This window comes from Pleuronectes platessa, chromosome 6, assembly GCF_947347685.1.
Source record: "Pleuronectes platessa chromosome 6, fPlePla1.1, whole genome shotgun sequence".
In the NCBI taxonomy this organism is placed as follows: Eukaryota; Metazoa; Chordata; class Actinopteri; order Pleuronectiformes; family Pleuronectidae; genus Pleuronectes; species Pleuronectes platessa.
The window spans coordinates 12,955,646-13,007,068 of record NC_070631.1 but is presented as its reverse complement, the minus strand read 5'-3'; the positions used below and the strand labels follow the sequence as shown (position 1 = coordinate 13,007,068).

Below are 51,423 nucleotides of genomic sequence, written 5' to 3'. Positions count from 1 at the left end.
TCAGCCACTAGATGGTCCTGTTCTCCTGACGGGGAAGCAGGTCCATATTGAACAATGCAGCGAGACCAACAAAGAGCTCTTTATTCCACACAGCACAAGCAGTTAAACTGCACATAAGCCTTCTGTAACAACGCAATGCTTTAGACTTAAAATGAAGACCGATGATCGAGGACATTCAGTACTGATATCTGCAGAAAGTACCTATCCAGTGCATTGTTTAGAGCCGTCCCTTCAGCTCTGTGAATATTTAAATATATATACAGTATGTATCATTACCATCATCACTTTCTGTATGCTAGACGGTCATTGTAAAAGTAAAGTGATTCTTACAGTAGAATTATGTGGCTTTAAACTCAAAGTTGACTCTTTTATAACACAGGTTGTTATCAAAGTCTCTAAAACTTTAACCCTCCTGAGATAGAATAAACAGTATTCACAGAGGAAACTCTTGCACATTGGCGAGAATGTGGGAACATAACCACTTTTATAAATATAAATTTTTATTTGGTGCTATGAATTCAAAAATTCAAAAGCATTAACAGCTAAATTGACCATCTTCGTTTGCTGAGGCTGTAATATTAAATAATAGTAATAATCATCCTAAATAATGAAAATCAAGGTTCTCAACATTGAATTTGAAATATAGTATATTAATCGTGGCATTTTATTTTTCAAGATAGTTATACCCCTCATCACTTTTTGACATTAAGAGCCTCACTAGGTTTTTTTCCTCCTTTTTGCAAAAACTGGTTATGCAAAAAGATTTCATTTCTAAAGATCAGAAGTCCTAAAAGCAAAAGCATAATGGCACTGACCTTGGTTGGCACTAGATAGCCGTGAGAGGGGGAGCAAAAAGCTCTTATCTTCAGAGCTCCGTGCATTGAGATGTGGCAATAACACGCTGAGATGTGGCCAGACGGGGATCTTCAAATGGAATTTGAAGAGGTAGAGATGCGAACCTGCACTTTTCTCTAAATGGTAGTCTGCAGAATGGAGCCCATGTTCTTCAGTCTCCCTGTCTCTCCTCCTCGCTGGCTCCCTCTCTCTGTGAAGAGTTTTGCATCACACATGGTGGAAAATGCAAAGCGAAAGCTACAAGACAGATTTGATCTTCGATACTTATGAGAAAACTAGAATGTCCCTTTCTGCTTGTTTAAAAAAGATAAGCTGTTGACAGCTGTTTGCCGACTAGAATCAAACAAATCAATTTTGGCATTCTCCTGCGAAAAAAATGAGATAAAACAATTCAGATGAATTTTTAGCATTATTGAGATGTTATAATAACATCCACTGCGGATGTCTCCCATCTAATTAGGGAACATGTTCTTTTCAGGACTGAAGAGTCTCAGAAACTTCAGATTAGAAATACAGCAGGGAATAGCAAGCATGAAATTTCACTGGATATTAAATATATTCTAAAATCGGAATGTTAACTTAAACCTAATATGGAATGTTAATAAGGTACCACTTGTGCTATTGTTGAAAGAGCATGACACTGACGATCTTGTCCAAGTGTGATGAGTGAATATGTTTTATGTTGTGTTTGCGCTACACAAATAAAATGTAATTGATATGAGTCCACATGATTAATATCTTGGTCCACATGAATATAATATAAAAGCTTTTAAAAGCCTTTATGCCTATGACAATGAACGATCGTGACAGCCATTCATTTTATGGGACATCCTCCGAGCAAACATTTGCCGCCGACTCAAAGTGTGTACACTCTGCACTGCATTTCATCCGCAGAGTGAACGAGCTCAAACATGTGATCCCAAATGCAAAATGTCAGCACCCTAAGATAACACCCTATCAGAGGCAGAGTGGGATGGAACATGACATCATCAGCATGAAAACACATCTCCCTCAGCGTTACAGTTAAGGTGAATCCAGGCGTGTGCTCTCCTGTCTGTCTCCACCAACATGAGCTGGCAGGAGTGCATCAGAGATAACTAGTGCAGGCTGGGAGGAGAGAGATAGAAGTCCGTGTGACGCAAGCAAATCTGTAATCTCATTTCTGAAACTTGTCATGAAATTGACCAACTGTAGCGCTTGGTATTTTTCCCTGTTTCATTGATGTTCTTTTGTTTCTGTATTCTCTCCATTCTCACTAAAGGTACCATCTTGCTGTGGTGAACCCTATGATGTATCAGCCCTTACTTAATTGGCTGCAGTATTTGTGTGAAAACCTCAAGACTGGAATGTGTGCAGGCCACGAGACAGAGGGATCCGTCCCCTGCATTAAATCTCGTCTTCTTCATGGAAATAACATCCTCAACAATACATGCAATAACTAAACTCCCAAATCACCACACTCTAGATACAAGGGGATTTATACGATGCCGCTTTAAGTTTTGTGTATATTGCGGTAGATCTTGAGCCTCACATTCTTGTCTTTATAGGAGCTTTAACAGTTTGACATCAGTTCGAGGGCCGAGCCGATTGGCAGCCGGATGGCTCAGAAGTGTTGGCATGGCAGCTGCTCAATACAAAAGCCACGGTTGAGAGAGACCTGTGTGTCGTGCTTCATGCTGGAGTAGGCGGTCAAGGAAAATCGCCCTCCTGCACTGACGCAGCACAGGCCGTGGCAAGGGTGAATCTAATCAACGTTTTTTTCGAGCAGTGAATGGAAGCAATGTAATAAAATGTGTGTGGGGGGGGGGGGGGGGGGGGGGGGGATTTGACAATGGGCCAACATTGATTGTTGTCCTTGAGCGAGAACAGGACTTTAGAAAATAAATAAACTGCTGTAAATTAGGACATTTATTGAATATCTGTCAAGTGTCAGAGAGACAGGCTCCGTCCAAGCATCATTTCATTACAGTCCTTTTTAAGCCTTAAAGCTTAATACTGCAAACATGATGTAAGTAGCTAATAAACATTAGATCAATTCAAATTTTCAAAAGGCCCAAATTGTTCATCTCTCAATTGCAGGTACATGAGTGAAAATACATTTTTATATCATGAGTGAACTGTCGAAGAAAACACTAAGAACTGCAGTATACTAGACACTAGAACTGGTTATGGATTGTGAGCTTTTCATAATGTAATAAACTGAACGTGGAGCACTGAGTCGCCAACAGAGCAAATATAAATGTAAATCATTTGAAGTTTAATTTAAAAAGTCGCCCCGCTGCTGTACAAATCGGAGTTAACTCAATTTAAGCAGTTTTATGAGATTTTGTAAATGTTAAAGTTTATCATTATTTTCAATAAACTCAAGGTAATAAGTTGTACATTACTTTTTATGTTCCCAGTTTGAAGAAATTATGAACTTATCACAGCTCATTATTAACACAATTCAAAGCTGCTTCCAATGCTGTTATTCAAATGTAGACGCAGGCAAGTACAGACTTTGACACTGACCTTTATTGTGATCATCTCTTATTGAACTATAATTAAAAAAAAACATTTTATTAAAGACGCCCATCAAGTCTCTATCACCTACTGTGTGTTGAAGAAAGGACAAGTTTAATACGTAATCAACGCATGGTGGGAAATAATCTCAACGTTATGACCGAGTGAAGTCATGAGTCAAAGAAATTACAAAAGATAAAACAGCCTTCACTTTTTTACAGCAGATATTTTGTCATGCATACGCTAAGGTCCAATATTTTTAACGTATGTGGTGTTTTATTTGAAGTTTATATTTCCATAAAAAGACAGAGGTGGTTTTAAGCAACAAAAACCATCTCAATGACGAGTGCATGGAAGGAACACGGTGATACATCAAGTATCATACACACATTTATCACGCAGCCATAATAATAATAACTGGATTTCAGTCGAAGTACAAACTGAATAAAACTTGATCATTCAAACAGCAAGACACAGAGAAGCCACATATCGGTAGAATGATTAAAAAAGGTTCATAATAAGAATAAAACAGACAAAAAAACATAAATAATAATCACTGGAGATCCCAACAAGAGAATTAAGAAAGATCATTGGGTCCGTTCTAATCAAGTCATCCAATACTACAGTTAAACTGAAACATCAATTGAACTACACATGTGCTTTTACTCAAAAAGTCAACAAGTTAAAGGACGCAAATGAATACCCAGGACTACAAAACCATTCAGCTTCAGACGATGGGCACATTGCAGGACCTGGATCGGCAGGTTTGAAAACATTCCACTTCAATATTGTTCATTTTTGAAAAAAATCCTGTATAATATATATTTTCTATCAACAACCTTGATGTTTAGAGAATCCCTTTGACACATCCACCCTCTGGTATTCAACCTCTTGCCCAGCTGTCCACACCTACACTGTCCATACTGTACAGCTCCTTAATGATGCGATTACCCAAAAGGCACAGTGCGTCACAGATGTCCTCCCAAGAATGTTCTATTTAAATCTCCCACAATGCATGCAATGTAAAACCCCGGAGCATTTCAGGGAACTGTGGTGACGAAACGGATGGTGGGACGAGTGGGAGACGGGGAAACAGTGACACTGAGGCTTGATGGTGAGACACTGGATATAACGTGAAGGAGAAAACGCCACCTTTAATTAGATGATGAGTTACTGATGGAGGGAAACAAATAATGTTGTCATTCAACAGTATCCTGTTGTGACAGCCACTCACTAATTATCTGTATGTCCCCTGACATCTGTGTCCTCCTCTCAAAAGGTCCAAAGCAATATCTCTTTCACACGCCGCTGTATTAAAAAAAAAAAAAAAAATCACACTAAGCATCATGATTGAGAAAATATAACTGAGTCTTGATGAAGACCCAGAGAACTGACGTGTATGAGCAAGTGTTTGTCTTTGGAAGAAAGAAAAAAAAGGAAGAGAGGACCACAGATGTGTTTTTCACAAAGCAGCTGTGGTCATTTGCAATCCTCAGCCCCGAAGATGATTTACTCAGTTTGCTCATTCATTTCCCTTCAAGATAAAACAAGTTCTTCATAATCAACGCTTTCCCCGTCAGTGTTTTACATTTATTTTAATGGGATCACTGACGACCTGCACCTCCTTCCCTCTTTTTTCTATCAACACGTCCACGCTGGTGTTTTCAGTTATTCTGGCTGATGAAGTTGTGTTGAGCTCAGCTGGGAAATATGACAATGAATGAAACTCAGCTTTTTAATGATGCATGTTTCACGAAATAGGCGAGAATGCACGATAAAGAGACCTGAAAATATATCGTCATTAATTGAACCTGTGGTTTTCCAAAGTCTACCACAAATAGTATTAGTTCTAAGTATGAGGTGTGTTTACACTAAAAGTATTAATTGTTTGGACTAATTGGCTCAACACTTATGGACAGACACAGAATGTGAATTAATCATCAGTATTTGTTTAAAATTTAGAGACTATTGCATTGTGAACTTTAAATTGAATGAATCTTTATATGTCCAACACACACACACACACATATATATTTAATACTTAATTGGGGAAATGACCCATCACCAACACGTTTTTTTTATCTTTTTGGCGAGGCATAACAACACGCCAAAAAGAAATCCAAAACACCCATTTGGCTCCAACATTAATTATAACTTGAAAAAGTCAGTGTTCATACTTTGAGTATTCAGTACGTTATTGTCCCATGATGCAATGCACAATGATCCTGGCAGCTGCACGACATTAAAACATAAAATGGATGTTCATGACATTTCACGCTCAACCTGGAGAATAAAAGCCGTTAAAAACATTGATATTTTCTTATCGTGAAACAGAATTGACTGTCAGTGACATCCCAAAGTTTCAATCTGCCCGTTTTATGAGACCTGAATTGCTATGTAAGCACCCACAGGTCCAATCAGACTAATGTATAAAGTGGATGGGGTGTACCATGGGTATGTAAAGATTTGAAATGTTTAAGAGAATACTCTGTGTTTGTACTTATGCTGTAATATGATAAGCAAATCACAGTACAGTCATTAGAATCAGGATATGGTGCAGTCAGATAAAAATCTCATTATACAGCTGTGCCAGATTTGTAATGAATTATAATGCATGCAATTATCAGATAGTGACATATAATGAGTTTATAATCTGCTCCCCCGTGCCTCCCGGTATCTTATCCATGTTTATCATACTCGGCCGTCCCTGACATCCTCGGGCTCAGACCATTGCCTCGGTCAGTGAGGTGGAATAAAGGTGCAGCCCATCCATCTGTTAAGACCAACCTAAAACATCATCTGTAACTTTACATGGACTGAGCAATTTGCCTCGGCGTCTAGGGTGACAGACGTGGTGCCAGCTGTGTTTACCAGGACACTGTGTGTTATGAAAGTAATCACTTTACCAGCCCCTGCCTGCCTGTTATGGATGGCACTTGTCATTTACAGAGGAGAGCCCAGGGCCATCAGTCATCTGGGAGTGTGTGAGTGGTCTGCGTAGTTGTCACGTTGTGGGGACCTTGATCTGTTGTCACGGTCATATGGTTAATGTGAATGATACATTTTAAGGCAGGGGCATTAAGGTTCGATTTGGGCAAGTAATAGTTATCGCTGAGGGTTAGAGTGTGACTCAAAGAAACTAATCTTAGTCCAGGAAATGTCCTGTCTTGGAGACATGACTGTGTGTGTCTGTGTGCGGTTGAGGGGGTGGGCTTGGTTTGATCTTCTCATGCATGATCAGTAATCAGAGAAAATGAAAATGCTGCACTCACCGAGCGGGACACACACATTTGAACAGATGAACGCGCACAAATGGTCAGATGCAATGACAACATATGCAAAACAGTTCTCGGTTATGTTTGGCTGGAGCACATTCAAACCGGCTGCAACTGTGATCTCAATAATGTTCTTTCAATAGGATAATGCATGAGGCGGAAATCAATGCTATTATATAGAGATCATGACTGACATGAGTGTACCAATTCAAATCCACCTGTTAATGTGGGCTGCACTTCCTCTAATGGCCACCAGAGTCTGACTCCCAGATAAAACTGGTGCATTCTCAATCTTGAGAAATATGTGCCATTGATGATAGACAGATTTTCAATTTGCATGAAATGGGGCACTGCAAGAAAGTAAAAAGTGTTATTGTTAGAATACACTGTTGACATTCACACATTATTCCAGGGAGTGTACTGTGTATAATACAAATAAGGTGGGGCCTGGGGCTGTTTTTGTTACTCTATTGCCATTACACAAACCTACTTTGATCCATTGTTAATATAAAAATGTCATCACAATCAATAATGCTACTGCTACATCAACCAACACAACCTGAAACTATCCCGATGCCACCCATGTCCGCACTGCATCAGTCTATAATCTTGGTTTTAAACAAGTATAATAATCTTAAATAGGTATTTACAAATAAATTTTCTTTTGAAACAGAAAGAACAAGGTCTTAGATAATCAGGACAATTGATTTTAAAACATATGTATATATTTTTCTTCATATTTAACATAAAAAGTCCATTAAAAATCTTAGAAAAACTGTTTATTTTTGAAAATGATTAGATCTGTAGAGAGTTACATGGAACAGAATGAAAAGTATGTTTTTACATCAATGTATTTATTTAATTTGACAGATTTCTCTCAATACCGCAACACCCCTTACAATCAACAACCAGTTTCGTTGTGATATTTCATGATTACCCGACGTCTGTGTGCCTCACACCCTCTGAGCTCAGAGACCCGACAGTGCTGATGTGTCAGGATTCATCAGCAGCTGACCCCTCATGCCATGAAAGCAATAACTGCTGTTTCTTGCAGGGAATGTGTCCAGTAAACGAGGTGAGTGCTCCATGAATAATGTGTTTCATCGACTTGGTCTCTTGTGAAGGAATGACAAATTGGAACCCAAAAATGCCAGAGGCCATTTATAGACAAGTTTCTTATGGTCTGTGAAATTACCTTTTATGCAGGACTCCATCCTTGGTCCAGTCTCATCCCTGTCGCATCCATAACACATCTTCTGCTTTGAAATTCTGCAGTTATGAGCGTACAGTGGGCAGCAACATCCTAAATCCTCTTTTGCTTTTTTTAATGGATCTAATATGGAGCCTACTGACCATATTAGCAAAGAACAGTGAACTAATCCAACGCCCCCCAGGAAATGACTGGGGTAATTGCAGTAGAGGAGGTCGGATCAATGGGACCTATCGTTTTTTCCAGCACTGTCCTGGGAAATTTTCAACATCGTCTCATGGGCATGTGTCACATTACAGCCCCATAAAATATGTGCAATTTGGTGTTCCTGTGTATTTAATCTCTAGCTTAAAAATGGTCAGGTCGTCATTACTGCTATATGGTCTCATGCTCAAACAGAAGAACACATAGTGAGAGTGGGGAACAAAATCGCGTTGAATAATGCAACAATCAAGTGTTAGATGGTTTCCAATTTCTGTCTCAGTCAGTACCCTGCACACGTTGCTCTCATGATTCCATAATTTCCCTTGACATGATTTTTACTAGCTGGAGGAACAGAAATGAAATAAGCAGCGGAGAGAGTTCACACCTGGGCACAGTCACTCAGCCTCACATGAAGGTGTGTTGGAGGCTCAACTCAAATATTTCCAGCTCTCTTTCACAGCATAATGGGCACTAAACCCCATTTTACTTCCCCATCATCCACTCAGATGTCCAAAAACTGACACCACCATCGTTACTCATGCTGCTGCTGTCTACGTTTATGACAGAAGAAAAGATTAAATTTGGGACTTCTACGGTGAATTCTCAGGTTAAGTCTGGATGCCTCTCATGCAGCAGTCTGGTTTAAAGGCCAATGTATCCTTCTCCGAGTCCGTTACGGACGGACGGATCGGACGGACACTTTTTGATTTATAGTTCTCCGTTGCTGAAAACAATTGGGCACCAGAACAGTAGGTGGCGCAACGGAAGACGAGCTTAGAGAAGCCTACCTCATGAGTTGTCAGAAGAAGTCCACGTTCATTATTTACTCAATAAAATAAAGTGACACCCAGCGGGTCATAATGCTGATGTTATCGTCTCTTAGCGCAGCGGTTCCCCGGTCTTGTTTCCGAACTGCGTTGCTAATTCAACAGCTTGAAGCTACACGGAAGCAGCTAGCTCCCCCCCCCCCCCCCCCCCCCCCAGCTTCCACACACAGGCAGCAGGGATTCCCGATACTAACTACTCCAAAGTGTTTGCTTCTAACCTGACGGTGTTTGAGAAACAGTGTCATGATAGCCGTGGAATTAAAGTCGTAACAGCATGTTTTTGCACAGTTACCGCCACAGTTAGCATGGTGGCTAGGAAGCTAGCGCCGTTATGAAAGTTCGTTATAACCGTATGTGATTGTACACACATGCCGTCAGGGCTCTAACCAGCCACCGTCAGCCAGACAACTCCGCTGGCTTAACACACTTGTCACATAAATTGTAGAATCGTGGTTGTGTTTGGGTTTATTGTGATATAGGAAATGAAACAGGAAGTTTGAGGTCCGGAAATTATGTCGTTCCGAAATACTGTCATTAGTTGACCAATCACAGCCAATGGCTATCCGTAGGCTCTCCGCCATGCAGATGTGTAGTTAGAAAAATCAGAGCTACACGAAAAGCTCTCCGTGGAGCCCGGAGAGGAGGTTCCACGGCAAAGAAGGCGGTCCTATCTGTCCGTGTCCGTCAAAACGTAGAAGCATAAATAGGCCTTTAAGATGACAGGAAGAGACGAATCTCAGAATATACAACATGTTGAACCTTAAGATGGATGAACTACGACAGCAGGAAACCATGAGCAGTTCCTGAGGCTGCAGTAGGTAGAGCCTCTTCGACACCGGGCAGCTGTAGACAGGAAAAGCATTGCCTGGTCCAATGAATGTGGATTTCTGCTGAGATACACAGAAGGTAGGATCAGAATGAATCCGTTTGTCCAGTCCAGGCCGCTAGTAGTAGTGCAATAGTGTGTGGTGATGTTTTTCTTGGCACAGTCTGGGGGCTTTAATACAAATCATTCATGGTTTAAAAGTGATATTTCACAGTTTTAGGCTAAAACAAGGTGTAAATAATGCCGTTTTGAGTTGAAATTGAATGTTTGGTGCCTGTGGAGAGAAAAAGCTCCCTCATAAACTAGAATAAACCTCCAGCAGAACCAGACTCAATGTGGGCAGTGATCGGCCTTGACCGGTTGGGGTGAGAACAGATAAAGGGGAAAGAGAGGAGATGCAGGTGGCAATGGAAGGAAAGATGAAATGTAGAATGAAGCAATCATCACATCTAAACACATGAGAAAAATTAGGCAATTAGCACCACACTGGAACTGGAAAATCTTCCATTTTTGATCATCTTAAAATAAAGATTTATTATTGAAAAGGTGAACCATCTGGCCGAAAATAAAAGAAGAAATTCTGCACTTTTCCTCTGATTTCCAACACCGAACCTCCTCAGGATAGAAAACACATTTCTAGAGTTGAAAACCTCACTTGAGCGTCTGATTGCATCTGTTTCCTCGACTACAGTGTGTAGCCTACAAAAGGCACTGATTGTGTCTGAGACAAACAAGATGGTAATGTATCTTCCAGAGTATTCTCGTGTCATCATGAGTGGAAAATAGGCTGTTCTGTTAAGATCAAAACAGTGCCCCAATCTGAGGAGGGGTCCAGAAGCCTAAATGCTGCCAGAGTGGCTTATTTTCTCCCAAAGGCCTCTGTGCTAACTAGTGTCGCTCAGAGAAGATTAAAGGGAGCGAAAAGCGGTCGACGAGGAGGAAGCAGAAAAACACTTGTCTGAAAAAGAAGGGGGGGAGAAAGAGACATTGTCGTTTGTTTTGGCAACTCCACAGCTCACGGTTTCTCATACCCAGTGACGACCGATGCAGATAGACCTTCACAGCAAATCAGCATCCGTGCCAGTCTCAAAGAAACAGCCTTCAAATTAACATTTAGATGGAAGTGACACTGCAGGACCCCACGAGTCAGAGATCAGGGAGGAGTAGACGGAATGGAAAAAAAATGCATTCATCAAAGTCATTTTGCGTGCACCGAGGCGAAGTTGAAGACGACTCGAAGTTACCCCCCCCCCCCCCCGATTAGATTAGAGCCTGTTAACTCAATTATTGACAGGTGTGTGCATCGGCGTCCAGATTTAGTCGCCACAAGCAGCAGCAAACAGCAGGGACGGCCACCGGGTGTGTGAGGGACTGCTTTCATCATGTTGACACAGACGGAACTACCTTTGGACTTACTGGCCAGAGATAATTCGAGCCGTGCGTCCACCCAAGCCTGCGTGTGCGCAAATATGGCTACATCTACGTCCTGCAAAATTGTGGCACATCTTTTCGATCTCGCTTTCTCGCCCCCAGGCGCTGCTTCCGTCTCCCCAGGGTCACTCGTCCTTTCATAACACCTCTCCCGTATGAGGGCTGTGGCGTCACTGTCTCCTCTTAACTCCAGGGTGGATCTTTCTTTATCTTCGCCCTCTCAGGCCATGAAAGCCTGCACAGATGGATGATTGGCAGCTCCATTAGAGGGACCGGAGAGGAATAACAGTGTGACTGTACTCCAGGCTCCATCTGCTGCTCCCCTCCACCCCTATAGAAGAATGAATGGGTCTGCTCATGTCCTTACAGGGACCCCACAGCAAAGTGAAGGGCCAGTTTGTTTTCAGACCCACGAGGTTAATTTGGCCTTCTAACATCTTTTATTAATATTTTCTCTGTTAATATATGAGCCACAGCAAGGTTATTTCAATCCTTTCAGCCTGTTCATTCAATACGTCAATGCAGAGAAAATAGGGCAACCATATGAAAGGGAGAACCCTAACACAGTTATAGATTAACTTCTGACAAACATTTATTCACTTACAAAAGACAATTTGAATGTTTTCCAGTTGCCAATGGACTCGATAGTCACAAAGATAAGTATGAGACCTCAATCTGACGTAAGTCTGTCGTGCACAGACGCATACCTATTCAAATCAAGTGGACTCGGCATGAAGCTGAGCTGTGTCCTTTTACTTTAGTCTTCTTTCACACTGATCCACCTATAGCCACCATGAGCTACCTGCTGTTACCGAGCCGACCATTAACGTTCTGTTTGAATGTCAGGGCGACACTGTCCAACCACCCTCTCCCCTGTCTGCAGCGCGGAGGGAGCTCATGACTTGTGGGGACTGCAGCCGTTTACTGATGTGCGTCAAGTGCTGGGAATGAATGACATTGAAATTGCAACAGCGGAGGGTGCATGTCACGGTGTCCCGGGGTCCTCAGGGCGTGTGACTACCTGTGATGTATAGCAGGACGTCCGTCCGGCCCTGCAGCCCACCTGGCCCAATATCCAGTTAAATGAGAGGCTTCCCGTGCCCTGACATGTCATGAATAAACAACCCCTGGCTCTCTTTCCCTGTGATCACTGTTGGTCCAAAAAAAACCTTATTAATAATGTAAAAACGCAATTAACGTCTCCCCCCGCCACTTCTGTCAGATCTCCCACCCCGATCCCCTGCACTGCTGCAGCCCCCCCCCCACACACACACACTACACAGGAACGGGACAAATATGGAAACGGGAGGTCATTACTAAAACATGGTGGCGTTAACCTTTTGTGGAATTTTGCCAGGTGCTTTGTTGTTGGTGTCGTACCTTCCCCCATCAGGCCTCAGTCTCCAGAGGCCACAGCGATGTGCAGTCGTCCCTGCTGCCTGCTTCACAGCTATGATCTCAAACTTTGCTTTGCTGAAATATTCATGCTTGTTTGCGTTCGGAACGTGTGCACAAGCATCAGCGTAAATTGCTCATGTAATTGCAATAAACAAACGATGGGTTTGGTATGAGGGTTACATTTTTGTTGGTTTTTAGCTTTTGATGATGCAAGGGAAGTACTTTTTCACACACATTAATTAACATGAAAAACTAAATGTTTTTTTCCCAGCCGATGTATAATTAAGTAGAAATTATGCCTTTAGAACAGGTCCAGAGCAGCTCCATCGCATACTGCTGCTTCTACTGTGCGTGTAAGACAGAGACTTCATCTTCACCATCTGTCAGAGCAGCTTAACGGGGAACCTAGCTGCCATAAAAACGACTTTGAGTGATCCTCAGAGCTCCGTGTTACTCATCGTGTCAATACTGGTATGAAGATCTGTCTCTCCAAGCAGCACGTCTGGATTTCAGTCGTGACCACTCAGCACGTCCGCCTGCCTGTTCAGTGGCTGTGTTGATAAATTCTGCGTTTACTGCTTCACTTGTGGTCTCAGCTGAAAGATTAACTGAATTGAAATGAAGAACAGGTTTTTTTTAAACACGCCACGTTAAAAGCAGTGCACTTGAATTTAGATTTTGTTTTTTTCCAATTTACATTTACTTTGAGTGAAATGAAGGGAAAATGAATTTTCTTTTTCATTCAGGAACCTTAACCGGCTCAGATGTTCAGAAGGTGGACATATCTCTGGTTTTGTTTCATATTTTGTGTATGAATCAGTCCACCAGTCAACTGCAATCCCATCTGTGGAGCCTGTCTAGTCAAATACATCACCGTCCTCTGTACTGACATGGAGAGGCAGCTGTTTTATATAATGACTTCCTAAAAAGATTATTATCTTGTCAGTTATTATGTCAACTGGACAGTGGAGCGGAAAGGCACCTAGGAGCATGTGATGGCAGAGAGATGGATAAATGATACTGATGTACTTTAGTTCAGTTTCCAACTCAAACAGTGAAACTTCTATTAAAATTGTTATGTTGGTTTTATGCCTCTTTTTTGGGGGGGCACATCCATACGAAAATCCCCAGATGGAAAGGAGTCCAAAAACATGCATGTTCTCGTGACGTTGCCCGTGCGAATTTCTTTTTTAATCACGGTGTGTGTGCGTGCGTGTTTAGTTGGGGGGAGTCTCTCAGCTCTCAGCAGCATCATGACCATCAATAATTAGGCTACGTAGCCTTCAGCCCAACGTGATATAAGACCTGACACCCCTCCTACTCACCAGTTGCTGATTGGCGTTACGCAGGTACCCAGCGTTTGCTTATTACCCAAAAGCCTGGACGCTCCAGTTGCCCTCTCCGGTTCTCACTGCAGGATCTATCCGAGCCCTCTCCATTCTGCACCAGGGCGCACGCAGCTCACTCTTTGACAAAATCACCTGCTCGCCAGAAATCAAGTAAGGATAAAGAAAAATGCACCTCATTGCTTAACGTAAAAATATTTACTTATTATATTTTTTAAAGTTTGGATTTAGTGTTTGACTTTTTGCAACGAGAAAGCATGAGAATTTATTAACTATATCGTTGTGACCATATCTCTTAATGCGCTTTTACGCATCCATTACGCAGCGAACTGTGCGCAACAGGCACAACTGGTTCCTTGATGAAAATGCGATGTATTTACTCGTGAAAAAAACATCTATCCAAACGGGAATACCTTAAATCTCCTCGCGTAGGTGGTGCTGAGAAAATGAGGAGAGGTTTGCTGCTGGTGACTCTGTTCTTCATCCTGAAACTTCGGCACAGCCAGTCCAGATGCGAAGAATCCGGATCGCGCAGATCAACTTCAGATGTAGGTGTCTTCGTGCGTAATTACCCAAAACATTTTGAGAATATATATTCAACAGAAAATAATGTTTTTTGTGTTTTTTGATAATTGCACCAGACTGCAGGTTTAGAGAACCTGAAGCGGAACATTCTGAAGAGGTATAGCGATATGGATTATGACAGCTTTGTGGGACTGATGGGCAGAAGAGATACGGGTGAGTCTTCTTTCCAAACGTCGACCAGTGATCAAATTCATTTGTAATAGCAAGAAATAGCATTGTGTTAATGATCAAATCTGGAGAGAGAAAAATTCAAGAGCCTGTGTTTTTATTGATCATGCTTTTCTTGAATGCTCCGTCAACTTCTGTTTGTCAAGTGTTTTTTCCTTTTTTATTTTTATCAGATGCCAACATTGTAGAGTCTCCCCAAAAAAGTAAGACTTTTGTCTTTTATTAATCATATAAGTGATATATTTTTCTTTAAAGTGATTGAAAAAAAACAAATTTAATGGATCTCATTCTTCTTGATAGGAGAAATGCATGATATATTTGTTGGTCTTATGGGGAGGAGGAACTCAGAGCCTGGTGAGTGAGTTTTCAGGAGTCAAATAGAGAGACAATCAACTTGTTATAGCTTTTATGGGATTTCAGATTTGTCTCACCAGTGTATGGGATTATTGGATCATGTCTCCTCTCACAGATAATGGCCTGAGGAGAGAGAACCAAGAGAGGAGAGGCGTCTTTCTGAACAAGTGCAGACTGAGGTGGGTGTCTCTCCCTTTCCAATCAATGGATAGAACATTATTTCTCCACTACTTATACAAATTTAATTCCCACTAAAACTGAGTGATAAAGGATAACAAACTATTCCTGCTATTCAGGTTTTAATGTCCTGTTTTAAGTGCTGCTGACTCATAACATGTCTTTATATCTTCTGTATGCAGAACAGAAAATGAACCCATGATATTGTATTATTGCATATATATATATATATATATATCACTGATACATGTGCATGTGTTTTGTTGCAGGTTTCTTCAGGGGCTGTAGACACTGAAACAACAGTCATCGACGACAACACAAACAATAAATCAAGTGTTTGATGAAAATGACAAAACTAACATGATTCCCACGTGTAAAACTTTCGGCTGTCTCATGAGAATGACCATAAACTACACAGATTGTATTTGATTTACCTGGAAAACAAACATAATCAGATGTGAACGGTGGCAATTTCTGTATCATGTCATTCTGTTTCCTCAAATTTCAAAATAAAGATTTTTTTTTATACAGAATTTATTCATTTGAAACATGGGTGCATTTTTCTGCAGCTGTTTGGTTGATCCTTTAAATCGTGGCTCAAGTGCAGGCAGTCACATTCAATCCCATCCGCTGCTGTCTGTCCCTTCTGTGTTGTGTAAAATGACTTGACAAGAGGAAATCTATGGAGTTTTGAATAATATTGTGTTCATCAGAGGCTGCAGGGTTCTCAAACAGGGTTTCAGGTGCACACTGCAGAAAAAAAAGTACAACAGCACAGTTCCAAACAAACATCACTGCTGACTGTGGGTTCCAAGAGGACTCAAAAGGAAATACAAAATAAAAAATAAAAGTAAAATAAAAAACAAACTTATTTTTAAAAATAATTTGTTAATCAAACTTAAACAACTGAACAGTAAAAACCAGAATATCAGATTTAACATTAGAAAAGCAAAGTGTTCATAGAAGGCTGTCGCTGCTAACAGTTAACAGAAAATCTTTAAAACAATTAATGAAATTAAAACAGTTGAAAAATAAAATCATTACAGACATCCGTCACTGTTACTGGCCCACACATAAAACAGATGAAAATATCCTGCATCGCCCCGAGCACAAATCTATGACTGTGTCGTGTCAAAACTCAAACATGTCAGGTTTAATTAAGCTAAACAGAGTGTTTATCTTCTTTGAAAATAGCTGAGCCATTTGCAGCTGCCACCGAATAAGACTGTGCCAAGGGCTTACAGTGTCACACTGGCTGTGGTGATACACTCTCTGGCACAGTCGTGGAAGCCGTCACGACTTCTATCAGCCACATCACTGAGTCAAAGTAGAAACAGGAGTCTCTGGATTCAATCAGACACTTCAGAGTTAAACACAGGATCAGTGTTTTCTGTAGTGTGCGAGTGCCGTCCTGTTCTCAGTGAGTTGTGAGTTCACAGGGTCTCTCCCCCCTTCTTCCGACTCCATCTTCCCTTTGGTTTGGTTGCCACCGACAGAAAAGGCTGCAGTCGTGTGAATCCTTCCATCTGTCCCCTTGTGAGCTCCTTTAAATCCGGCCGTCACAGCGGGCTGTGCGAGGGCAGCGAGGCTGAGACCCCGGCGAAGCGACGGCTGATAGCGCGGCCTGTAGCCGTACGCTCTCAGGTGGTAGGTGTAATACTCCAGTGTGTACATCAGCTCTGCTTCCACATAATGGAACGATACTGCCAGGTCAGAGCAGCACTGTGGACCCTGAGGAAGAACAAAGCACAGACATGAGGAAACGTGCTAAATACATACACACACACAGAGCAATAACACATTAACTAAAGACGCATTTTAGCTTGAAACATTTTGGCAGAGACAATTTGTATATTTTTACTTCTACACTCTACCACAATGGATTTGAGACAAAGGCCATCAGGATGTGACTTTTTAATTCAATAAAACGGTTTAACAAATATATTACATCAAGCGACAAAGTAATTTAAATGGTTCCTCCATTTTCATTGAAAATTGATGATCAACGTGAGGCCATACAAAAAAAGGCTGGAGTTATTTCCAAGAGTAGAATTTGCATTTACAAAGTCTTCATGGGAACAGAATATAAATATATAATGTGGTATTGAAGCATGATGGATAATGTTGAGGACTTAATGCTTCTTAAGGAAAATAAATAGGATGTCCTCCATCTTCAACCCAACTGGGCACATATTTTACTTTGTGAAGGTGAAACAAGCCAGAAAGAACCACAACAACCAAAGGTGGCTGCAGTAAAGGCCCGGAAAATATTCCATTTTTAAGATTGACTGCAAACAATTTTCTGTCCAAGTACTAAAAATAATCTGTCCAATTGTTTGAGCTTCTGAAACCAGAGGGACTTTGTATAAAAGTTACACCTAAGTAGTTTACAGCAATGTTTTTGTTTAAACCCCGTGTGAATGTAATCAGAAATTCTACACTTAGAATGTTGTGATGGATTTATATATATATCTTTAAAATATAGAGGCAAAATTGGGAAAATCGTATCGAAATACTTTCATTTAAACGTTTAAAAAAGTGAGCCTCCATAATTGTTCACACTGCAGTCAGATGTCACAAGTTTCATGGCTATATGGACTTTTGGTGTTTATATCTGTATAAGAAAATACTTGTTCGTGGGAACAATGCATTACTGGCCTTGGTCATTTGTTTTTGATCATATTAAAAATACAATCCTCAATCGCGTTTTTGATTAAATTAATATACTGACAGTTCCAAGACCTCACATTACATTTATTCAGTAATTGTAATATACACGGGGTGATTTAATTTTGCATGAAAAATGTGTCAAGTAACACATCCCGTGTTTGCATTTTCTGCTGCCGATTGTTTAAAGGATTAGGCCGGGATCATTCTACAAATCCCAGGAAAAGACTTAAACAAACACGTCCCGCCTCTTCCTTCCACCAGGGCTTTGGAACAATTTAACAAATCTACAGTTTCATTTCTGAGGGAAGGCAAAGTAATCTTCCCCATTTAGACAGTGATTATTTTATCAAGAGGTAACTGACACACGAGCAAACTCTTTTAAAACAGCAGAAAAGTGTGACATTAAGATTAAGATACATTTATTTATCCCAAACACATGCACAGACATGCACAGGCACACTCATGCAATTGTAGGGAAATGTAACCTCTGCTTTTAACCCATCTGGTGCGGGACACACAGAGCAGTGAGCAACCATGTACGGCGCCCAGGGAGCAGATGTTGGGGGAGTAAGGTGCCTTGCTCAGGGGCACTAGACAGGGTAGGGAGAATATTCTTGGATTTTTGGACAGATCAATCCAGGTTCGTCTTTTTGTTTTTTCTCCGTGGAGTCGAACCAGAGACGAACCAGAGACCTTTTCTGCCCATAGTCCAAGTTTCTGCCACTAGTCCACCGCCTCTCCCATGGACTTAACAATAACTACAGTGCCCATGTTCATTATGGTTTAGGCTTCAACACAATGGCTCATACATTTTAAAACGTTTTTGAACAGTGGAAGCTCAACAACATTGTAGAGATGAGAATGTCAGGCTTTGGCTCAAAAGGAACATTTGTTAGAGGTTGACAGCCTTGATAATTAGCTTTTGTTCATAATAATGACAATTTTGAAGATCTCCCGCCTTATCCTTCTTATAAATTAACATATACTGACAGTGTGATAAAAACACAATTACTCTAGTATTAGAAGTAAATTTGTTTTCCTTTCACACACCGGAGACAAAGCAGCTCCATACACTGACAGGCAGCATCTGACGAGATCAGTAATGGACCCGACTCATTACAATTGCAAAGCACAATAAATTAGTTGCATCTTCAGCTACAAATTGACCAATTTTCCCTTTTGTTACCGGGACATTGTCTCTGCTGCATTCGCGTACTTTAAAATGAACTCATTCCTAATCAAATTCACTCATTGTACGCAGAGGTCAGATCCAGAATTCAAATGTGCCAGGTACTCGCATATTCATTCAGCTCCCGTCACCCTGATGACGGATTGACAGCAAAACCAATATTTAGTTTGATTCATCGAACAGCAAGATAAAACAGAGGTATGTATGAATCACTTTCAGTAGGTCCAGACTGTGAATCTCAAAATGAAAGAATATTTCTCTACCTTTAAATGTAGGTGTTCGCTAATGATATTAAAGGATTTTCTCCTCACCAGGTCTCTCAGTGGCTTTCCTTCCTAACCTCGCATGCCCCCTTTTAATAAGACTAACTCCCAGTCTGTCTGATCGAGGAATTACCCATAAACCTCTTTGTGTCTTCTTCTTTTCTGGTGCCACTTTGCACCAAAATTCAAATGTTGCAGTTACACAGTATGGTATACAATGGACGCTCTAAAACTTTGAGCTCATGTAATATACATTATTATTTTGCTTATATTTTTTTTTCCTATTCACTCTGGAGTACAATTTTGATGCCCTAATTTACCAATGAAGAGAAGGATAAAGGACTTGCCTCAACGATTGGATAGTAACAATAGCTCCAGTACCAGAAGCTCTTGGAGAACTTGCCAGTTAGATGGTGCTCTGGCACAAATGGATGAAAAGTTTCTCGGTGCAAAGAATCTCTGGAGTCGCCAGCCACGACGCCCATCTTCTCCAAACACTGCCCGAGTGCCAGGTCTTCTACAGGGGTGGTGTGTGTGCACACCTTGGTCTGAAAGCCTTCCACGAATCTCCTGAGGGCCTCTTTACTGAGCACATAACCTGCTCCTCCGCTCATGTAGCCTTGCTTGGTGTAAGGCTTGAAGCGTTTACCAAAATAAATGGGCTGCTCGGGGGTGTGGTTGGACAGAATCCAGCGCAGGTTGTCCACCACCACATAGGTGTCATCGTCCGCTTTTAAGAACCAGTCCGCTTCATCCGCATGGTGCTCGTACACATAGTGGAAGGCTCGGATAGTCTTCCAGTAGAGCTGGTCACGGCCCTCCTTAGTGCCCAGTCCCACAGTGGGGAAGTCGGTGTCCTTCACGGAGCTCATGAACACCACCATGTTGCAGTGGCGACTCCAGGTGGCCCTGACATGGTGGGCCCTGCTCTGCAGGTTATACGGCCCTGTCATCACCCAACAGAGAATACGGATCTTCTGGTACAACACATCTGCCACCCTGGTGTCTTCATCTAAAAAGAAAAAGAAAGTGGGACTATTAGTTATTCTCCCTGCAAAGCTGATTTATATATTTCAAGTTATATGTCTGTGAGAGTCTGCCGTTTACTTGAGTTTCTTTTATAGTTGTGTGTCGTACTTAACGTTTGCATTTGTTTGGAATCCACCAAGCGACTTCCTGACTCTACACAGATCTGATGCAACATTACGATTTTAGATGTGTGCATGACGGAACCTGCACCTGAATCTGCAACCTACGGTTACCCACAATGCCCCTCTATGTGTAGGTCTACAGAGATGCTCATCATGGATTTTCTGAAGATTGCTTGACCCACATTACAATCCATCTTTTGCTATGGCTTATTCCAAACCAGATAACATAAACCCTATTTGCACATCGTTTCCTATCATGAGGTAATCTATTAGTTAGGGATGCACTGATCTGATATTTTCATTCCTAATAGCAACACTGAAATGGGGACTCTGGTATGGACCAATATGATACTAGTGTTTAACTAACAAGCTGTGTGCAAGACACTTGGATGATCATTTGAAAGGTAACATTACACCTGATTTAAACAAACTTCCTTGCCATCTTTCTACATTAAAATCAAACAAAATATATACAAATTTACTGAATCTGTATTTAGTGTCCAGTAGTAGTGGATGTAGAACTTGTGAAAGCGCTTTTGTTTTCAGTTCCCCCCCCCCCTCTCACAATATATATTGTAGATAATCGAATAAAACAATTAAAATATATTCTTAAAACAAATCAGGGTTACCAATAGGCTGCAGTGAGCTATATAGGGATGGTAAAGCTTGGTGGAGTGATTGTTTAAACCAGGGAACAGAGAGAAACAGCAGTTCAATCCTGTCTATGTCTACGTATGGCAGAATTGAAAAATAAGATTGACTTTGATGTAAGTGAGATGCATTACAATTGTAATCAGTGCTGAGTTGTCCTACTTTTGAAGCAGACCATGAACCGGACCAAATCAAACTGTTCCCATGGTCTTGTGATTTACCCATTACTTTTACAGTTAACACACTAAAGCATTCTCCGGTGGGGGTGTACGTGCAGAGTGATCTCCGCAGCTGGAGATTAGGGTTGTTGTGAGCTCGTCTGAGTGGAGAATCTAACGCTGTGTTGTTCAAATGTAGAAAGGAACCTCCGGAGAAAGTCTGGCCCCTATTCTAAGGAAATCATGTCTGAAAACGGCCTAAGAGTGACCAGCATGACACTGGCGGCGGTGGGTGTTTGTGCAGAGTTTTCCCAGGGATGAATGGGTTAACTGCCACCAGTAGGACAGCAGTGTTTTCTCACATTTCTGTGGACTGCTCCTGCTACATGCTAACGCTAAACTTGTGTATTGATCGATGTACAACTGGAATTAAACTGAATCTGGTGGATATTTAATCATTAAGATAAGGACAAAGGCAGAGTAACAGTCTGCCACATTGTATATAGCGGTTTTGTGCTTTCTGTAGATGTCTGCCATGCTTCAAGTTGCAGTATTGTCACCAATAACCAACACAACTGACCAATATCAGTTCTGAATCCGGAATTCTTTTTGCCATGGATGTACAAATATTTTTGCAACTGTTTTGATGCATTGATGTGTGAAGCACCTGCATGTTGAGGGTGGAGCAGGCCGAAGAGAGCGGCTCCCTCTTTCCTCCAGCTGGTTGGCGTCTCCCCGACTGTTATGCCTTTCTCCTGAGCCTCCGTCAGCACAGGGTAGCTCCTCTCAAACCACACCTGGTGAAGGAAGAAGTAGAAGCTGCAGGCTCCCACCAGGAAGCCCAGGGAGAAGGCCCATCTGGAGCTGGGGCCCTTCATGCTAACACTCAACTCTCCAGCACTGCGATGTCCCAGTTGTCTACATAGACATACAACACAAACACACACACACTAGGATCAGTTGTATGTACACATTTCGTTGTATTACATCTACCAAATAAATGAGCAGTTTTGAGGATTGCATGCACAGTATTGTGTTTAGTAATCATGAAAAGACTTTGAAAATTTAAAAATATAACTTTGCAAATGATTGGGTCAAAAATAGCAATAACCCCCAATATCTGCATGTTTAAATTGTTTTCAACATACGCATTACAGAAATGAAACGATGCAACACATTAGTTTCAATCATACACTTTCAAACACTTTCTGGGTCTGAATACAGTTTTTTGGATCCACACAATGACAAATTTCACAGCCGAATTTTCCTAAAACCAAATGGACTGTTTGCCAGTTTGATATTTGCCCTAAAAACATTTTTGAATGCACTGACCATGCAGCAGCTGCGTCTGAATCTGTAAACAGTGATGTGGCACTTGTGTTAAATGGCAAACGTGGACCCAAAATATACACGGTGCAATCTGGATGTGACCCGGAAGTGGCCCACATGGTATATATGGCACAGATGGCCTAACTCACTAATTCAGGGCATTAGTGAAGGCTACCACAGGTTTTTTCGCTCATGTTTGGAAGGGGAGGGTGAACTGAGGCGTATTCAGCTGCAACATGCAACTTCACCACTAGATGTCACTACATTTTACACACTGAACCATTTAAATACACTAAAAACAAACCTGTAATAGCACACATGAATCCTAGACTGTCACCATTACTGCCTATACTGTATTTATCTTTGGTTTTATATTGTTTATATCCCATGTCTTGTATTTTCACTTTTTTTTCTGAATACATTTACATCTGCTTTACCATAATTCTACAGGCTATGTTAGTCTAATGCACAACTTTCTATGGTTTATGCACATCTGGCTTCAAGTAACTTGTGTCTTTCTTTACAGTGACAGCTTTGTAGTATAGTTCTAGTGGTCGTACCATCTCACTGCAGCAAAATTCTTCTCGACTCATTTAAGGGTTCTTACGATGTTTTGTTGGACTGTTTTGTTTGCCACTGGCTGCTTACAATTCCTATTGGGATTAATGAAGTATCCATCTATCCATCTAGCGACTGTTTTCATTCTGTCGCTCAGGGATCGAGGTTAAAGACACCGGCGATGAGATCCGACACAGACGGGAGCGATTAACGGATTGTTATGGTCTAAACGCAGCTCCCGGTGCGTGTGAGTGAGGGAGAGAGAGAAAGCTCCTCCACTAACAATAATTATAAATAAGAACGGCGACACACACACACACACACACTCACTCACCGCAAAGGAGGCTTTTACATCCGTTCAAACCAGAAACACATGGCACCGAGTGCTGTGACAGCGAAACCTGCAGGCCATGTGGAATCCGGGATCTATAAAATCTATTGTCTCTAATACACAACCGCAGCTGTGTGTCTGTTCCCATCCAGCACTGCTGCACGGATATACATGCATGCATAACATCTACATGTGTGTGTGTCTGTGTGTATGTAAGTGTGTGTGTGTGTGTGTGTGTGTGTGTGTGTGTGTGTGTGTGTGTGTGTGTGTGTGTGTGTGTGTGTGTGTGTGTGTGTGGTTTACCTTAGCCGGGGGATCGAACATTTGTGAGCTCGATACGTCTTCAACTCCTCAAGCAGCGCGAGAGGAAAAAAAAAGATCCAGTAGCCTCACTGCAGACCGCACCTGTCAATCACATCGTCATGTGCCGCCCACGTGGATCCGTTGTGTTGTTTCGTGTTGACGTCGACATTATTGTGAGTCTCTAAAACAAGATGATGATAGCAGAGGGAAGACACAGCTCCACATTGACATTCTTCAGCATCATGGGCTAAGCGGATGGGAGAAAAGGCGGCCTCTCATTGGCTGGGTGGCGCTGACGTAAACAGGAAGCCGCCTCTATCCTCCTGAGATGCATTAGAGGAAATTAGCTGAGACTCGGATTTACATACATGGGTCGCTTTTTCCATGTTGAGCCACTAGATGTCAGTCTAACAAAGTGAAAAAAAAGCAAACATCCATAACATCTACTTTATATGTTAATTCACCATGATTCATCAGTTTATTTCAATGAATCTAATTAATTAAATGAATATGTCTATAAGCTTTAATTAGATGTATGATTCCTTTCCACAACTTGATATCTAAAAAGTAATAGAAAAGTGTCAAATGGCCCTGGGTCATCAGAACACATGGCAATTTAAAGCTGTGATTAAAGTGTAGGACCTCAAATCGAGCCTTGAGGAACACCACATACGTATTTTACAGCTTTTACACATACATGCATCTAATATTTATAAACAGTATCAGAGAGACCAATCAATCTGAAAAATATTTTTAAAAGATTAGAGTGATCTTCTATATCAAAGACTTAGTGCTTTACTGAATTGTATTCATGTCCATATTGGACCTGAAGTCATTAGCCATATTGCTGGTGCTGTTTCTGTACTTTCAGTAGACAGTTCAACTGTATTTGTTCAGCGCAAAATAATAACATCAATTATCTCGAGGCACTTTACACAGAAACCCAGCCTGTCCCACAAAGCAAACACACAGGTGGGGAGAGTGAACCCTCCCTCATTAGTTGAATACAACGTTATTTTCTGAAAGAAGAAACGAAATGGTTGCAATAACTCTACTAATCATCACCGGATAAACCAGGACAAATTGTCATATAAAAACATATTTTTTGGAGGTGTCAAACAAATAGTCGGATAATTAATAATTAACAGAAAGTCGGAAGAGGATTCTGGGGTTGTTCCAATTGGTTAATAATTTAGAGAAGTCGGCTTTTTTAACTTGTTTGCTGGCCTTGCTGTAAATGATAAAGTATGAGCTATTTGAAAACCAATAGAGCACAGATACAGAAATAAAGAAAAAATGCTGCAGGTGGGAAAAGACAATACAATTATTAAATTATCTTAAAGTAACAAGTTTAATGGACTTTCAAATTACAGCGACCTACACTTGTAAATTGCGTATTGCTTGTTCAACACCCTGACTCTTGCAATACAATCATTGCAAATGTCTAACGCGTGCACTTGACACACTTTGGGCGAGAACGCAGCTTGAACCAACAGATGTGTGCTGCGCCCTCATATAATCTACACTGGCTTTTCTGTTGTGTCAAGAAAGCAAGGCAAAGATTAGGTCCTTTTCAAGTAAAGCAAGTCAAACCACAATAACTATACACGACAACCCGTCAGGACTTGATGTGGATCTCACTGATATGTGACGTTACGCCCACGTCAACTCAGGTCTCATCTTGTGGAATAGGAGTGGCTCTCAGACGCCTCGGTCACTCTCAGTGTCGAGTTTGGCTTCAATGAAGAAGGACTATTTATCCCCCAGAATCAACAACAGTAAGAATCCTCCTCTCTCTCCCTCCTGACTTTTTTTCCCCCATTTCTATGAAATACTGTTAAATTGGTTTCATCATATTTAGACACCACGCTCCGCATTTTGTAAATAGTCGCGCCACACGCCAAAGTATGTTGTATCCGCAGTGCGAGGGTCCTGCACAACGAAAAGCAGCTGGAGAAACGACCACGAAGTTGGAGAGAAGTGTGATGAAGCAAAAGCTGAGTTCTGCGTTCGAATAATCCTGTGAGCCCTCCATGCTGCCTGCGTGTGGCTGGTTGGATATCAAGGAGAAATGTGTTATATTTGACTATAAGTAAAATCACTTGATTTGTTGTACGTTGAAGATAATTATTCTGTTAAATAATGTGATGACAGTCCACATCCCACCATCTTCTCGCTCTATACGTGGCTATCAACAATCAGAGTTGGCACTTTATAGTATAACGAATCTCTCTCTCTCTCTCTCTCTCTCTCTCTCTCTCTCTCTGTTTGTGTGGTCAGTCTTTCCCCTCTAATGGCAACTTAGTCTACTTCTATCGAAGCCCATTTCTATGGAAGCCCATTTCCACCACTGTGATGAAGAAAAAATGATGTGACAGTATCTCAATATTATGACTTAGCATCTCATTTAGCTTGATAATAATAACTTTATTTATGTAGCACTTACGTACAGAAGGTTACCAAGTGCTTCACAAAATACATGGTATAAGAAAATAACGTTGCGGTTAAAGCTACATCTGACAGATCGGACAGATGTCTGAGCTCCCTCAGTCGATCAGACATCTACTGTCATAGGCAACAGAGTTAAAAGCTTTCCCATTTAAGAAACTACACCAAATGTAGTTGCAAGTAAAAGTATGAAGACAACTTTTTTAACTGATTGACAGCTTAAACACGTTTTGGAGAAGGGGAAGTGCCTTCTGCTGTGAGTACGTGCCCCAGAGGAGTCACTTCCTGTTTGGCAAATTGTAATGTAAGTAAACTGGGTTTGTGACCGTTCTCTACCATAAATTTAAGCAATGCAACGGTGCCTATTTTACAGGCCTGTTATGTTAGACTACACATCATCAAATCATTGACATATTTTAATAAAGCTGAGCCAGTTGGCAAATGTAAGCTTTGTAAGTTCTCCTGTAGTACGGCGTGAAATACACCTGGACTCTCTCAATATCCCTGGGGACAGCGAGTCCATGTGAAGCTACTTCATCGACTGAAACAGAAAAGAAAGCGTTCGACAGGTCGGCAATTGAAAAATTTGTTGAATTTGGTGGCAACTTCTGTTGCATGTGCACTTACTGCAGCAGTTCACACTGGTGAGTCATCACATTGAGCAACTACATCCGCTTTCAGTAATGACCTAAAATACGGTTTTGATGCTCTGCATAGCCTCTTGTTGACGGGATATTGTTTCAGACATGGACTGTAATCTGATTTTGGATGAACAATGTGATGGAAATCTGGAGATACAAGAGGCTGGAAACAACAAAGTTATCTACGTGTATTTAATAAGGGGCTTTCTGCAGAAAGGATCAACACAGGGAAACCACAAGGGTCTCAGAGTGAGGATGAAGAACAGTCAAAAACACAGATCTTATATAGGAGGATTTAGGGCTGTCCTTCTGAACCAATCCAGGAAGGATACATGGGTGGGGGAAGGAGAGGAATCTAAACATTAGCAACTGATTCACATGTGTTTCCTTAGGTGATAAGAAGACATCCACTCCTTCCTTTGATGGGTAATTAAGTAACAAATGGTCTCAACGTATTTCAACACTAACAGTTCCGACCATAAAACAGCTCAAGTCTTAAACATTTGGTGTATGTAAATACAAGTCATAAAAGTCTCTTACAAGGCTGCAGAAACTTACTATCCAAATACAAAATAGTTTGTTAAGCATATTTAGTTAATTTTTCTACTACAACAACTAGTAGTTTTATGTTTTTCATCAATTCCACATCATATATTTGTTTATCCCATAATCATGATGGAATCTCTGCCAATTCAGGAATGCTTTGTGGGTCTGTCATGACAGAATAAAGTAAAGATCTCCCACTAAGTTAATACAGTGCGGTAGACATAACCACTCTCGCTGTATTCTGTCCACGGATCCCCCTCAACCGGTTTGAAATCTTTCAAGCGTAGCCGCCCCAGCCACGGACCCAAATCCAGCCATTTCCATCCTACTGGTGTTGCGAGTGACACATGAGGAGTTTCTCCAGTGAACAGCTTTTTCCTGCATTGGAGAGAGTGAGACAGACATAGCAGCAGCATCCTTTGTCCAATGCACATGTGTTATAGGTTTAACCTTTCTGGTGTCATCATGTCTATATACCACTTCTTCCCATAACTGCTGTGTGGCCCTGAATTCACATGTGGTGTGCAATGGCGTGAATCAGACAATAGGGATGCTCCCATATTAGCTGGACGTGTGAGTCCACTGTGCAGGTCAAAAGAAGCTGCAAGTCTCTGCAAGTATGCACGGACTGTGTTATTAGGGCCTTGGGTAATGGAGGTATTGGGAGTTGGATTCATTCTGACTCGAAAAGCAGTTTTTGTAACATTGATTCAATTGTTAATCACGGTTCCGGAGCTGTCACTGTTACAGGTGGTATAATTTACATCTTTCAGTCGCCTCATCACCTCCACTGTGAAAAAAAGCACTCATCTGGTAGAAATCATTTTTGAGTTGTCTCTGCAAGATTCGCCGGATTTCTACCAATGTGGGACGATACTCTGTAACAGACCTCTCCATCTCAGTTTCCCACTTTTGTACATTTACAACTCCAGATCCAGATTTACCTTACATTATCCTTTGTTCTTGTACTCAGGAATACAGTTTATTAGTAGGCTGTTGTGTTCACGTATGTACTCGTTGCGTGTCTTGTGTGCTCTGTGTTTCTCTCATTCTTTGTCTTTCCATTTTCTCTGCCTCTGAGTTGCAATCCACTGTTGTTCCTTTTCTTTCTCTCTCTCTCTCTCTCTCTCTCTCTCTCTCTCTCTCTCTCTCTCTCTCTCTCTCTCTCTCTCTCTCTCTCTCTCTCTCTCTCTCTCTCTCTCTCTCTCTCAACTGTTCAAGTTCCTTTTACTGGAAGTCACATTTGAACCCTGTCAGTCATTTGACTCACGCTACCTGGATAGCTTTCACACATTTGTTTTAATATATGTAGCAAATTTACTTTGTATCATATGTATTTCCAACACTTTATGTACCTGAAAATTGTAAAAAAAAGTATAAAAAATATATATATACAGGCCTTTACCGATCACTAGTTTTTTGTTCTGCTGTGTTTCTGTCCTTGTGCGACACTAGACCTGATAATGTCAGCTTCCACATAACACACTCAGCAATGGATCAGTGCCAGTGCTTTTGGTTGCAAATATTTGGTTTCCTACAAGGTCAAGGCCGGTTCCTGCACAAAAGACAAACACAATTTCCATGGAGTAGAAAAACATTACATACAAGATATAGCAGAGCGGTAAGAATTCCATCACACAAAATCAGATGTTACAAATGCTTTCCTATAAAAACATATTTTTTGATCAATGATTTAAAGATAGGGAGTGAGTTTGCGAGCCTAATCTCGATATCTCAAATCTACTGAATATCATTAGTTGGAGCTGTTCCGGGAATTCAAAGATAAGTGCTGGCTGCTGCCAACGCCCAATCCCTGAGGGACTCTTTCTTGATGGGCTATTTGTCGGTAATGGATTGAAGAGAAGTTTTCAGACAATGAAAGAAAGGTTCTCACAACTGTCCAAAGCCAGGGGCTTTATACTCCTTTTTGCTGTCCCTCTGATATTTTAATCTTCACACACACTCACACTCACACTCACACACACACACTCTTTCCCTACGCACCATTCCCTCTCTCATAAGCCGTGTGTATACATTTTGCATACGCCAGCGTCCCTTTTTATTGTTACTCTTTTGCTAGCACTATGACAAAGAAGTTTCACATTTAATCAATCACTTCATTTCAAACCTGGTATGATCTGATTCTAATACCATCACTGTCCCACATCTGCCTGATAGTCATTGTCACTTCCTTAATCACAACTTCCGATGTTTATACATCAATTTGTGTTTTATCTAGATTATGTGTGTTACTTTCGGTTCCTTAAATCATTTTCGTCATTTAACCTCCATCTTCTTGTGCTGTTGTTCATCCCCTTTTGTGGTTGTGTCTTGGTTGTAACTGACAGCCGACTCCTGGAGCTATAATATTTTGCCTGCAGCATTGTTCTCAACATTGCTCTACATTTCCTCCTGTGAAACTAGTTCTCGCTGTGGTTTATGACTCCACCAGTGTGACGCTGACTTCCGTTGAGCTACATTTTGTATTTTGTTTGGCCTCAAAAACCACTTAGGTGGGAGGCATAAATAAATATCTCAACAAGTATTGTTCCCCACCTCACCAAAAGTTGTAGTAGGGAAGAAAAACACATTGTATTGAATGCCATTGAGTTTTTTAAGGCCCTAGAATTGGGGGAAAAAAGTGTTTTTGAAGGAAGGCTACTAACCTCAATTGTTCACCAATATGCTATAAATATTTTTCGTGAGAATGCAATCTTTGTCTCTCTTTATAACTTTGTGCCATTATTTGAAGTATCTATCACTAACTATCTTTTAGATTATTATAAATAAAACAAGATTGAGTGGAACATAAAAATATAGCATAATAATTAATCCTGCCTTAAAATAGATAAAGTTGAGATACATTATAAATTATTTCCTTGGTGAATTGAAAGAAATTTTTTTTACTACAGTATAGAAAAATAAGTGCAAATATAAAATCAGAGACATTAACCTTCACCTCAGCTCAACATCTACAGTGAGTAACCTTTAAGATATGTCGTCATCAATGAGTGTCAATTGTGAAAACGACAACATTCGAACGTTTGAATTCATTGGGCATAGATTACATCTCATCAATTCACTTTGGGCTTTTTATTATCATAAAGTGGTTTAAATTATTAATACTGACAAATCGATAGTGGTGTTAAACAGTTTTTTCCCGCCACACTACCAACAAGTTTGATTTGTGTGTCTGCAGCCTGAAACATGTGTGGTCGTGATCTGATAAGCTCTGTGTAGATCTGATTCTAATATTTGTAAAGTACACAATATAAATCTAACAAAAAAATACAAGCCGATGTGAATTGTAAATGATGCAATTAAACTCTTTTTTTTTTTTTTTTTAAGAAGGACTGACTGTCTAGTCCACATCTGTTACTCTTCTTCAATTGGTTTTAATCCTCATTCCAGATGCGAAATACCTGCAAGAAGTGTCTCGTCCTGATCTTCAGTATCGGCGGCCTGATAGCTTTGTTTCGCACTTGGAGCCAGGAAACCAGTTCAGGAGTCGACCTACGACCGAGACACGGGAGTTCAGTGAAGACACTCCTCGTGGGACAAATTGAAGACATCAACGGTGGCTATGAGGACGTTGCCTTCCGTATAAAAGAGCAAGTGGCACGGTGTGTTAATATTCAACAGTAATTCTGACTTAATTCTGTTTTTATATTCTATTGTTTCCATCTTTATCAACTCACTGCTGTTTTCTCTCCGACACAGACAACTGGCTCGAAACTCATGTGTGTGTCTGGCTGATAAGGAGACGTTTCAACTGCCGTTCTCCAATCTGCTTTTCCCACGCGTGTGGGCCCACAAACTGGATACTGTGTTTTTAGAGTCCCATCCTGACCCTGAGGGTGTAAAGCGTCACAGAGCTCAAGAGTACAGCAAATCACAGAGCAGGTAAGGTTCAGTAGATGACAAATATACAGTAGTCAACCCTTTTGGCTTCATCTTAACTGACAGCTTGGCTTATATCTGCTAAAAAGTAGAGTTAGTCATGAATAGTCCGGGACTAGTTTAAGTTAATCTTCAATTTATCATCCACCACTGACATGGGATCTCAATACACAGACACTGTGATCTATTTAAAGGCCTTGCTCAAGTTGTGTCTGCACAATGTTGCAGTCTACTGTTGCCACTGTCTTAAACTGCAGTGTCCGCCTACCTCCGTTATTTTTTAGCTGCACCCACATGTAAGCTGAGATGAGAAATTGGGTGGGGATGCATGACAGATATTGTGCAAGGATGCCATGCAGGCTTTCAAGTTACCTGGATACTGTGTCCATCATAAAGTATTAACCACGTTATCAGGCACTTTATTGACGTTACACCAGCACTGTCTTTGTTCTCACGGCAGCTTAACACCAATCCTTCATTATGTGCTGTTCGTGTTATTTCCCATTCAAATGAGAGATGCAAACATAATGCAAACATCAAACCACCCTCTGTTCCATGGCGTTGGTGCACAAACCGTGGATGCACTAGGGCCTGACCAATATTGATAATTTAGGGGGCTGATGCGGATAGTAGGGAGTAAATAATATCAGAGGACGTGACGTATGTAAATATATATGTAATCCTGACAGGTTTATTAGTTGAAGTTATAACACCAAGTACAACAAAATATATAGAACAAGAAATCAAGAAAATAAACTTTCTATACATACGATTCAAACATAAATGCACATCTTTTCTGCATTTTTTACTCTGTAAATAAAAGCTCTTTTTAATTGTTAAATATTTTAATTGTTTGACATAAATGCATCAAATCGACTCTACATCTGGGACTTCATTTTTCTGTAAAACTTCAGAAAAATGTGTTTACTGGCAACTTCTCAGAGCCATATTTTGTCAAGTCAGTGATCCAAAACCTAAAGATATTTGAAAAAGAATTTCACAAAAAATTCTTCATAGGAAGTCTAACAGCACTATGTCCTATGTTCAGTGTGAGGTTTATCTTTGGTTGACAGTGAACGTTTTGTCAGAGAAATCATTCAGTATCAAGGTCATAGGGTAACAACACCAAACCCCTGAATTGAAATACATCAGATCATGCTAGCTTTGATTAAATGTGAATGCTTACCTTTAGCTCAAGACTCTAATCATATAGTAAAGTCATATTGATGTGCAACTACTTCTCTGTCTGATATTTTCTTTAAGTAAAGGTCCTACAGTCCTGCAGACCTACCTATTGTAGCCAAGGCCAACAGTCCTCTTCAGTATCCTACCCAGGGTGTGGAGGTGCGACCCCTTAAAACAATCATCCTACCTGGTAACAGCATATTTATCAACATTTAATGTCACCACATCACAAATTATTTAGTTAAATCACCAGCAACCATCCTGTGTTGCTATCCGATAACAATTCCTCTTTTTCCATAGGGTTGGGCCTTAAAGAGGGAAAAAAATCAATGCATACGGTAATTTCTTAATTTTAGGGATTTCATGTCGTTGCATACATAAATAATATGTACGTTTTTCTTATATTTCTTTCACCCAAAATCATTAATCTTGTGTAACAGGTGTCTTTGACTGCAACTCTTGGGACTTTTGATGTTGCTGCTACAGTGGACAGTGTCTCTGTCAAAGGAGAAGGAGAGAAGCACGTGATATTGTCGAGTCGGGATCTCTCCGCTCTGAACAGGCTGCTCCAGTTTGTCACCTACACAAACACTGTTTTCCATCCGAAGACAGCAGATACAGGTGAAGTTACCACGTGAACACTATTGTAAAAGATAGAATGTCACTGCAAATATTTGTCAATTCTGAGTTTCCTCGTATGCACAGTGTAACACAAAACCTTTTTTTCGGAGATCATGTGCTTATCTTTACACTGCACCACCTTTGAATGCAATCACATCATTTCCATGAGATGGATGGTAAATACCATGGCTCACTGTCTGTGGCATGTCAAGCACACAAAAGGGAAAAGTAAATATGCAAAACCAGGTTTGATGTGACAGATCCACTGCTCTCGAAATGTAAAACAGGATGTAAAACTGGAACAGGAAAGAAGCCATAGTTCCTGCATGTTGTTAGAAACCGACCTGCTGCTGCCTAAGCCAAAATTAAAGGGATGGTACGGTGGCCCTGAGAGGTCAATGCACTGCAACTTAATAGAACGCTATACATCACAGAATTTGAAAAAACATCTGCAAACAATCAACCTGAGGAATAGCCAACAGATGTCATAAGTCACCATGGCAACAAAAGGCATGTGTGTGTGTTTGAATTATTTGGGTGTGGTGCGAGTAGTTGGTTGTTTGCATGTATTTGGTTGTGTTGTGTGTAATTGGTTGTGTTGCGGGTATTTGGTTGTGTTGTTTATATTTGGTTGTCTGTATTTGGTAGTGTTGTTTATATTTGGTTGTGAATTTGGTTGTGTTGTGTGTATTTGGTTGTGTTGCTGGTATTTGGTTGTGTTGTGAGTATTTGGTTGTGTTGTGTGTATTTGGTTGTCAGTATTTGGTTGTGTTGTGTGTATTTGGTTGTGTTGCGGGTATTTGGTTGTTTTGTGAGTGTTTGGCTGTTGTATTTGGTTGTTTTGCAAGTATTTGGTTGTGTAGTGAATATGTGGTTGTGTTGTAAGTATTTGGTGGTGTCACAAGTATTTGGTGGTGTTAAGAGTAATAGGTTGTGTTGCACGTATTTGGTTGTGTTGTACTTGGTTGTGTCACGAGTATTTTGTTGTGTTGTGAGTATTTTGTTGTGTTCAGAGTATTTGTGCGAGTATTTGGTTGTTTTGCTCGTATTAGGTTGTGAGCATTTGCAGCGCATGTGTTGTTAATGTTATGTATATAGCACTTTTAAAACAACTTGGTTGACCAAAGTGCTTTACAGGTGGAGTGGTACGACCAAAGAACAGTAAAAACGTAATACATTAAGTCAAGTTCAAGTAATATAAATAAAATAATATTATTAATGTAAAGTAAAATATATAAAAACAATAAAACAAAATAATAAAACAAAATAAGATATAAGAAATAGGATAAGAAAAATAAAATCAGCTGCGCTGTAACACACTCAACTGAAAGCCTGTGAGAACATGTGCAAGTTTAAAAACGATCCTGTGACAGACAGGAAGCCAGTGTAGGTGTGTGATATGGTCTCTCTTTTTTGTTAGGTTGCATTGTGTTGGGCTCTCAGTGTTACCGTAGAAGAAGCATAAGCTCACTCGTGACAGACGCATTGACTCCTGGGTGGATGTGGGAATACTCGTCCCTAAGTAGGAGAAAGTGACTAAATCAGTGACATTAGTTTATAATTTAATGAGAAAAGTCATTGGGGTTCTCTGAAATGTAGACGAGGAGTCCATAGTGGCTTCTTTCACTTCCTCAAAATATATTTTGGTTGACTCAGTTGAGTTGGACACGTCAAACAGCCAGAAGGCCATAGATAAGGATTTAACCAAGAGTGAGGGCAGACACTGGTTCACTGAATTGGCTTGAGGATAAACAAACAGAAAGCATTGTTCATTAGCAGATGAATATCAACTACACTTAAGCAAGATCTGTTTTATTCCGAGTAAAATAAAGTCAAATGAAATTAAACTAGTCATCTGAATAACAAAGAAACTGGCTGAAACCCATCAGCAGAAAAACGACCCAAAGATTCCTGCTCACTTACCAGCCGCTTGTAGGTTTTTATTTGATAAACTGTAGATAACTAGCAATAAACAAGGAGCAATATAAGGACTATGCACCCCAGACCCATACGAATGTTGTGTTCCCTTAAATTTTTTAATGATTAACTAATCATTTTCACTTGTTCTGCAGAAACACCAGTATATATGTTCCGTTTGTTGCGCGACATGGTGAAATTAGGGCTGGAGGGCATCGTCTAAAATGTTTATCAGAGTAGAATTTGAACAATCTGTAATGATACACAGAAAATCACTTATAGTTCATAGACAAATTGCAGATTAGGATTTCCTGGGTGTTGCCTGACTTTAAAAAACAGAACGATCTCTGTATAAAGTCTGTGGCCGAACTTCTCTCTGACGCACTCGGCACAGTTAGTGCATTGCTGCCCCCCACTGCTCTAGTTATGCCATTGCTACTTTTTAGATCTGTGACGGTTTTTTCAGCCAAAGTTGCATTTTAAAGTCCTACCATGCAGGTTTATTTATACCCAAGACTTTTCTGTACCGTTTAAACCAACCGATCCTGAAATCATATTTTTTCACGTAACGTTTTACCATTATCTTTAAATAAAGAGGTGCTGCATAATTATACATCTCCCAACAGGGCAACAGGATTGGTGCAAACTGGAAACAGTGCAACCTCATGGCCACTGTTTCTTTGTTTATTATCGGTCAGAAGAGGCTGTGTTTTGTTGTCATGTGTTTACAGCTCAGTATTCTTTATTCATATCTGGGTGGGCGGGGGGGGGGGGGGTGCTGTTGATTTGTGAAGAATAACTTTAAGCAGCAATAGTGAGTGTCACGGCGTAATTCAATGACACAGTAAATACACAGTGGCCACTTCAATATGAGAAAGTATCACAGTTGTCATTTTGCTCTGCAGTTGAGTTCGCGACTGAGGGTCACCGCTCATTTTTCACCATCAAAGTCGGACACGGCTCCATCCCCAGACTTTACAACACTGGAACCCAAAAAGGTTTGTGACCAATTATATGAGGTTGATTTGATGGGAAGTGTTTGAATGCCGCACTACAACATATTTATGTACATGTTTTTGTCTGTTTGTTTGTTTGTTTGTTGGTGTGTTTGTTTCCACTCAGAGTACAATATTAGTGCACTTGTCACCATCGCCTGCAAGACCTTCATACGCTATGACAAACTCAAAGATCTCATCGACAGCATACGTCAGTATTATCCCACCATCACCATAGTGATAGCAGATGATTCGGAACACCCTGAGCCAGTGACTGGGCCTCACATTGAACATTACATCATGCCATTTGGAAAGGTAAAGAAGTTTGAAGTTTGTCTCAAGTACCATCAGTCAGGTTCTGTTTCTATGGGTCATGCTCGAGAAAAATAATTGTAATTGAAATGTTTTTATACATCAGCTAAATGTAATTATTTCATCTTATGTCCGGACTCATGCACTTTTAGAAATCTGCTGTGCACCTGCAAAAACTCAGCATTTGTAGCAACCCATCAATTCATTTTCTGGCACCCAGAGTTGGGTCATGGTGGCAGGCGGGTCCTTCAGACATCCTTCTCCTTGCCAACGATTTCAAGTTGTTCCAGGAGGAGTGTTCTTTCCATCACCTCATGATATCCCCTGACACAGAATGAGTACTTCCTCCTCCACAGCTTGTTTCCCCTGCCTGACTCCTCTCTATAGCCCTCCTGAACTCCTCGCACGCCTGGATGTTTTGCCCTCCACTACCAATCTAGGTGTACCCACATAAGATAAGATCTGTAACATAGTGTTTTGCATCATTGCTTTACTGTATTCTCAAAAAATTATCGACAATAGATCTATCAGCAATGGTATCACTGGCGACTGAGAGCATATCGCACGGCATCAGTGGTTTATCAAATAATCCATAAAGTTATTACTGACCTCGGCAGGTAGGCAGGACTCCAGGAACACCTGTAGTTTCTGCTTTCAGTTTGGAAGCTCTAAGGAGAGGCAATCAGTGCTCAGTAGCCGTCCACTGCCTCCTCTGTGTACCTGGCAGTCAGGATGCACGTAAAAAGTGTCTGATGTGTTGGTGTGTTTGTGGGCTGGAACTCTGATTATTGAGATTTAAGAATTGTGAAATCACAAACATATTCACACACATTTATGAGACTCAAGCTCACCTGAGATCTCTTATATTTGCTGAGAGATTGTGATTATAAAACAGTTCAGTCAATATGTTGTGGCCTTCGTTCATCCATTGTATACAGGGTTGGTTTGCAGGAAGAAACCTGGCAGTGTCTCAAGTGATAACCAAGTATGTTCTGTGGGTGGATGATGACTTCATCTTCAGCGCAAACACTAAGTTGGAGAAGATGGTGGACATCCTAGAGAAGACCTCTCTAGATCTGGTGAGATTCATCCCCAGATACAATAGAGTGTATCTGCTGATTTAATGGTCATTGATATATTAATGTATCTATAAATAATGCACCCAAGGGAATGCAATGCACTCCTGTGTCCATTTTGCCCATAATGCTAAAGCAAGGCTCTTTCCAGCTGTCTTTCACTTCTCCCTCATTTGGCAGGAATAGGGAAATGCAAAACTTGTATTGGCGCCAGTTTTTCCCTTTTAATCGCTTTTCGGCTCAAACATTTTCATGAAGTTAATTAAATGATGTCAGGTAACAACAACCTTTCCATTTTTAGCCCTAAACACCAATTTGCCATTTCTGGAGATCTATGAAGAAAAACAGACACGTGCATAGATGCCACAATGGCAACTTCTGTTCTTCAAAATTAGGGATGTGTACTTTTCTTTTTCCCCATCTGTATTATACAATGTAAACTTTGTATCTTAGAATTATATCATATTTCTTCTTTGCAAGTATTCCCAGTCCTAACATTGCCACGTAACGACTGTAGGTTGGTGGTGCAGTGAGAGAGGTGACAGGTTACACTGCAACATACCGTCACACCCTCTCAGTGGAGGAGGGAGGAGAGGAGGGCGACTGTTTACACGTTAGAAGTGGCTACCACCATGTCATCGAGGACTTTCCCAACTGCGTGGTTGCTGATGCTGTCATCAACTTCTTCATGGGCCGGACATACAAGGTGCAGCAGGTGGGCTTCAACCCCCGCATGTCACGGCAGGCTCATCTGGGTGAGTCTATCTGTATGTAGCTGCCGAGTCTGCCTCAAGTTAAAAAGCCAGAAAACTAAGCCTTCTTTTGATCCTGCAGAGTTCTTCATCGACGCTCTGGGCTCCCTCCACATCGCCTCCTGCAGCGACGTCATCGTAAACCATGCATCAAAGATCAAACTCCCCTGGGGGGAGACAGACACACAAAAGGCCTACCAAAAGTTCCGTTACAACAATGCTGAAAGCAACATTCATAATGAAGACTTCTACTTCAAGAACAGGTTTAAGTGCCAGACTGGTAACTGAAACTGAGTCGAGGATAAAAACAAACACAACTGCAGCAACTATATTACAAACATTATATATATATATATATATATATATGGAAAGAAGCGTTAGCGTAAAATGACCAATATCGCAGTTTGGATCTTCACCAAACTCTGTGGGAATATCCCTTGGAAGGGTATCTACAGATGATTAACCTATGAGCTAACAGTCAAGGTCAAGGTGAACCGAGATATGCTCCAGAAAATATGTTCCCAGATATCTACGCAAATAATGAGGCTAGAGAAACTAAAGCTTATATTGATCCGAAAATAATGAAACGCGCAGAAGACGTATGACTGTATATATAGACACAACCTAAAACTATATGGTAAATGGTCTGTATTTATATAGTTCTTTTATAGTCAACTACTCAAGGAGCTTTACACACACATTCAAACTACAATCACAACGGACGTCTGGGGAGGTTTATTCAGCTCATACATGCAGGAAATGCATTAGACCACACAGATGATGAATTATCAGAGGAAACACTAACATGGACAGCCTGAGTAATGTGTTGGGCCACTATGATGCATCACAACAACACTTCAGTGCCGACTACTGGAGGATAAACACCAAACATTCAAAAGATATCTCCTCATTTTCTTGGTATGAGGGAGCGTTGTCTAACATGTTGGTCCAAAATCCTCCAGGTATATTCACTTGGGTTGAGATCTGGTCACAGCAAAGGTCAAAGAATATGATGCACTTACTCAAACCATTCATTGACACCTCAAACCCCATGGGTGAGCCATTGTCATCCTGTTTCATCACTTATTATTATTAAGGATTTTCCAGTAAGGTAACGCCTGTTTGTGTATTTAAAATTGTATTATCTCGATTCTGCCTATGTCGAGTTTTTAACTGTAATCGTTTATCCACTCCCCGGTTGTTTTTTTGCTGCTTTCATGAATTCATTGTTTCATATTTGAACACAAGAATTCATACAAACATTAGCACTGATCCAGTAATCATGGTTTAGGCGAGGAGGGCTTTTCAGTGCTGGAACATTCGTGAATCATTTATTCACGAATAAATGATTCACGAATGTTCCAGCAATCATGCTGCTTAATAAATGTGCTAGTGTGTTAATTGTTCACCTGTTTGCAAATGTATGAGTACATTTAATTAATTTGATATGTAAAATAATTTTGTCTAAACACTGTAACTTTGAATAAGCCTCCCTGTTTGCAGCCTTGATTGAAAACTTTGCACTGACCACGAAGAAAATATTGAAGCCGTTCAGTTGAGAAATCAGATGAGCATATCTAGATATTGATGTTTCTAGGATGTTTTTGAATGTATCGTGACTGACTGTAAGCGCTAAAGGGACAAACCGTTGGAACCTGTCTTGAACGGCAATCAAATGATTTTTGAGTGAGTCTTTACTATGATGTACAAATGAGTAATTTAACTTTTTAAATTATGATTGAGATTATTTTTGTACTATTCTGTTTGAATAAATACAGCGAGGAAATAATAAAGCTCATCGTGCAAATGACTTTGTGTCTGACAAAAGTGAGTGGGAAATACAACTGTTCATTACGTTTTAATAAATGGTGTTGATAAGCTGCACCTCAGAAAAGACGACCATGATACAGGTAAACATTCCGATCAGAAGCCTTTACATGTGTGTGCACGGAATTAAATTTCCCCTTTTCAGCAGGAATCTCGAGGAACTAGTCCGGACAGTATATGAGCATAATAGTTATCTCCATAGGCAAGAATATCTAAAGCATTATCAACATCTTCATCATCACAATCATCTTGTCTCTTTGCTGCAACTCTGGACAAGTACAAGATGCTAATAGACTGATATTGACTATCGATTCAATATTGCATTCAAAACGTTAATGAGCTTAGTATAATGATGCATGCACATCTCTATCTAAATAATAACCATTAAGTATTCTGTTAAACCCCTGTGTATAGAGTATCTTATATTTGAAGATGTTTTACATGGCTCAAAGGTCTGGTGGCCAAAAATATGAATAGTTCAAACAATCTCCAACTCAAGCAACAATAGTGAACGTATGATTGCACATTGTTGAATTAATTATCTGATAATGTTGGTATTGTTGTTCCAGTACTGGACTAAAGTATCATGAGTATTGAGGATTTGAGTTTGTTACTTTGGTGACAGTCATGTGGCCTCAGAATAAAGGACTTGTCATTCCATCATTTCACCACAAGATGGAAACAAAAGACTAAGGAAAAATATCTCTACATGAATTACTTCCTGTACTGGTACTTAAAGGATGTTACCTAAATTAGTACTGGTAGGAGGAGATGGAGAAGTAGAGGTGTAGTCATAGTAGTTTTAGTCATTTAAAACTACTAATGAGAAGTGTTAAGAGTAAGAATGTCTGCTCCACCATATCTTGTGGTTGCTTTCTTTTATTCAAATAACAGAAACAACTTGATGGCCTAACCTCTTTTGAAAACATTGTTCCTCTATAGTCCACAGTCTCTTCTTGTCTGACAGTCACTTTGAAAGAACCATTATTTCCTTTTTTATTCATTGGAATATGTTGATTTCTCCATTTTTAACAACCTTATGTGAAGACATTTTCATAGGTAAATCAAAGCTTGTCATTAGATTGCTGACCTCCTTGGAGTCGTTTGTGTGTGTGTGTGTGTGTGTGTGTGTATGTGTGTGTTAGTAGGTTTGCCGGTAGAATCTGGCGTGGTAAACATTTGGCCAGAGCCTTGTATACCATGTTTTAATTGAAGTGGACTACTTCCTGCCAATTAGTGAAACCCTCCTTGAGCTTTAAAGGGAAAACCCAAAGGGGGCAGTGTCTAGAGGCCTCTTTGAAATATGGAAAAAAACATAATAACTTGGCTATCTAACATCAAGCAGGGAAATAATTAGCTTTTTTTGTCCTGGTTTTGAGCTCACACTACATATAGTTTTATCAGGTCAAGGTAGCAGGTCTCGTGTGAGGAGCAGCGGAGGGGAAAGCTGTATTTGTTGAACAGCAGAGGGCAGCATGGTGGTAAAACATATCTTCAACGTGTTGTGACGATATGTACATCTGGAAAAAGATTCATGTTGCACGCTGAACAAAGCAGAAAGCTCCAGGACAGATGACCTGGTCTTAATTCCCCAATTTCATTCCTTTCTGTTGCACAAATCCCCATCTGTCTTTGTTGTCGTATGAATCCTGTATTATTTTTCTTCTTTCATTAAGTCTCGGTGCAGATTCGCAGGTAAGCGGCACTTCACCAAATACAAAGACTGCTCTTCTTCTCTGCCCAATATCTGGCAGACTGGCATGCTTCACATTCCACACCATCTTTCCTCCTCAGATGTGTCCATATTTAATAACCACGCTCGCCCAAATATTGATGTAGACACCTATAACCCAGTTTCATTTGATATTTAATACATTTTGTTTGTAATCACTGCAAATTCTTCTTTGGGGAGACATTCATTGTCAAAACAGCCCCTGGTTGTCACAGTTGCTGATAAGTGTAGTATTTTGTGCAGCCTCTGTGGAGTTTAAAGCCAGAATGGTTTTAAGGCTGTATGGGATGTCGTTTAATGTACATATTTGCATATTCCAGCACATATTTATTAAAAAACAAAACAAGATATAAATATACAAAGTATTTAAACAAAATATTCAGTGCACTTTATGTATAATTATCCATATTGCAAAAGACAAACAGAAACTAAATAAATATTTCTATGGTAATTTTCCAGCATATATGACGATAGAAAAACACGCAGAAATTACACACAACTGATATCTGTAACATACAAGTGAAAAACATTCGAATTTTTCAGATGTGTTTATACTGAATATATGATTGTATGTTGTTGTTTCTGCGGCATCGACAGCTTTTCGAATGTGTGACGGTTTAAAGTGTGACACGGTGGACTCTTATGGAAACTAGTTAACACTGTAAAATAATTTGACTTTGAACTCATGACATAATGCTACAACAGGCTACTGCTTCTTTGAAACACTGGTGTACAATACAATCTGGGCCACATGCTGGAGTGCTGCCACACAGCTGAGAGACTCAGCCGGGGAAACAAATGAAGTCCTGACGCCCTCCGCCATTTTAGTCCCAGACCGTTGGTTAGAAGAAGGATGGTTCCTCCACGTCCTCATACCCAAACAGTTGTGGTGTTCTCTGGAGGTTTTTCCTACAGTAAACAACATCATGATATGTTTAAAACGATGTAAGCAAATAAAAGTACATTGTACATTAGTGAAAATATCTGCTTTCTATCTTACCCTCTGCTGCTGAATATACATCACAGCGTCGTGAACGGTGACGAAAATATGTTGAGGATTCATGTGGTTCATCAGACCGCTGGATGTTAGGATCTTTAAGACGCTCTCTAAAGGAACAGAAATCCCCGATCAACACCCAATCATTTCAAGCAGGTCAAAATTTGACGCAATGTATTCTGTGTATAAATATCATCCTTACCATTGCAGTTGGCCAGATACACATGTACTCCAACCTTCTGGCATTCAGTGCACATCTGCAAAAGCAACCAATCATGTAGAAACAGTGAAAAAAGTGATGGAGAAAAGCCTAAACAGTGAAGATGACACCAGGTCGTGCTCTATCCGCCTCACCTGTGTGAAGAGTCTTGCTCCAGCAACATCAACGAATATCACGCTGCTGCAATCGATTAACACTGCCTGGACGTCGCTCTCAGGCATTTCTGCAGGACAGAACACAAATTCTAGCTTTCCTTGAAATGATCTGCAGCACAGGAGCAATCACACAAATCTACAGCTAAGTCTAAGAAAAATGCAGAATTCGAAATACAGTGCTAGTTTTTGGAACCCTATTTATTTAGGTTCGTCATTACTAACCTGATTTAAAGAAGTCGTTTTCTGAGGAATACGATGTGTTTGCGATGCCTCTTTCCTACGCAGGACGAGGGAGAACAATAAGACATTTTTAATTAAATTACATCTCACAGTGTGTTTGGTCTGAGCTCTGGCAGCGATCACAGTAGCGTACCACGGTGCTGATGGTGGTCTCTCTCTCCCGTTTCTCCAGGGCTTTCTTGGCCTTCTCCCAGCTGCGGATCTTCTCTGGCGTCAGGCCCAGCAACCTGCTCATCTCCTCCCTGAAGAAGCTACGGTTACCATAGTAAATCGGCCCATTGTACGTGAGGATCTTCACTCCAGGCACCTCATAGCACTGCAAAGAAACCAGCACGATCTCAGGATCTACTTTCAAGATCTGCCCTGCGTATGAAATTCATGGGGCCTCCAAAATTACAGTAGATGATCTCAAACTGTCTTGAAGTGGAGGGTTGATTTGCTCAAACTGGAGCAGCAGGAGTATCTTCTCACCTTGCTGTGTTTCTCCAGAGGTCTGTAAATTTCTGTGTTGCTGGCTCGGCCAAGTACTGAACAACCAGCCCTGTGGAATCATGGGAAACACATTGTGAAACGTGATCTACTTCGACTGACTCGTATCCTTGTCCCTGTGGGGTTTTAATATCTCAATAACAGATGCAGATGAGTGTGCTGTCAGTCCAGGTCTCATGTCGCTCAGATATACACCAGGTTTGGCAAAGGTACTAGCTGGGCTGTAACTCAACATTGACATTGTGCAGAGGGAATGGAAACGTACCTTTGTGTGCGAAAGATGACAGTCATCATGGAGAACACCACTCCGATGGCTAAGCCAAGATCCACGTTTAGCACCACCACAGACAGCCATGTCACCAGCCAGACCATCTGCACAAAGACCGGACCGATAAAACATAACGTCACGTCAGGTTATAATAATTTCAAACACAGCAGTCAGGGTGAAAAGAAGGAGGATGGAGGTGATTTATCTAATGTGCTTCCTGTGCTCATTGCCCCATAGCTGATTGATGTGTTTTCTCATTTACTAGAGTGGCATTTATTTCATATAGCCTTGCAACTGTTTAGCAGTTACTGTTTGAATACACAATGCATGCATCATCAGTTTGTGACCAGACTGCTAAGCTGATGCAAACTGTATAAGAATGGTGTAAATTCTGATAAATATTCCAGCGAAATAACCAGCTAATATAATTTTTTCAAATTCAGTGAAGTTTACTTCCAGTTTACATCTATGAATAACAGAGGGAAAAAGCTTCTGAAAGGAATATTGTTTCACTATAGATAGCATGAATTAAATAAAAACAAATTTATGTTTTAAACTTGACCAGGATAATATGATCTAGTATGTCAAGTTAGTATAAAAACCCAATTAACTGTGCCTTATAAATCAGTTGGTGACCAACTGCTTATTAGGGAGCTTATTAACCATCTTGCCTCCACTCTCTTGTGTTTTACTCCTATATGTGGACCACATGGCAGAAACCACTCATGTCTCTCTTGTAGTGCTGATAAATGGCCTTACGAAATCCACCTTGCTGATCCTCCACAGCTCAGGTAGGTCCTGGAACTGCAGAAACATCTGCCTGAGGCTGGTGACGTTGATGCATGCCAAGACTGCCTGAGCACAAAGAGATAAAGGATGTGGTGAGTGAACGTTCCCCCACTTGTCCTCTTTCCCATGTTTGTTAGAGACACAAACAAATAAAATGCACCTTGGGTAGGAAGTAGAACAGAGGTCCAATCAGCAGCAGGACAATCAGGACGACCAGACTGGTGAACAGGCCGGAGAGCTGCAGGAAAACACACACACACACAAACACACACACGTATGAATATCTCAGTGTGACTATAAGCCTTGCTCCTCATTAGCTGCATTTTCTTTTGCAAAATAAAAGTGTGATAAATGAGCAATTTTTAAAAACTTTAATATAAATTTAATATTAAGGTTTTATATCATTTCAAGTCGACATTAAACTGTTTTATAGCTTATAAATATAAGTTAAACTCTAATATTGATAATGATCGAACAATGAGCTATAGATGGGAAATCAGGATTTGTATTTCTCCGTTTACCGTTAAGATGATGCTGATCACAATTAAAAGTGTAGGATTAATTGCTGCCATGTCTAAAGCGTCAGGTGATACAATCATTTAAATATAACATCTGTCCTTATTTTAATGATCTTTCAATTGGTTTGGAATAACCGGGACGAAAGGACGAGATCGCGGGTACAAGCGGCCGAGATGAGTTTTCTCAGAAGGGTGGCTGGCATCTCCCTTAGGGATAGGGTGAGAAGCTCAGTCATCCGTGAGGGACTCGGATTAGAGCCGCTGCTCCTTTACTTAGAAAGGAGTCAGCTGAGGTGGTTCGGGCATCTGGTAAGGATGCCCACTGGGCGCCTTCCTTGGGAGGTGTTTCAGGCACGTCCAGTGGGGAGGAGACCTCGGGGAAGACCCAGGACTAGGTGGAGAGATTATATCTCAACACTGGCCTGGGAACGCCTCGGGATCCCCCCGTCAGAGCTGGTCAATGTGGCCCGGGAAAGGGAAGTCTGGGGCCCCCTGCTTGAGCTGCTCCCCCCGCGACCCGACCCCGGATAAGCGGATGACGATGAGATGAGATAACCGGGACGTTCAGATGACAGAAGTAACTGTAAATCATGTGCTCTACCTGTGTGTATCCTCCAGCGCTCTCCAGAATGTTAGTGGTGGCCAGAGTGGCCGAGCTGGGGAAGCAGGTGAAAAACGAGGACACGGTGTTTGAGATGCCGTGAGCCAGCAGCTCCTGAAACCAAACACAGGGTTCAACACAGAGAGTTAGCAGATTGCTGAGATTTCAACCAGCAGCTGATTTTTCCTTTCTCACACTTTACCTGGTTGGGATGGATGGAGTATCCATGTTTATCAGCATAAATCATGGCCAGTGAAACCGACACGGCGTAACCAACAAACGTTATGGCTATTGTGTCTCCAGCAATGTCAGGTAAAGTCTGCAGGGCAGGCATCCGTGGCTTTGGAAATCTGAGGATGAGAGAAACCCAAATCATTTAAAGGTTAGTATTTCCTTATTTAATATCTCCTTAGACATAATGCACAAACACAATAAATTTTTCGAGGCCTAATATTCTGTCTGTGGTGAAAAGTGTATACTTTGTATGTTTATGTATTATTGCTGTAACAAGTGAATACCCCCCTTATCTTCTCCGATAGTAGTTTAGTATTTTACAAATTGACAATAAAAAAACGTACCCAGCTGGGATGTGACCAACTATTTCGATGTTGTAAGACGAGTCCAGTGAGGAGGCGTAGGCCACAGCTGTAGCAACAATTACCTGAAGAGTGAAGAATAAAAACCTTATAATGTCTTCCTAGCATAGTAAATATCATATACACATTCACACAGGCACTTGACCAACCGTGAGGATCTCCACAGGAATGGGCGTGCGCAGGCGGTTCCGGTAACGCATGTTGATCTCCTTCACTGGGACCAGTACGGCCAAACACACCAGAGAGATGAGCAGCTCCGCCATGTTGGTGTGAGGCAGGTTCTCCATCACTGACGCTAACGTCTGAACACACAAGTTTGTGAGCTGTGAGAAAAACAGACCCCATGTTGGATCTGAGCATCGAGGCCTCGTTGTGTAGCGCTGCTTACCTTGAAGAGGGAGAAGGTCCCAGTGTGGCGAGGGAGCCGCAGGCCCAGCATGCTTTGCAGCTGGGAGATGGTGACATGGAAGGCAGCAGCACTGGTGAAAGCCTTAACGATTGGCTCTGACAGATAGGTGGACAGGAAGCCCAGCTGAAGCCCACACATGCAGAGCTGTGACACAAGACATCAACAAAGCATTGTGAGCTTTGTCGGAGTGTGACAGTTTTTACAAACAGATAAATCTGACGTTACCATTTGTTTTATTATTTCATTTTGTGACTTCTGGACTTTGTGCGTCTGCCTTTACCATGATAATCCCTGAGAGGAGTGCTACGGCCGAGGCCACTCCGATCCTCTGGGCCTCGAAGTCAGCCGCCTCAGACGAACTGGAGTTCAGTCCCAGAGGACTGGGAACCAGCTGCTCCACCACCGAGCCAGTCATCAGACTCACCACAGCGAAGGTACCTGAGAAAGGATCCATCATCTCAGTACCAGGGGGCTGACAGTCGGATTTCCAAATGCATGCATGAGATAATGTTTGTACATAAGGCAAAGCCACCACATTTGATGCTGTGTGAAACAATGCATCTAATCTTTCTAAAGTAAACAACAGACGTTATGTGGGCATGAGTTTTACCTGTGGACACATGGCGACCTGTGCCAAAAAACATATAGATGATCACAGGGAAGAAGGAGGTGTAGAGGCCGAATATTGGTGCTACTGACGTGAGTAAAGCAAAGGCCATGCCTGTTCAGTGAGGGACATTTAAAAGAATAGTTAACAATAAACAACAACAAAATTCACTTCGTCAATGTTCATAACTTAAATCTTTTAATTGGAGACAAGACAATAAATTAAGAAAAGAGAACGATTTTAATAGACAGTATTTATCTTCACTGTTAATGTTAATTGTATGGTCATAGTTGTACTTCATTACATATATTTCACATCTATTATGTGCCGTCCAGTTACAATGTATATATTCTGCTCACATTCTATTCTATTTTATATTCATTTATATATTTCCTTTTGTTTATATTTGCATGTTTACTTGTTTATTACATCTGATCTTTACTCATGCAACACAGTAAATTTCCACATTGTGGGATATAAAGGGATTATTTTATTTTACATATTTTTAGAATTATTATTATGATCATCACTAATGAAAATCTATTATTAATAATTATCACAAAGAGCACACCAATAATTATACAATATCTGCTCAATTGATTCCGAAATTAAATCGTTTTACAACTATACAGTAACACAATATGTTTGATGATGTTTAATCCAGTAACTCATTAATTAATCATTTACTGAATTCAGTGGTTGACTCACCCTGCGGGATGTGAAGGATCCCCACAGTCAGTCCGGCCACAGTATCTCCTAAGATCCATTTCCTGAGCCTGTAGCTCGGCAGCCACCTGAATATGGGGACCCTCTCCCTCAGCAGGTGGAGCCAGGCCCGCCTCGAGCACCTGCACCGTCCGGCCAGCCGCTCCCGGAGCCGCACGCTGCCAGCCGCGCTGTCCTCGGAGCCGTAGGCCTGCTGGAAGCGGTCCTCCGTGTAGATGTTCCTGTACACGGCCACCGACGCGCTCATCGTGTCCCTGCTGAGGTGGAGGCTCATGCTGTGGAGTCAGTGGAGACGGTGATTATACATATATAGCAAACTCAGCTGTGACCTCAGGATCCATTGTGTTTTCCTGTCAGACCCTCAGCAGCCAATGACGTGGCTCGGAGCTCTAACTTTTTTTTTTTTGGTACAGGGTTGAACAACTTTTTTTTCCTCCACCTCTTGGTCCTGCCTCACAACATCAAGGTGTGCTGGCCCTTTTTTCTTTTTTTTTTACCATAAATCCTCTGGGTCCTACTGCTAAGAGGGTTTTTATTTTTTCAGAAAGTAAAACTTCAGACCCTTCAGACACACAATCTGCTTTTCCTACACCCCCCCCCCCCCCCCCCCCCCCCCCTCCACCAACACCCCCCCCTCCTCTGCCCTGCACACCCCTGTCCTCCCTTACCTCCTGCCTCCTGAGAGCTGTGCGGGAGGTACAAGCTCAGAAGAGGCACAGTTGACTTATACAATGTAAAGCACTGTGAAACGCCCACAGGGATCAAAGTGATATTGTTGGTGGGGATGAGGTGTAACTTCAAACCACCGTCTGTTAGCAAGGGGTTCATTTCCGAGAAGGATGGATGTCTGTAATGGGTAGGGGAGTTTAAACTGTGAGGCCGTAAGGAAAAGGGTCCGGTACCCGTGAGGCCACCTGTGAAACCCAATCACACATGGCCGCCCGGTTCATGGATCAAACTGCACATTGACTCTGATCACAGATCTCGTGGGATGAGTGAGATGTTGTTCTTTGTCTTGCAGGAGCGAGTGCAAGGGAGCTTCGGATAATTATAACATAAAATAGATCAATCTGGATCTATGGGTTTACTGCTATTAATGTAATGTTTATAATATGTATCTAGAAATCACCATCAGATCTGATCAAAGTTTAGATGTTCTAATATATTTGAGTGAGCACGAGGCAGAGAGGAATTGTGAAAAAAAGAAAACGGAGAATTTATTTCTGAATTATGACCTGATATTGGTTCTTTGAATGAACCTCTCCCATCTCACCAGTAACCCTCCCAATCCCATGAGGCTACGTGAGGCAGTGCAGGCCATGCCACCGTTTCCTATTGTTACGCAGGACAACACCCAAGGATTTGAGCTTGAATGGGCCGAGACCTTGGGCAGAAGGATAGAACGTTTGAAGCTAGAAATGCAAAATAAACCTCGCTACACATCAAACAAAGATTACAAAGCATTGCATTGCACAATTTGTTGTAATTCAAGGATACAGTGTATTTTACTGGCATCGTCAACTTCACACAGGAACAATGTGAAGTATATAAAACGAATAATATGGGCTAAAACTTTATATTTATACTTAGACTGGAAATATTCTCTTTGAGGCTGCACATGTAGGAAACATGCATTGGTTGTTGCATCAACTGGTTCGATATACAGGTCCACACAGTGTGCTGCTGACATTTAGGAGGTGTGCCAGTCAGCTCCTAGCTTCTGCGACCTATAGTTACCCATGATACCCTCCTCTGCCTAGACTGGACTGTGTATAAATATGGACTCTCCCATTTTTCTCTAGGAACAATGCATTCATGTATATTTGGAGCCAGAGCCTGCAGAGTAGCGACCGGGGGGGATGGAGTCAAGGTAGGGAGGTCGCACCGACACACAGGCTCGACCAATCACGGGTCAGTCTCAGCTTTGAATCATGATGTTTTTATAGTAGCCAATAGCTAATGTTAAACCTGCTGGAAAACATGAACTTGAACAAACAGAGTGATAAGAACTTCCTAAAAATGACAGATACTATCCTTGAGAAAAATATATTTGATGTGTATTTAGACTTTTTTTCATTTAATCCATGTCCCAGCCATTAACACGCTGGAGCCGGGATCTATATTTCACCCAGGTACCTTAATGAGCTAAAAAATAATTAATTTGATCTCATCCTTTAGATTTGTGTCTTCCTCAGTCTAGATGAAGTAATAATTAGCAAAGGAGGTTTAGTTATCAGACAGGTCAAACGATTAAACTGTGATAAACGTCTCAATTTCTTTCTAATGACGAGTGTTGATTCTAAATTGCTGTTGTGTTTCCATGCAGGAGAAAACATGGCTGGCGACGTAATTGAAGCCAAACAATTAATAGGTGAAAGGTCCAGGGGGAGATTTGCCCTACCTCTAATAAGCGAAATGAAATAAACAGGCACGCAGCATTGTTATTGTTCCAGTGTCATATTCCTAGAATTTCTGTGTCTCTGGTGGAGAGGAGGCACAGTGATATAAGGAATTTCCTCCAAATGCCAGGAATGTGTTGCCATTGTGTTGATCAGCTCCTGAGGATTTACGAACAGACCGACGGCCTGGTGTGTCTGCGGGCTGTTTAAACAAGATATTAATCAGTGGAAAAACGAACAATGTGCTGAATGGAAAAGGATATGGAGCGTTAACCCCCGAACCAGGGGACGAAACCCCTTCTGCGCCATCCAAACAGGGGCAGCACTTTATGAATTTCCAACAATGACAATGTGAATACCTGAGTGGCACAACCAGACACAAAGTACACAGCTGAGCCATTCATACAGCGCAGCGTGTGCTCAATTAGCCCAGCAGCACAAACAAACAGGGTCTCACCCGCTTTTTCGTGTGCACAAGATGTATCAAGTGATACAATCTGTTTTTTACCACACAAACTTGCATGTTTTAAATGTGAAGTCACAGGTTTTAATGGAACAATCATCTGTTACTCTGTGGTATGTGTTTCCATTTGTGTTTTCGCGTTTTGTCGACATCTCTAGTTGTGTTTTGGCCGGGTAAACCTTGTGATCCCGCTTTCCTTGTTGCATTCGCATTTATCAAATTATAAAAATATC

General features: G+C 41.1%; 4 protein-coding genes and 1 long non-coding RNA gene across 6 annotated transcripts; 2 read left to right on the top strand and 3 right to left on the bottom strand.

Moving 5' to 3' along the window:
- The first annotated feature begins 13,795 nt into the window (after positions 1–13,795).
- Positions 13,796–15,695, top strand: tac3a (tachykinin precursor 3a). Its single transcript, XM_053423826.1, has 7 exons — positions 13,796–14,027; positions 14,307–14,422; positions 14,516–14,612; positions 14,801–14,830; positions 14,928–14,981; positions 15,097–15,160; positions 15,428–15,695. The coding sequence occupies exons 2-7, from the start codon at positions 14,321–14,323 to the stop codon at positions 15,444–15,446; spliced, it is 366 nt and encodes a 121-aa protein (XP_053279801.1). The 5' UTR covers positions 13,796–14,027; positions 14,307–14,320; the 3' UTR covers positions 15,447–15,695.
- c1galt1la (core 1 synthase, glycoprotein-N-acetylgalactosamine 3-beta-galactosyltransferase 1, like a) lies at positions 14,788–26,075 on the bottom strand. Its single transcript, XM_053423825.1, has 4 exons — positions 23,762–26,075; positions 21,908–22,158; positions 19,628–20,292; positions 14,788–16,889 (listed from the first exon to the last, which is right to left on the bottom strand). The coding sequence occupies exons 2-4, from the start codon at positions 22,116–22,118 to the stop codon at positions 16,539–16,541; spliced, it is 1,227 nt and encodes a 408-aa protein (XP_053279800.1). The 5' UTR covers positions 22,119–22,158; positions 23,762–26,075; the 3' UTR covers positions 14,788–16,538.
- Positions 25,266–39,964, top strand: b4galnt1a (beta-1,4-N-acetyl-galactosaminyl transferase 1a). Of its 2 annotated transcripts, none has more exons than XM_053423823.1 (11): positions 25,266–25,539; positions 30,808–31,019; positions 31,117–31,299; positions 32,565–32,671; positions 32,782–32,819; positions 32,922–33,102; positions 35,925–36,017; positions 36,142–36,329; positions 37,265–37,405; positions 37,920–38,157; positions 38,237–39,964. In XM_053423823.1, exons 2-11 carry the CDS (start codon positions 30,808–30,810, stop codon positions 38,440–38,442), a joined length of 1,587 nt encoding a protein of 528 aa, XP_053279798.1. In that variant the 5' UTR covers positions 25,266–25,539; the 3' UTR covers positions 38,443–39,964. The 2 variants fall into 2 exon arrangements, with proteins under 2 accessions (XP_053279798.1, XP_053279799.1); XM_053423824.1 differs by having other exon boundaries at positions 25,270–25,539; positions 37,920–38,117; positions 38,237–38,520.
- On the bottom strand, positions 27,028–28,950 carry LOC128441748 (uncharacterized). The gene is made up of 2 exons (XR_008338762.1): positions 28,802–28,950; positions 27,028–27,774 (listed from the first exon to the last, which is right to left on the bottom strand). It is a non-coding gene; the product is annotated as an uncharacterized LOC128441748 (long non-coding RNA).
- A 1,867-nt stretch (positions 39,965–41,831) lies between the features above and the next one.
- slc26a10 (solute carrier family 26 member 10) lies at positions 41,832–48,575 on the bottom strand. Its single transcript, XM_053423822.1, has 18 exons — positions 48,311–48,575; positions 47,606–47,716; positions 47,276–47,433; positions 46,975–47,139; positions 46,736–46,888; positions 46,569–46,651; positions 46,193–46,340; positions 45,991–46,104; positions 45,032–45,109; positions 44,842–44,937; positions 44,080–44,186; positions 43,797–43,866; positions 43,459–43,641; positions 43,308–43,362; positions 43,065–43,153; positions 42,913–42,967; positions 42,714–42,820; positions 41,832–42,622 (listed from the first exon to the last, which is right to left on the bottom strand). The coding sequence occupies exons 1-18, from the start codon at positions 48,573–48,575 to the stop codon at positions 42,584–42,586; spliced, it is 2,076 nt and encodes a 691-aa protein (XP_053279797.1). The 3' UTR covers positions 41,832–42,583.
- Between the last annotated feature and the right edge of the window lie 2,848 nt (positions 48,576–51,423).

What these genes read in the sequence shown, in the direction of transcription:
- b4galnt1a (XM_053423823.1), top strand. Translation starts at nt 30,808, where the DNA reads ATGCGAAATACCTGCAAGAAGTGTCTCGTCCTGATCTTCAGTATCGGC. An exon ending in TACAGCAAATCACAGAGCAG is followed by an intron (nt 31,300 to 32,564) that starts GTAAGGTTCAGT and finishes CTTTAAGTAAAG; the next exon opens with GTCCTACAGTCCTGCAGACC. An exon ending in CAACACTGGAACCCAAAAAG is followed by an intron (nt 36,018 to 36,141) that starts GTTTGTGACCAA and finishes GTTTCCACTCAG; the next exon opens with AGTACAATATTAGTGCACTT.
- c1galt1la (XM_053423825.1), bottom strand. Translation starts at nt 22,118, where the DNA reads ATGAAGGGCCCCAGCTCCAGATGGGCCTTCTCCCTGGGCTTCCTGGTG. An exon ending in GCTCCACCCTCAACATGCAG is followed by an intron (nt 20,293 to 21,907) that starts GTGCTTCACACA and finishes TTTTCTTTTTAG; the next exon opens with ATGAAGACACCAGGGTGGCA. An exon ending in GTTACTATCCAATCGTTGAG is followed by an intron (nt 16,890 to 19,627) that starts GCAAGTCCTTTA and finishes GTTCTTCCTCAG; the next exon opens with GGTCCACAGTGCTGCTCTGA.
- slc26a10 (XM_053423822.1), bottom strand. Translation starts at nt 48,575, where the DNA reads ATGAGCGCGTCGGTGGCCGTGTACAGGAACATCTACACGGAGGACCGC. An exon ending in CTCTGGAGAAACACAGCAAG is followed by an intron (nt 43,642 to 43,796) that starts GTGAGAAGATAC and finishes GTTTCTTTGCAG; the next exon opens with TGCTATGAGGTGCCTGGAGT. An exon ending in GAGCAAGACTCTTCACACAG is followed by an intron (nt 42,968 to 43,064) that starts GTGAGGCGGATA and finishes TTGCTTTTGCAG; the next exon opens with ATGTGCACTGAATGCCAGAA.
- tac3a (XM_053423826.1), top strand. Translation starts at nt 14,321, where the DNA reads ATGAGGAGAGGTTTGCTGCTGGTGACTCTGTTCTTCATCCTGAAACTT. An exon ending in GATGGGCAGAAGAGATACGG is followed by an intron (nt 14,613 to 14,800) that starts GTGAGTCTTCTT and finishes TATTTTTATCAG; the next exon opens with ATGCCAACATTGTAGAGTCT. An exon ending in TGTAGAGTCTCCCCAAAAAA is followed by an intron (nt 14,831 to 14,927) that starts GTAAGACTTTTG and finishes TCTTCTTGATAG; the next exon opens with GAGAAATGCATGATATATTT.